Here is a 72,089-nt window from a genome sequence, read left to right as displayed (position 1 = left end):
GCCTCCTAACTGTCACCTGTCATTTGCAAAGCTGTCACATGTCATTTTCTAGCTGCAAGCTGTAACCTGTCGCTTTGAACTTTTAAAATTCCAAATACGAAAAACTACCTTTATTTAATCGTCCGTATCTCTGGAACCGTTTGGGCTAGGAACTTAGTTTAACTTTCCTCTGAAAGCTTAGAAGCTCAGCTTTTCAACGAGCCTAGAACTGACTTCCTACTCCTTATACTTTCTCCGTAATCACGATTCTCGCACCCGCGAATTTTGCCGCGATTTGCGATTTGGCCCGATTTCTTTACTTCTTTACTTTTGCCTGAACTACTAAATTTCGTTTGCCTCTTAAGAACCATCCCTGAATCATTGCTAGAGTGAGCCTGGACTAATATTAACTAGATGCCACTCACCCTGAACCTCCTGAAGGGAATTAAAAGCATTTTCAGCATATTTCTCACTGCATTGTCACCATATTCAAAGCACTTGGGTCTGTGTTTCAAAACTCCTATCTGTTGTATAAGCTGCTGGGGGGGAATTGAACTGAATTCTATTTGATTGCATTTCTAAGAACTGAGTCCCATTCTATTCATCTCCTTACATTGCATTAAGGGGGGGGGGGTGAATTGTCCAAGAAAGTGATTACATTGTCTTTTGCTGAAATCCTATCAAGTTATTTTCTGTACTGCATTTCATTCCACGTTGAATCCATTTGAAATCATAAAAGTATTGTTGCTATCGTATCCATCCTATAACCACTCATCATTGATTATAAAGAAGTGTGCTAGTGCCGGACTATCCATTATTGATTACTGCTCAGATTAAGTGTGATATTCAATTATTAATTTATTATAAAGTGTGATATATATATATATTGTTTAAATTATCAAATAAACCGTTTAAACTTGCAAAACAGAACTACTTCTTGGCTCAGTGGGGTCAGGGGGATTCCAAGAGAGGGGTGTTATATAGGGGTAGTCATCGAGAACTCATGAACTGGACGTAAAGATATATCAATAAGGGTTTCCATTCAGTATCCCAGACAAGGCATTGACTTAGCTGTAGTGTTGAATTGAATCCTCTTGCAAAGTGGGGGCTCGAGCCGGACGTTTGGGTTAGATCTATCACTTGTGCAGATTAATACAGTGTGCCAGCTGACCAGATACACATATCCGATCGGATCAACACGCTGTGTTACGCTGTAAAGCACTCCTCAAAGGAACGCTCTAAGGAAAAGGTCTGTTTTGCAAAAATAAAATACAAACTTCTGTAAGTCAGGAAGGAACTCAAATTCCAGAATGACGACCTTGGTAGATATGAAAATAGCCAGAGAGCACTTCTTACATAAGCTATTTGTGAGAGGTGAGTGGACTCATCAGGACCAGACGGTCTGGTTGCAGGCAATCGCACCCCAGATCACTGAAACAGGGTCAGATACATGGAGAGACCAGGGTCCCTTACATGTGGCCCTGAGTGAACTATATATGTCCCCTAAGGCCAAGGATGAGCACAACAAGATTGCCAGGGTAGCAACATATTTATATTTACATATGGGAGCCATGCAGGACAAATGTGCTGAAGGCCAAGATCTGGCGAGTAGGCAACTGCTGGCATTACAGAAGGCCCAATCTGATCTGGACTCTTCTGAGCAGAGGCTGCAGAGGAGCCAGGAATCAGACAATGATAGTAGGCAGTATATCATTAAAATAAAAGAGGACATGGATATACTGCAACAGGAAAAGGCTCACCAGGATACCAGAATTCTGGCTTTGCAGAAGGAACGCCAAGACAGTTTGGACTCCCTAATGCAGAGCCAGAAAAAGCTGGAGCAACAGATGAATTTCAACAGGGCATGCACAGAGCAGGTAGCCACCCTGCAAATCCAACTAGACAGAGAGAAAGAGGAGAGCAATAAACTGATCCTGAAAGACCTGGATACCCAGGAAGAGGTTGATAAGGAGCGCCAGAAAGCTGGTGCCTTCCAAAGGCAAAGGGACGACCTGACGGTACAGATGCAGACTCTTAGTCAGGAAAGGGACACCTTAGGCCAGGAAGTCTGCCACTTAAAAAGAAAAATGGAAGAAAATCAGCTGGCCCACCAGGGGCTGGGTGACCTCCAAAAAGAACACCAGAACTTGCTAGAGCACACCAGGAGGGTGGAGGAGGCTCTGGCAAGCCAGTAGGGATGGGACTCAGGCGGTAACCCTCCTGCAGCAAAGACTGACCCAGTGCTCCAGGACCAATCAGGAAACGCAGAGAGAGAATGAGGCTCTCTGCCAGCGCAATGATAGGCTCCAACAACAGGTAGCAATGCAGGAGAGACTGATAGAGTCTAGTAAGGCCTTAACTGAGGAACTGAAGGCGCAGGCTCTTGCATTGCAACAGGGAGCAGGGGCGGATAGAGACCAGGTTCGCTGGGGAAGGGAAACTCCTGAGCATAACCTCAGGAGCCCCAGTACCAGAGGCCTTTATCTCTCTCAGTCCCTGGACTCTGCCACCCCCATGTCCCCTGGCGCACATGAGCACCGGGCCACATGGATGGCAGATTACTATCCAGCCAGAAGCATGGGGCTCATAGGCCAGTACCGCCCAGGAATGGATGGGTGGGCATCCGGGTATGGGCACCCAAGCACAGTGCAATTTAGTGGGGAACCCCAGGAGAATAGGCCCATTAAGGGCATCCTGAAAACTTCTGCCCAGTTAGGTCAGTGAGGGGGGTACCCATCAAATCCTGGCAGCAAGGAGGAATCTGAAGACTCCTCTGAACGGCGCAGGACACAGGAGACCAGGTCCCCACATTCTGCCAGCCATTCCCAGGCTCGCAGAATCCGGGAAAACCTGGAAGATCAGACAGGAACCTCTGGGAGCAGTGCCTCTGAGTCAGAGGATGAATGGACCAGGGTTACCCGAACCAAAAAGGCCAATAAGGCAAAAAGGGCCTTGCTTAAGGACCCATTGAAGCAAATAAAGGCAATAAGGAGTGTTATCACGCCTTATCATAAGAACGCCAAGTATTCCGTATGGGAACACTTGGAGCTCTATGAGCAAATGATGGAGACTTTCCATTTGAACGACAGCAGTAGCTGTATCCAATATGTAAAGTGGATATTCTCCCCAGAGTACTCCAGTTTCTTTGTGGGGCTGGAGGACCAAAATCATTCAAGGTGGGCCACCTATAGGGCGGCCATATTAAAACATTTTTCTGTTCACAGAAATCCCCAAGAGGCTCGCAAGGCAGCCTACAATTTGCAATGTGGGGAGGATCAGGCCCCACAAGAATTCGTGCAAGAACTGAAACGTGCTTTTGAGCAGACCACCAGAAGGGTGCGCACAGACAGCAGAGAATTTGTCAATACATTTTTCCATGCCTTGCCCAAATACATAATGACCCAGCTCGTGAGAGATTTTCATGAGAAAAGATCTTTAGACTGGGTCATTGAACAGGCTACCCGGATCTATGAGGTGCAGAAGCCCATAGAAAATAAAAGCAATACCCAGAAAAAACCCAAAACCCACAGCACCCCTGCTGCTGCCAAGGTGGCAGAGGTAAAGGTCACCCCCGTTTTGGATTTGGAGATGGGGGGGCCTAAAAACCTACCTGCACCTAATAATTCACAGCCCAGAAGGCCCTCGGGCCAGTCACAGACAGGGAGTCGAGGAGGTAGTCCCACAAATGGGGTCCCCCGCTCCCCTGACTATGTAAGTCCCCGCTATAAGGGAAACCGACTAATCCTGGGTTATGTGTGGACTCCTCCAGCCCAAGGGGGGGGTCCGGCCAAGCACCTAACCCAGGGAACTTCCATCCCAACTTCCCACAGGAGGGCAGAAATTCTCCAAATCATGGGCAGAACTTTTTCCCCAGTTATCCGCCCAATTTCCAGCCCCAAAATCATCCATCCTTCTTTCCCCAATTCCCTGAGCCCAGGCAACCTAATCCGGGAGAGGGGAGGCCAAGGGTGGAGGGGTACCAAAATCTTCCCAACCAGGGGTACTACCAGAGAAGGGATAGCTACCCTTCCCGGGATCAGCCCAGGGGAGAAAATAGAGCCCCGTATCAGCCTGAGCGGGTTTCCCAGTTAGAGCGCCAGGTCCAAAATATGGCACGGGATCTGGGTCACATACTGAGGGCTCAACAGAACCCTCAGATGAGCATGCCACCGCAGAATGCCCCAAACTCTGGACCTGGTGCTCCAGAACAATGATGGGTGCAGCACCCCGATAACACACCGGTTCCCAGGGAGGAGGCACAAGGGGAAGGGGGGTGTAAAGCCTTGGAGGAAGCTTCCTTCCCAACTTGTAAACAGCCCCTGGAAAACCAGGAACCGGAAACAAAATCTCATGCCCCTGAAAGCCTGCCTCCCAAGGAGCAGAGGGGGGGTAGGAGAAACAAAGGACCCAAACAGACCCACTTTGTGGAGGAGGTACAGGTCTTCAAATTTGAGGGAGCGGGATCCTCAGAAGATCCTGGGAAAAGGATCTTCTCCTTCAGAGATGGGGGAACTCCTCCCAAGGAAAAATGGGTCCCAAGGGATGTCAATTCAGACTGGGGAGATATGGAGACTGAGCTACCGCCGCCCATCATCTCATCCTAGAACCCACAATACCAATATCTCCTGGTTCAAACACATCCTGGTGACTGCCTCCAAAAAGGGGGGGGCGGCCCAGAACCGGAACCAGGGGAACCCACAATGGCTCTGATCTCCAGTTGCCAACTTTTTCTTTCAGATTCCCAAGGCTCTCCACAGAATTCCGCCCAAATCTCTTCGCTAGCAATGTCCAAAACCAGAAAGTTAGCCCACCAGTTGTCCAAAAATGCGCATTATCTGTGCCCCCTTGAGGAGAAGGAGGGAAGATACTATGCCCCGGTACAAGTACAGGGGCAGGGTACAAGTTTGGCACTGGTGGACACTGGATCCCAAGCTACCCTTCTGTCCAAAAGGGCCATTGAGGAACCAAACGCAGGAAGGGTGGAGAATTACCGAATTCCTCTCACCTCTCTTCCTGGACAACTGCAGAACTTTGACGGGAAGGAAATTCCTGTTGAGGGGACTGCAGACTTGGACATTAAAATTGGACGACACAAGGTGAAACACCCGGTCATAGTAGTGACTCCAGAGGGCACCCCTTGTTTACTAGGGAATGACCTCCTGAGAAGGTTGTCACCCCTAATAGATTGTGTAAACAAGGTCCTCTGGACCCAGACTAGCCGACCAATAAAATTAAAACAGAGTGTCAACCATGTTAGTTTAAACGGCGCCTGCCACATGGTTGAACAAAAATCTGACCAAGTAGAATTTCACTTCCAGAACAACCAAATTCCAGACGTGACAGTAATAGCAGTAGGACAACAGACTGGTGATGGGGGGTCCTCTATTTCTGAAAATCAACCTTCCTTCCAGTTTAAGGTGGTATTCCACACTGGAAGGAAACACCCTGAAATTCTTTACTAATCCACAATCAGAAACTCCCACTCCCATAGTCCAGAAAGAGGTAAATCAGCTCAGAGCCTGGCTGATATTCAGCAAATTGGAGAGCAGTTGTTCATCCCTGTTCAGTTAAATGATAGGAAGGACTCTGTTCTCGCTCGAGTGTGCGTGAACAATGGTAAGAGCTTCATCAGCGAAGCCATGTTCCGCCAACTCCCAAAAGATCCAGCCATTCCCACATTCAAACTGATAGACAAATGGGAAATGGACCTGGAAGCACCTAATTCCAAACAGCTCCTGCCAAGCAGGTGTATGCTCAAAATCTCCATTGGCAACAAGAGCATAGTCCACAATTGTTGGGTCGTGCGAGACGTCACTGCCGCCTTTTACTTAGGCAGTGACATTCTCAATCGCTTTGCCATTAGTTTGGACCTAATAAACTTCAAAGCTTGGTCCCGATTAGCGGATAATCCCATGAGCTTTGATGATCCAGAAAAAGCATTTAGGTCAGCTCAATTGCTACCTTATGCAGTTGAAATTCAGATCAAAGAGTCACCATCCCAGAAAGGACCCGACAATTCTCCCTGGAAGTGGAAGTTAAAAGAGGTCAATATTTGCAAACCCCTGATGCTTATATACATCTAAATGCTTCTCTCCAACAGCAAGGGTTGGGGGTAAACCCAACTCCATTAGTCAACATAGAACATGACACCATTCCAATAGAGGTGGATAACAGTGACTTAAAGAGTATTACTCTAGCCGCAGGCACCATTATTGGAATGGCGGTTGATGACCAACATTTTTCCATTGATCTAGGAAATGAACTGTTAGGACCAATCCCCAAGGAATGTTTTGACAGTGACAGTGAGGACAATACAACACCAGACAGGATTTTTACCCGGCATGGGGGGAACTTCCTGCTGTACACTTCCTGCCCTTATGGTAAGGAAGATGTGACTTGTGACTTCAGGAGGGATGAGGTGATTTTCCAGGTCCATGAGGGTTGCCTTTCCCACCTGAAGCCTCCAGTCCAAATCAGCACTCTGACCAGGGACTTCTCCACCCAGCTGGAGGAGGCCCCTGAGATAGCCAAACCAGAAGTCTTTCCAGGCTTCAGGCAGATGGTGGAAGAGAGAGTCAACCTAGCTTATGCCTGTGTGACTCTGGAACAAAAGCAAAAGTTGAAACAAGTTTTCTTGGATTTCCAAGATCTCTTTGCGGTAGACTCATATGACTGTGGCCGCACTGACATCCACACAACAACAATCCCCACAGACCCTGGCATGACTCCAGTGTTTGTGAAGCAATATCGTTTGCCTCTCGCATCCATGGAGTCCATTACTGAAATAATTAAGAACCTTGAGTCCCGGGGAATAATCCGTCCAGTTCACAGCACCTTCAATAATCCGGTGCTGGGAATACTGAAGCCAAACGGCCAGAGGAGACTCTGCGCCGACCTTAGGGAGCTCAACAAACGGGTCCATACTTCCCGATGGCCTCTGCCCTACATTGACCAGGGGCTGGCCCAGATCCAGGGGTCACAGGTATTCACTGCAATAGACCTGACCAATGGATACTGGACTGTGCCTGTCAGTAGGGAGGACCAATAAAAGCTGGCTTTTACCTTTGGGGGCCAGCAGTACACATGGACCCGGACTCCCTTCGGATACCTCAACTCCGGCAATGAATTCAACATTTTCCTACTCAAGGCCATGCCCGACCTGGGTGCAAGGGGTAACCTGGCTTATGTAGATGATGTCCTCATCAAAAGTTCATCTGTGGAGGAACACATAGCGGAGATCCGTTATGTTCTGACCCAGTTGAGGGCCGCCGGAGCAAAACTTTCCTTTCAGAAAGCACAGTGGTGTAGAACCCGTGTTAATTTCTTGGGGCATGAGATTACTCCTCAGGGTCTCTGTCCCCAGGAAAAGAAAGTGGAAGCACTTCAGAAACTGAAAGACCCCACAACTCTGCGGGAACTAAGGAGCCTCCTTGGACTGACTAATTACAGCAGAAAGTTCATTGAGGGATACGCAGAGATCACTAGACCCCTGATTCATCTCCTGAAGGGGGGGGTCAAGTGGGAATGGGGTCCAGAACAAGCCGAGGCAGTAAGACAACTCAAAAGAAGCCTCTCACAAGCGCCCTGCCTAGCTTACCCTGTCAGAAACAAGGAGTTCTTCCTGGAGACGGGGTTCTCTAATACGTGCTTGACGGCAGTATTATACCAAAAGCATGACAAGGTCAATAAAGTAATCTCCTATGCGAGCAAAACTTTATCCTCTGTAGAGGAAAAATTCAACGATTGTGAGAAGGCACTCCTGGCAACGGTGTGGGCATTGAAGAATTACCGCCCGTTTATCCAGGGGGAACACATCATAGTGGAGACTCCACACCAGCCTCTGCAATATCTCCAAAGTGACAGAATCCGGGCCGGAAATGTGAGTAATTCCCGAATTACTTCCTGGATTCTGTCAATGCAAGGCTTTCCTGTGGAGGTCCGATATGGCCAAAACAAGAAGAGTCCCCTCGTGCAAGGTCTGGCTGACTTGCATGATTGTGCCAGAGAAAACTGTCTCGAGGACGAAAGTCTAAAAATCAAGGACAACATGGAAGCATACCTTAATTCCCCACACAAAGTCTTTGAAGAGGACAAGTGTGAGGGAATGCCCACTGTCTATGTGGATGGATGCTCTTACCATGTTGACAACAACGGGGAGAAAGAACTGGTGGCCGGCGTAGGGAATGCATGGGTGAATGAGTCCCCAGAACCCTCCGCTGGATATAAAATTGGTCCCCGAAGTAGTCAGGTGGCAGAATTGATGGCTGTGCATCAGGCCATCCTCACTGCTGTCCAGCAACAACTCCACAAACTGGTCATAATCACAGATTCGGATTATGTACGGAACGGGTTCGTGGAGCACCTGGTTAACTGGAAAACCAGAGGCATGTTATGTGCTAACAACAAACCCTTGAAACATGGGACGTTGATCCAAAACATTGATGATCTGGTCACCTCGAAGGGGATGACCATCTATTGGAAGAAGATCAAGGGTCATTCCAAAATAGAGGGACCAGACAAAACTGGAAATTACTTAGCTGATCAGCTGGCCAAAACCGGGGCCATACAAGGGGATCTAATTGAGATTGAGTCCTTGTTGGGGGAAATCCAGGTCACTGCTATCACTAGGTCCCAGACAAATGCTCACAATGACCTTTCAATTGCACAATGGAGTAAGGAGACCCCTGATGCTGATTTGATTACCGCTCAGAAGGGGGATCCAATAATTGGTAAATTTTACCAGCACCTTGAGGACCCTGAGAACTTTCCTCTGACGGATACCGATTACATTGGGAAAGAGGACCTAAGAGTGTTGATGAAATGTCCAAAAATGTTCCGAATCCAAGACGGTTTGCTGGTAAGGAAATCCAAGGCTGGCCACGATCAGTGGGTGGTTCCTACCTCATTCCGAAGCCTGATGTTAAGTCACGCCCATGATGCGGCCACCGCCGGTCATAGGGGGTTTCACACAACACTGGAAATCTTAAGAGAGGTTGCATACTGGCCACACATGTGGCAGGACCTTGACCAATACTTGAAGGGGTGTCTTGTGTGTGCACAATTTCAGCCAACATCCCTCACACACCGGGCGCCTCTCCAAAAGAGGGGGATGACACTGCCATGGTCAGATTTACAAATCAACTTCGTAGGCCCCGTGATTCGCTCGACTAGAGGAAACAAGTACATGTTGACCGTTACATGCTTGTTTACCAAGTGGGTGGAATGTCTCCCAGCCCCAAATTGCAAGGCAGAAACTGCAGCTGCCCTGACGATTAACCACATCTTTTCCCGTTTCGGTCTACCTCAAAGGATTGAGTCAGACAGGGGTAGCCACTTCACCAGTGAAGTAATGACAAAGATGTGGGAGATACTGGGGGTTAAAAGGAAGCTACACATTGCTTACAGGCCAGCTTCTTCTGGGGCAGTAGAGAGATATAACCAAAACATTGTGAGCATATTAAAGAAGATTGTGGCAGATTCTGGGCCAAGTTGGGATATCCGATTACCTCTGGTCCTAATGGCCATCAGATCTACCCCGTCATCTGCAACCAAAATGTCACCATTCGAGTTGATGACTGGGCGCAAGATGGTGCTTCCGCAGCATTTGCTCTACAGGACCCAAGAGCAGACACTAATAAATGCCTCCTCAACTCATGAGTATGTGGAGAATTTAAGGAAACACCTTCAACATGCTTTTGCCTATGCTCAGCGGAATCTAGAAAGATCAGCGGAGAGTATGAAGACCCACTATGACCTGAAAACTTCCAGGAAGGAATATCAGGTGGGGGACAGGGTCTATCTATACAATTTCCAAAGGAACCAGGCCAAACAGCGAAAATTTTTGCCTACATGGAAGGGACCCTTTGAGATTATCGACAAGATCTCCCCGGTGGCCTACAAGATCCTCATCCCTAAGGCGGTTTGGCAGAGGGGGAAGACAAGTGGGTCCACATCAACCAGTTGAAGTGTTTCCATCCCAGGCACACTCTGCAACAACTGGAGGAGTCCTCTGCAATCCCAGAGGGTACCGTTCCAGAGTAATTCAATTCCAACCCTAAAAGATCCTACATATAGCCTATCAAATTCTGTGTTTCTCAAGTTTATGTGTTCCTGTCTCTTAATTTAAAAAAATGTGCATGTTCATATCTGTTGAGTTCTAAAATATATATGCCACCCCACTATATCAATGGTGGGGGAGAAATGTCCATGAATAGGTATTGCCGCTCTTCCTTTGTCATCCTAGGAGAAAGAAAACCTGGAGACTGGCCAAGGAGGACGATCCGAGGGGCCCAGGGTACCGCCCAATATTCCCATCAGGACCGGCGAGGAGAACCGATCGATCAGTACCGGATGGAGGAAAAGATGCTGAACTGTGCCATTTGCAGAATTGGAAGAAGATTATGCGGACAGACCAGTGCGTGGGTCAAAACCCTTGTGCACCCGACTCCCCATCGACTCAAATTCAAAGGGCAGTCACGTGGGGGGGCTTTGTTGGGTGTCCTGACCCACGTTTGAGCTATCATGCTGCAACATTTGGTGCTGTGGGCTTAGAAAATTCAAGATGGCCAAAAAGCCCACATGTGCGCCAGAATCTAGGAGAACCACGCAGTTTGTGCACACTAAAATGGTTGCCTAACTTGCCACCCACCAGTGCGAACAGGATGGGCCGGGGTGCCATGAGTGAAATGTGTGCAAAAGGAAAAACCACACTTTAAAATCACCTTTTGTTTCTCTGAATGCCAGCTCAAAATGCCTATTTTCAAACATTGCAACACATCCAAAAATCTCACTGAACACCAGCGGACATCTGGCAGAATGAAGTATGTGTGCATACTAAATCTGGGAAGATGAAGAGCCCAAAACAATGTTCATAACAAAACTGGCTGAGCTATGCATGTCAGCATCCTAACTGAAACTGGATTAAAACCACCAAAATTGAAATGTTTAAATTAACTGAGTGACCTACTTTTGAGTGTCACATAGTTTGTAACTGTTAAAATGTCATAGTTTTGAACTTAGAATCAGCATTCTAGCTGCATGTGTAAAAATTGTTAGTTTATTTGAATGCAGAAAACTGGGGAACAAAAAGTGACATTTTATCTGAAACCTGGCTTAATGAAACTGAATTCTGCCTGACATCTACCCCCACAGGAGTTAAAACCTGCTCAGCCACTCTTCCCCTTGCCAAAAGGAGTTGTCACCTCTCTGATTAGATTAGGGGTGGAGCAGCTACAGGGAGTTGAACAAAGGCCTGTCCTGGGCCCAGGCAGATGGTTTATTAGGGTGGCCGTAAAATAGCTTCCTCTTGGCAGAAGCTGGGAGGGGCAGGGTCTCTGAGCTTGGCAGAAACTGGATAAACTGGTTTCTCTACCATGTGACCTGGGAAGGCACACCCCTGTTGGCCAGAATATGATTTTAAGAAAGATGTATAACTCATGGTGCGGACTTGTCAAAATTATTTAAATGATACCATCATTCTTGTGATTTTTCTGTGCACGTTTTAAGACGCGTTGGGAATTTGTGTGATGTTCTGGGGCAAAACCCTGCTATTTATTAATACTACAGACTCTGTGTTTAAGCTAGAGACATGAGAATTTACTGGAGTATGTATGGACAGGCCGTGTATATGTGTATAATTTTTAATGAAGAACCAAGGTTGCATAACCCACTAAAATCGAAAATGTTGCCATTTCTGAATGCAAGCCCACAGGAAGAGCAGAGTTTGAACAGGGTATACCTCATGTGATATGTGATGTGTGCATGTAATTTCAAACCACTGTGTATCTATGAAATATGTCTTTAGATCAAATATAGATTTGTGGGCAAACTGACCAGGGGAGGATCCTCTGACCCATAAAACCTACAGCATCACTCTGACTCACAGTTCCTTCCCCAATCATGGGAGAGGGGAGAATTGGGCCAATGACAAGTTGAAAGAGGGGCTGGCTAGTGATGCTGCGCACACACCCACTTTCAAAAGACATAAAAAGAGCCACTGGAAGCTAGAGAGGGATTCAATTCCATTTGCTGCGGAGCATGCGGACCAACGACTTCACATCCAGAGATCCAGACTTCAAATCCATCAATCTCCAGAACCTGTAGCAGTGCTGTACCCAGAGAAAGCAGAGCAGTATCCAGAATCCAGAGAGGCTAGACCAGCAGAGCAGAGCTGACCCAGATCACTGTGAAGTGCCGAGACCAGAACCGGAGTCCAGTCCAAAACCTAACCAGATCCGTGGCGAGGCCTATTTCTAAATATATTGTGAGTACCTAGCAGAACTGTGCAGAACCAATCACTTAGTTAAAATAATCTAATCCAAACTATTTTAATCTAAGTAGAACTGCCTCCTAACTGTCACCTGTCATTTGCAAAGCTGTCACATGTCATTTTCTAGCTGCAAGCTGTAACCTGTCGCTTTGAACTTTTAAAATTTCAAATCCGAAAAACTACCTTTATTTAATCGTCCGTATCTCTGGAACCGTTTGGGCTAGGAACTTAGTTTAACTTTCCTCTGAAAGCTTAGAAGCTCAGCTTTTCAACGAGCCTAGAACTGACTTCCTACTTCCTAGAACTGACTTCCTTATATTTTCTCCGTAATCACGATTCTCGCACCTGCGAATTTTGCCGCGATTTGCGATTTGGCCCGATTTCTTTACTTCTTTACTTTTGCCTGAACTACTAAATTTCGTTTGCCTCTTAAGAACCATCCCTGAATCATTGCTAGAGTGAGCCTGGACTAATATTAACTAGATACCACTCACCCTGAACCTCCTGAAGGGAATTAAAAGCATTTTCAGCATATTTCTCACTGCATTGTCACCATATTCAAAGCACTTGGGTCTGTGTTTCAAAACTCCTATCTGTTGTATAAGCTGCTGGGGGGGAATTGAACTGAATTCTATTTGATTGCATTTCTAAGAACTGAGTCCCATTCTATTCATCTCCTTACATTGCATTAAGGGGGGGGGGGTGAATTGTCCAAGAAAGTGATTACATTGTCTTTTGCTGAAATCCTATCAAGTTATTTTCTGTACTGCATTTCATTCCACGTTGAATCCATTTGAAATCATAAAAGTATTGTTGCTATCGTATCCATCCTATAACCACTCATCATTGATTATAAAGAAGTGTGCTAGTGCCGGACTATCCATTATTGATTACTGCTCAGATTAAGTGTGATATTCAATTATTAATTTATTATAAAGTGTGATATATATATATATATTGTTTAAATTATCAAATAAACCGTTTAAACTTGCAAAACAGAACTACTTCTTGGCTCAGTGGGGTCAGGGGGATTCCAAGAGAGGGGTGTTATATAGGGGTAGTCATCGAGAACTCATGAACTGGACGTAAAGATATATCAATAAGGGTTTCCATTCAGTATCCCAGACTAGGCATTGACTTAGCTGTAGTGTTGAATTGAATCCTCTTACAAGCCTGAGATGGCTTTGTCCCTCAGCATGGCTACGAATGTTTAGAGATGGCCAACCAGCAGCTGGTTCAGGGGGAGGAGGCTAGTGCCATTATATCATTAGTAGCCCCATCCTCCTCCACCTAAGCCAACTACTGAGGTACCATCTCTGGATCCTCAGCCTGGTGTTCTTCAATATCCTACACCACCACCCCCTCCATCTCCTCCCTCCCCCCTTTGTCCACCATGCAACTCTGTAGCTACCTTTTCATGCTGCTGCTGCAGTACAGAGGTCAAGGTATTCACAGCTAAAAAAAACATCTCCAGATCAATAGCTACTTCCTCTTCCCCATTCTACCACTGCCACCTTTATGCACTGTCTGCCCATCCTCATGCGTTTTCTAAACCTCCAACTGCCCCTGCTCAGACTATACTGCTCCTGCTGGCTCACTATCTTGCCCTCTGACACTGATGACACTCTCTCCAAATAAAAGCACATGTGCCTAAGTTCCCATTGCGCAAAACACAAAACAACATTCCTGAAACACACAAGCAGTAGAGAAGGTGACTGTGAGATTTAATGGCAGCCCCAGGATAAAAGGACCTGGAAGGCCATGTTAGGCTCAAAATGTGAACAAATGCCTCCTTGTAATGGGAAGGCACAAAGGCAGCATGGAAAGCCAGCATCAAAAATGTCAACACTGCTAAGGTGCCTTATGCATTCCAATGTATGTACTTGTGTGGTTGAATCAAGGAATATGTGAAAAATGAAACCAGGCAACAGAAGGGAAGTGGAAAGGCACATTGTGAAGGCTGAACCGATAGCATTTCGTTCGCATCTGCACATATTAAAAATGTTGTTTTAATAAAGATAAATCCACTAACTGTTTGGGCCTTACATGTGATTGATAAAACAAAGAACAATTAAATGCTTATTCTATATGGAAAGCATGGCATTTGCAAACACAGAATAACCTTGACAAAGTTAAGTGTCTGTTTCTATATACATGACTTTAAGTTTGTATTTCCTGAGAAGGGCTCAATTTCTATTCAGAACACTCAAGTAACCAGGAAGGAATGTTATGGGGCCTGTTCTCTGAGCTAAGCAACAGATCACCCATTAGCCTTGGGAGAAGAAGGGCTGATGACTTTACACCTAACTAAAATCAACAACAGAGCAGCAGAGACTGGAGAAGATGCTCGGAGTGGAAATGCAACCTCAAACAAGAAATGAAACTTAGGGTGTTTTGTGATGGTAAGAATCATATGTGTGTAATTATGTTTCCATAGGTTTATATCAGGAATCCCGTTTTGCCCATTAACTTTGGAACCGTGATATGTACAGAAATTGGACATTTATCATTGGAAAACATATCATGGGCTGTGATGTTGATTCATATCAATGTTTGACTTTAGGAATCCCCATAACAATCTAAAATATATTTCTAGCTCCCGAGAGAATGTCACAAGCCCAGAAGTTGGAGAGGTAGTCACATCAGGAACCATGTAACTGGGTGTAAAGTTTGGTGATACAGACTTTTATTATTTGTGAGTAAAGTGTGACAAACCATCAGTCGGACCTGAAACCTCCTGCCACCACAGGGTTAATTCACTATGAGCGGCATGATTAGAGGAACCCAAAAATATAAATGTTGTTATGTTTATTTGTAAAATAAAAGTTTTTGTCATGTAGTGAATTTTTAGTTGACAAATTTAAAAGTGTAAAATGAAAACTCTGGTGGGTGGATTCACCCCTCCCATCATTTCAACTATGCAACTCTGGGAGCCTATCCACAGAGAGGGGCAGGGACTTGGGGGTGGAAAGGACCATAGGGGTCCAATTAAAATAAGTTGTGCCTTGCTCCCAACACTGCATTTGACCCAGTAGGGCAACATCCACGAATACTGCTTCAGGCCATGCCCCACCACACCATAAGATCTCTGGCCCTGACTTGCAAGGTGAAGGCCACGGATCAAGGGCATGGGAGTTGTGCTTTGCTCCCGACTCTGCATTTGGCAGAGAAGGGCCCCCATCCAAGAAGACTGCTATAGGCCATGCCCCTTCCGTACCATAAGATCTGCGGCCCTGACCCGCATTTCCCAGGTGTGAGGTTGTAATGGAGAAGGAGGATGGGTGCAACTGAACTGCTTGAGCTGAATTGAATTGCTATCTGACTTACCATCGATCTACTGTTGTGCTCCTACCTCTCCACTTTCCATGCCTTGCCCTGTGACATTAATCCATGGTGCTAAGCTGGTATAGCAGCAGCATCAGCCCCTGTGGAGACCCCTGCAGAGGCCAGTCTACTCTTGTGCTTCGGTTTACTGTGTGCTTTGCATTCCAGCCTTTTGAATCCTGACCAGCCAAAGCGTAAAAGACTGATAATCCAATGCAAAACATTTCCTGAATCAGGCACTGCTACCGACTTTGGTAGTACAAATGCACAGCCTCGCAGCCCTACCATACTTACTTGGGACGCCTACAAACTTATCAAGCAAATTAACCAATTAGATGGGTGCAATTTGGTACTCATGGAGAAGAAAGCCATAAAGAATAAAGTAGTGGGTGACCCACTGAGTAATAATACAAACGTCCATAGCAGGGAGATCGCCCACAGTCCAGTGATTTATGGTTGAGTGAGTAGAGGGCCAGCTAATTCAACTGCCTGTAGTGCTACGACCAAGGATTTGGTTCATCAGAACACAGAGCTCACGGGGGACATTAATTCAAAGTTTTGTGCTTCTATCCCTGCAGCTCTAATTAATTAGACTCAAAATGTTAGTACAGCAATATGTATCAACAGCTCTGACATCGCTATAGCTACAAATTGAGCCTCAATGAATTCTATTGTGGCGGATAATACCAGAGAAACTGTGGCTCAGAACAAAGCGACTAGCTCCTTGTCAAGCAGGGTGCAGGGGGAAGGGCCATTGACCCCCAGAACCAGTATCACATCATCATTTAGAGTTATCAGTAATGGAGGGAGGGTCGTGCATACTGAAAACAAGTCACAGTCGTGTACCCCCACTCCAACTGGAATGCTCACCACTACCATTATTGATGGAATAGACAAGGGCTCATTGATGGGATACAAAGGCCACTTAGTCCTCACAGAACTTACATTTTTAAAGAGGCTGCTTCTGCTTATCCTAGAAGGCAGAAGTAGTATATGATCTTTGGGGGAGTATGGGGGTGTGAACAAGGGTTTCCCTGTTAGCAGAGAATGCCCATAGCGGCTTGGTGCGTCATCTAAAATTACCTTACACTATAGTTGAAAACATAGGTCACCTAAATGCCCAGCTTGAGATAGGGCCCTTGACACCAACTAATCTGTGTATTTGCGTACAAGTCCCAAGTGCCCAGAATAAGAATACTCAGCCAGCCCAGCAGACAACACAAAGGCAGGTAGGTCAGGGGGAATAAGCTCACACAGCTGGATGGTAATCACAGTAGAAGGGCAGCCCATGTAGAATTTAAGTCAGCCCACCATGAAAGCGACTATTGGGGCTCGAGATTGCAATACGTGCAAGCGGTGGAACCTGGGAATAGAAGACGACCAAACAAAAGGGGATTGATTTTCTTGCATGGAGTACCCAAAGCAGACACTGCCCTCCCAGAATCCTGGGAATTAATAATCAGCAAGTGCACTCATTGGTTCAGAGTGGTTTATAGTTGTCCTTCCGTAATACGGGACAATATTATTGATTGTATCATACTACATCATCAAGGGCGATGTGCGTATGATACCATACGAATTGAACTGAGAGAAAAAAGAGTTGCTAATGGTATCCTGGGAATTGGAAGGAGACACTGTACGTCAATCAATAGCATTGACCCATAGGAGTTAGGTCAAAACTCCATTCCTTTCTGGACCTAATGTAATTCCATTGGGGAAAAGATCCTGGGGAATTACCAATGGGTGAGGGAAGCTTGTCCATTGGGCTAATCGTTCAGAACTAACCAAGATATGAGCTGTCACGATTGGCAAAATAACTCTGGCTGTAGGCATAGTTCCCACACTTTAAGGAAACCTGGCTGGTGATTTAAAGTAACTGTAACTGTAATTGTTTATACGTCATTAATTTTATTGTACTTTGATGGTCTTATGACCCAATAAAGTTGGTAAAAATAACAATTTAAAAAAGGCTGAATAAATTAACACCTCCCAATTTCAATATTTCAGAGGTGTGTCTTTCGGGTTAAAAAGTGGTTGCCCAAGCTAGAGAAGGATGAACTGCCTAAAAATAATTTGGGTGAATACTGAAAGAGGGCTGTAGAATGTAAACTTGCAGTACAGCTGCCTGAAGTCATCTGGGTGGAACTATTGAAAGATGGATTTAGATGGAATATTGCCTGGACAAAGCAACTGGGAAAGACTAAAGAAGATGTAATATTTGTAAGGAGAGCAAAATAGAGTGATGAATGCTGGTGGCTATCCATGACTAAAGTGCCTGACCAGATCTCTGTGCTTCCCCAAGAGAGGGTTCTGAAACACTGATGTCTTTCCTGAGCACCGAATCCAGAAAGTCAATGTAAGTAGTTTGTCCAACAGAGCCAAGTGTGGGGTATGTTTGATTTAATACATTCTGCTTAGTTAATAGATGGGAGGTGTGGAAGTAGAACCTTAGTATATTTTGATAAATAATAATTCAGTTAATTCCCCTATAGCTAAATAACACAGGTGATTTTGTGAACATTCGAAATTAACAAAACCCACTCCCATAGTGAATAAAAACTATAGTCTGTTAATGCAATTGGGTACACCTATTGTCCTTGTCAATCCCAGAGTTCCCTAAAGGGAGGGGTGTCCTTGTCTAAAAATCAAATTCCTAACTGTGGCCATTGCCCAGAAATGGCCTTTAAGCAGAGGGGTGCTGAATGTAACAGAAGGCTTGGGTTTTTGGTGCTGGGTAGAGAAGTGCTTTGCTAAATGAAACAAAGTGTAATTCCTAATTGAAACACACATACTCTCTCCTGGGAGTAAGACAGTGACCCTGATAGAAGAGAGATTTTGTATTTCTTCAGGGTGAAGAAGGAAGAAGGATTTTATCAATCCAAAATATTATCAAACGTTTGTGGTGCTTTCAAAACTGCTGGCATTTTCAAGTGCACAGGGAAATTAAACATACAAAGTACTGCTTGCGTGAAAATGCTTTTGAAAATGGAAAAAGGTTGCAATTGGTTTGGATCTAAACCTTATCAAGGAATGGTAATGCTCATGATCGTGGAATGTTCCATGGTATTGTTTAATTTTGACATTCAGGGGTTTTTGTGGGACAGGAGGGTTGAACAGTTTATTTGGTCTGTGTTCCATGTACATGAGACCCAAAAGGGAAATCCAAAAAAGTGAGTGCTTGTCTTGAAGCTTTGTTTTGTGCCACAGAGAAGGTGGCATGGATAATCATTTGGGGCAAATATTCATTGAACCTAATATTTAATAAATATATATTCCTTCTGTACTCCGGCCTGGTTCCTGGCTTATTTGTGGCACAGGGGGAGAGATCTACGTGGCTCTATAGCAGTCACAGACAGGGCTGGACTGAATCAGACACATGATATATTGTGTGGCGCTTTAACTGGAGGGGAGGGGAATTGAACTCCCCATATTAAGGATAGTCTCTAAATATATCATTCTATGACCGATCACAACACAGTAAGACTTCTCTGCGGCACTTCCAGCATTGAGAAAGTCCCAAATGGGCTCACTCTGTCCATCTCTTTAAGGACCAATGTATCCCCGATGCCATGGGCTTCGTAGCTTGGATTTGCAAGTGCTTCGCCACCCAGTGAAAACAAGAGCTTCCTGATTAGTATCCCCACTAATACTGTTTGACTTGGAACCAGGGGTTTTGGAGGACAAAAAGGGTCAAGAGGCATGCTCAAGGGAAGGGTGATTCAAGTCATTAAAACAATATTCCCTAACACCGTCCTTCTTGCACCTGTCCCCCTTCTCCCCAGTAAACATTCCCATCAAATTCTGAACATTTTAATCAAAGACGCTTGGATGAAACCTCATTCCCTTCCTCCCCTTATCATTATTGTACAGAAATTCCTAATTGTCCCATTATGTTTCCCATTCTGATACACATCAAACAATGAAGATACTTGTTTGGGCTAGTTTAATGACCATTCAGTTCAGCCCTCTGTCTGCCTATGGACAATCAAAACTTAAAGAACCGCACAGTCTTCCATACCTTTCATGAATCCATGTATTTTTTTTTATACTACAAATATGTTGTATATCATTGTGTGATATTTCTTTTTTTTTAAAACCCCATTATGAGTCCGTGGACACCACAACTGTCCGGAGTGCCCACACTCAAGATGGAGGTGCCCGTGGACAGGCGCGATGTCCGTACATGTCCAGTTTCGCATGACACACTTTTAATTAGTAAGCAGACACTGCACCTGTTCTAAGAGTGTGAACTCAATTTCAGTTATTTATTCTTTAGTGGTGGCTCTGAAAAGAACCTTTTTTTGCAGGGTTGTTAACAAGCACCTTTTTTCCTTTTTCTGGATTTATTTACGGTAGTACTGTACAATCTACATCTTGCCTTACAATTTTCTTACAGGAATCTTTTCAATGCATTCCTTACATTGTAAAGGAAAATTGCATTTCCAACATCTGTAAAATGAACGCCAGTTTCACCAAAAAAATCATACCATCAGAACTTATGTTGTCATTCTCAAAAGATGACATTCCTGCAGCATATAAAAAAGCAGATCCAGCTTTATTCACAAGCTGCCCTAATTCATCTATTTGCAGAACTTTCTTTGTGGGCAGCATCACGGCTTCTGCTATGGCCACTTCTGTTTCTCCCACCACCCCACAGCCATCACCATTTGGAGGTCCTGGAGAGGGGAGCAGGCGTGATGATACAAAAGATAAGGATGAAGAAGAAGATGAAAATGAGGTAGTGGAAGTCACTATCTCCAGTACCCGGAGTGAGTCCGGGGTGTGGCAATCTTTCACCACCATAAGGGTTGTACCAAAGGCTTGGGCAGCCTAGGTTCGATGCACTGAGTGCAAAGTTGTACTCAGGCACAAAAAAACAGGCTTGTACTCCTACAGGACCACCTCTATGCTGTGCGACACCACGTCCAACCACCCAGGGGCACTGAGGAAGGTGGTACCTTTCTCAGGGAAAAGTAGGTTGGCGCCATCTACCCCATCTTCTTCGATTGCTCCTGTCACCACAAGGTATACACCTTTGGGGCAAAGGATCCCTGCGGCAGCCTCAAAGGACATACAGAACGCTGTTGACCTTTGACATTCTAGGTGTGTTTGCAAATTCTTGTCCGTCATAGAAATTCCACAAATAATTTTAATAACACTTACAGTGTCTCAGGAATAAGGCAATAATTGGACTACTGTGCAGGAATGGTAAAATTCACCTAAACACACAGGAATATCCACAAGAACTCCTAATGTACTTACTACAAGTACTGGAAACCAAAAACATCACTGTAAATGACATCTTTCAGATTTCATACATGTGGAACAATACATGCACTCTCTGCAACCATGTTTCACAAGAGCACATCCCTAATGAACGATCTGTGTATGTTCCATACCAAATTGTGAATCCATTCCCTTTCACCCAGCTTATGCAGAATGCAAATCATAGCATATTATACCCTTTTTGCAATTCAGACAATCATTCCAGCATACAAATAAACTCACATGGGCGATTTGTCATACTAATGCTTCTAAGGTACAATGCAGATGGTAACAAAAATAACTGTAACTTACAGGCTTCACACAAGTATCCCTTGGAAAGAAAACCTTCACAACAGTAGGTATAATATACCACTCTGGTGCTGCAACTACTTCAGGGCTCTATACTGCATATGTCAAAAAAGAAGGGGTTGTCTTAAATGTAACGACACGTCCATTACTCCAAAACATAGGTTACCAGCAAATCTAACAAATGCCTACTTAATATTCCTTCAACCCAAATTTAGCCACTAAACTGTACCACAATTAACAGTTATACTACACCAACAGGTATCTACCTGCATCCATAATACTACAGTAGTACTTTTAAATGTCAATATAGTTAGAATACACCAACAGGTATCTTACTACATCCATAATACAATAATAGTACTTTTAAAAGTCAATACAGTTAGAATACGCTAACAGATATATAAGTACTTTAAAAATACCCTCCATTGCAAAACACTTCAAATACACCATCATAATTCGTACACGACAAAACATATTCTAAACTCTAATGAAGTTAGAATACGCCAACATGTATCTAAATATTTTAAGCATTCCCTTTATCACAACATGCTTCACTAGATACTCCCCCAACCGCCCCACCAGAACAGCCAACTCCAACTCCCTTACAGTGCCGAGATACAAACGTACCAAAATCGGAGGAACCAGCTTTCAGGTGAAAGCCGCACAACACTGGAACTCCCTCCCCCCTGCCTTAAGAGCTACCCAAATATACCTACGCTTCAGGAGCAAATACATCCACTGGATCAAGCAAAACAACCTGTAACATGCCCTCATCTCCAATGGCGAGTTTTGCCCTGATACATACGGATAAACTCTAACTACTGATGACACTCTCCACATGGATACTATATCTCGTATCCCATGTATATATACTTCTAGGCCCTCCATTTTCTGTATATATGTTTCTCTGTATTTACATGTATATTTTCTACTGCATATTACTGTACAGCAATGTAACCAAGCTGAAAATATCCTTACTGCCTTCTGCCCCCTGATACCACTGGGTCTGGCGGGCACTACAAATATTAAAACAAACAAACAAACAAACAAAAATACTATCACACTTACACTCACATAATTGTAATCAGGTTTTTCTAATCCAGTATGTCTTTTTTTTCCCATTGACCCAATGGGCCTCATTATGAGCATGGCGGTAGCCGTGCCTGTATCTCAGGCACGGCTACCTCCCATGATTGGGCAATAACCTGCCCATTACGAGATGAATGGGCCGGTAATTGCCCTTTCACAGGTGGTGTTATTGCGGGGCTCCCGATCCCCATTCTGCCCCAGAGGGCAGAATGGGGGTGGGGAGCATGGATGCGCCGGCATCGTTGATACCGGTGCCGGCGGCATTACGAGTTATGCTTGCGAGTGCCGCACAGCCCGCCAGGTAAGACCTGGCGGGCTGTCAGGAACCCGCAAGAAGAACTTGTAATGTGGCGGAACGGACCGTTCATACCGTCACCGCAACCCTTATAATGAGGCCCAATGATTATTTAATGTCAATACAACAGCAGTGTGTCGTACACTAATGTTGTACCAAACCTAGTACTTAGGATAATAATAATCCATTTATTAGGACCATTAATAGACTGGAACAATATACAACTATACAAATATAGGAAAAATATAGAAAAAAAGGGCCTGGGGTGCGTATGTACGTTCCATCACCGCTTTCCACTTCAGATTAGGACTAGAGTAGGGTCCCACAGCGTTTTAGGGGGGGAAGTGATAGTAAATGTAAAGGATAGCAAATATTCGTACTATCCTCACGTCTCCAATTTATTTGAGTATTGAATGTTAATGTGCACTTGTTATTAGCATGTTTTATAATGATGTCGTTTGAAACCTTTTTATGTTGTTCTATGTTTTATAGCTGTATATTTTTCTAGTCTATTAATGATTCTAATAAATTGATTTTCTATTTGTTTGATATGTAAGTTATGAATATGCATTAATAATTTTTTAAGCTGATAGCAGAGCTATTTACATGTTTAGGTAAAGCAATTCCCTACACCACATTTGAATACCTCAGTGGCCTTTAAATTAACCTGCAGGGAAAAAACGTTCTGTTCTATTTATCAGCAGAAAACTGATGCCCCATGACGCCAAGTACTCCACCATTGTGAAGGCGTGCCTGGAGGCCAATGGGCTATCGAAACCCTTTGCAATTTGTTGGGTTGGCACTTCGCCCTGGTGAAGGATCTCTCGGCACAAGGATACTAACCCTTGCATACTGTGTTAGATCCTGGCCCTGCCACCATTTTCTTTCATGGCCACGCATATGCTGGGGAGGCTGTTGGCACAGGCCAATTTCCTGTCCCATTCCTATTCCCTGCCCGAACACGCCAGGGCGTGAGGGCTTGGGGAGGAGGACATGTGATGATCCGAAGGGCATAACCGGACGGCAGAATCCGAAGACTTACTCCGCTCACCGGGTAAGTCTGCTCTGGTGCGAGGCATGTCAGTTTATGTATTCATTTCATTTGATATAGTTCCCAGACATGTGGTTATCACGGCACTTGTACAAGGTAAGTGGTTACAAAGAAAAACAGGTAATGACCATAGTACAATAAGTTATACATATTTGTTAAATAGACCTGTTTTAAGGAGGTTTTTAAAGACAGGGAAAGAAGGGTCATTCTGGATGTGATCTGGGAGGGAGTTCCACAGAGTCAAAGCAGTGACACTGAAACTGGAGCCTCAGCTGGTTTAAGGTTGAAGCAAGGTGTCTGTAGGGTCAGTTTGGAGGAGGAGAGGGGGAGCGTGTCCCAGGCTTTGGTGAGATACGTGGCATGAGGTAAGAGAGAGCATTTGTGTGCATGCAACGGTATGTGAAGGTGAATGTTTTTAATTCAATTCTTGCTTTTATTGGAAGACAGTGCGCCTCCCTTCTTGATGTTGAAATGTAGGGTGAGCGTTTTAGTCTCAGGGCTGAACTCAAGGCCTTATTTAGTAGGAGTTGCAATTTTGAAAGGTTTTTGGCTGAGGTAACTGAAAACAGCACATTGCCATAATCAAGCGTACTACCGATAATAGCTTGTGCGAGTGTCGGGCAGTTTGGGGTTGAGATGACCTTCTTGCTGAGGGAAATTAGTTTGGTGGTGTAGGCAGTAGGCAGTAGTAGAGGCAAGAGCACTGATGTGGTGGGACATATTAAGTGCAGCATCGAGGTAGATCCTCAGAGTCTTTACATGTTTGGACACCTGGATTGTGTTACCATCAATGGGGATGGAAGAATAAGCCGGGATCCAAGGTACTTAGGTGACGCGCCAGGCCTACAACGAGAAGCCTGGCTTTCTCCTTGTTGAGGCATAAGTTGTGGGTAGCCATCCAGTTCTGTATAATACTATAAGTCAGGTTGATTTTTGCAGCGTCTTGGGCATAGTGTCCTGATAATGGGAGTAAGACTTGTGGATCGTCTTGAAAATTGGTTTATGGAATGTCCAGTGCATAGAGGTGGTCATAAAGCAGCTTAGTATAAGTGTTGTACAGAGCAGGTGAGATGCAGGATCCCGGCTGCTGATGGCATTTTCTCTGCGCCCGCGAATGGATGACACAGCTTCCTGTGCAGCCGCCAGTGTGCCGAACACTCGGCAACCGTCGGGAAGGGTAAGCATAGTACACCATCTTTCCTTTAAGATTGTGAAGCTCTTTGCGCTTGACATTATGTTGCACTACTGTGCAGCCCGTTGACATTTTTACAGAGACTAACTTGCTCTTCGTCTCTACTCAGCTCCTCACTGTTACAGAACTGGACCTACGTAACGACGGGACCCTTTGGATTTATTCATCCACTTCCGACACTGCAGCCAGCTTTTCCGATTGGTTTTCTCTTTCTTTTTAAACATTCCCGGTAGGTGGACTCTCCCTCTGTTTAACCCTGAATTGACCTCAGCGGTTTATTGCAGTCTTTAGTGGAAAACTAAGCAAATGAAATATTTTGCAACTCACCCCTCTGCAGGTTCCCAGCATTCACGTCGAACCATAGTATCTATACATCCATGCCACATTGACTTAGGCTAGCCTGGTGTTTCCAGCAGCCCTGATGTAGGGTCACCGAGTTGGCACGGACCAACACACAGTTCTCAGTCTCATACTCCTGGAGACTGTTCAACCCAACCCCTCTAGGTGAGGAATAGATATTTTCATTTACTCCCATTTATGGGGTCTTGTTACACCTTTGTGTTCTAGGTAGAACCTATCGTGTTTTAAACTTTGAAGCAAGCTTGTTTTGCAACATAATATGTATTTTCAAGCCTGCACCATCACCACTGCAGCCCAACATTGTTATCTTTAAATTTAGTCCTTTTCTTTTGTGTTTTTTCTCCCAATAGAGCATCATGAATTTGCCACGATGAAGTTGGTAACACATAACCACTGAAACGCGGAAAAAGGATAAGGGGGATTGGCTTCCAGATTCTTCTACTTTGGACTTTTGGACAATTGTTCCCACGTTTGGGACTTATTAGACAGCCTGGAAGCAGACAATTTCTTGGCTAACTCTGTATTATTATTTACGTTTTTTGTTCCTCCTACATGCGTAGGCAAACCCAGTGGGAGTTTCCCCATAAGAGTCCGGCAAAAAGATTTTTAAAATAACTATAAAAGTATAGGACTCTTTCAAAATCAATTGCACATAAATATACTGTAGTGGATATCAAAGACTTGAAGGGTTTGATAACCTCCTTTTGAAATCTTTAGACCTTTCCACAATTTGAATATATGGAACTGTCTCTATGAAATGGTTTTATTTATTTCTATTCTTTTTTGATCTAACTAGAGGATATTTTCCTCTTCTTTTCCCTTTTTAAGCACTGGGTCTTGCCTTACTCATGCTTTCACTTCTCATTACTCTCTCTATTACTGTCCTTTCATTTGGTCATTTGAAACAATGTGATTGGAAAATTCTGTAATTGTTCCTTTTTTCATACATGTTTACGATTTTGTCTGTATTTTTTGGTTTAAATTTGGTATTGAACATATTGTAACCTATGTTCGCATTTTCGTTATGCTATTGAGAGCGCTAAAATATTACAATTTATATATTGAAAATGTTGTGGTGTATGTGGTTTTTCTTTACATAAACCATGCATTTATTTGATACAAGAGATCCCCAGTTACTGCAAGGTACTCCGCTAATTTAGCATACTAGGTAACGTGTAGAGTGCATTCTCCTTTTCTTGAAGCAATGCTTCCTTTTGTCATTTAGTATTTCAGGTGCCCAGCTGCCGTCTACCCTTTCTCCCCAAAGGGCACGCCAACTCCGTTTCGTGCTATATGTTTGCAGGATCCCTGGGGGACACAACAGGGAGCTGGGATAGGGTTGGCAATGAAATTGTTTATGAAGACCCTCGAAGTGCGTTCACTCACAAATTATTTGATCCATTGGGAGGCCTGGTTTGAAAAGTGGAAGTTAGTAAAGAGGTGTTGGCAAGGGATATTATGATCAACGAGATCATATGTTGCTGATATGTCAAGGAGGAGCAGGATGGCAGTGTTTCCTGAGTCACAGATGTTGTCAAGTTGAATTTTCAGACCCAAGAGCTCTGTTTCTTTGCAGTGTTTAGGTCTGAAACCTAATTGTCAGGCGCCAAGGAGCTGCTATTGCTCAAGGTGGATCTGGATTTGGGAGTAGGCAATGCAGTCTAGGATTTTGAGGAGGAAGCGTACAGTGGTAATGGGTCAGTAATTCGATGGGAGGGTAGTGTCCAGTGAGGGTTTCTTGATGAGGGGTGAGATCAGGAGAATAACCACAGTGGTTGCTGTGGGATGGATGCATCGAGAATGGCAGCATTCAGGGAGTCCAGAAAACATGCCAGGGTTGGAGGTCCGGGGCTTCCATCAACCCACACAGTATACCAAAAACCGAAGTGAGAACAAGTGAGAGGTTGGGCGGTAGATGCTGGTTGTGAAAGCATAGTTGGAGCAGATTTGGAGCAGAGTTTGAGCCAATTGCTTTGGACACACCTGCAATTTTGGAAATCCCTATTTATTCACCCTGCGCTCTTATGCGGTCACGCTCACAGCAAGTGAGCACAAGTCAGTGGTTTGGTGGTAGACGCTGGTTGTGAAAGCAGAGTTGGAGCAGAGTTGGAGCAGAGTTGGAGCCAATTTCTTTGGACACACCTGCAATTTCGGAAAACCCTATTTATTCACCCTGCACTCTCATGCGGGCACACTCACAGCAAGTGAGCACGCTGGTTGTGAAAGCAGAGTTGGAGTGGAGTTGGAGCAAATTGCTTTGGACACACCTGCAATTTTGGAAACCCCAATTTATTCACCCCCACGCGCTCATACGTGCACTGACAGCAAGTGAACACAAGTCAGGGGTTTGGTGGTTTAGTGGTCGAGTGACTGAGGGGCTGGTAAGCTCCTTTATGTTCTTTGCCTTTTGGGTACCCTGTTTCTCAGAAAGAACATACATGTACTGTTAAACAACATACTGCTCAGTGGACAGTTGCATTATTGCCTTCGATTTACCACCACTAAGAAAGATTCACAGAAAAACCAAATAGTAAATTTACACTGCCATCTGCTTCCTTTCTTAGTTCTCCGATGTGGGTGTGTGAACAATGGTTTGTTCGCAAATATGCGTGACAGAAGAATGCTTGTTATCTTTGCTCGCCGTCATAGGATAGACCCTGATTCTTTAGACTAAACAATTTACGAGAAACATTGGATTGCATTGGGCTAAGCGAGGGCGACTCCGGGTGTTTACCTTGGAGGCCTTCATCCTATTATTCTCCATGCTGAGGTGCGCAGCCTGCGACGTGTGCTGAGTGACCTTTGCTGTTTGAACGAGTTCATACTGTAGCGTTATGTACCCATTCCACATGCAACCGCGGGGGGTAATAGCCCGTGGCCCTAGTTAACCACCCGAACAAAGCGAGGGCCATAAACGTGGGCCCAGGGCCATTACTCCCCCCCAGTGGTGCCTGTTGAATGGGTACATAAGGCCATTAGTACCCCGGGTTACCAAAGCAGCAACCCAGGTGCTAAAAAAAAGGATTTTCCTTTCTACAATGGGACGCTGCGTCACACAAAACTTTAAAAGATATGGATGACAGGCTGAAACTATCCATCTCATCCATATCAGCATTGACTCTTGTCTTGAGCTCTTTTGTGAACCTACATGAGACCATAAAAGATACTCTGCCCGCAAACGTCTTAGAGTCGAGTGGAATGCAGTTGGCTATTGTCATGTTAAAAGATGTGGTGGAAAAACAGAGTAATAAGAGTTCAATGCATCAAATACAAACATTGGTGTCCCTGGAAGACCGATATCGGAAAAATGAGAAGAATTGCAAATACTTTGGAAAGACATCATAGTCTGCAAGTGATTGGAGCAAGGGATGACCCAGTAGGAGAATTGGCCGAGGGAGGTAACAAGACCCAATCAACTGGATCATCAACTACTGAAGCCTTTAAGATAGTGCAATCCAGACATTCTAGGGTCCCAGTCGAAGAACCAGGAATGGCAGGATCTGAAATTTTGGCGCCTACAATTATAAGGGCTGATTTGGTAAATTAAACTATTACAGATTTAGCTGTGGACCACAGTCGAAGACTTGGAGAAAACGTGCAATATATTGGGAAAAAAGAAAAATGAGAACAAAAAGAAACAGGAAATAAATTCCAAAAGTTCGAGAAAGTATTTGAGATTCCTGAATTTATCCTAACATCTAAATAATGTGGAAGATCAAGTGCCTAACAGTGTTGAACAAAATAAGAATGATGATAAAATGACAAGACGGCTATCATCTGGGCCGGGCGATTCTAGAAAAAGATCAAGACAAATGTGATGTCTCGATCAGAGAATGAGAAAGCGAAAAGCAATGAAAATTCCTGTAATAAGAAGTCCCACACAAACACACAAAAACAGAAGTTGCTTTAAGACTGCTTGAACCACAGTTAGAATTTACTAGAGACATCATAAAGGCAGCACAGAATTTGCCCCCAGAGATGGGCACGATATTCCACATAGGCAAAAACAAATCTAAGTTGGTTCCTGTAGTCAAATCTAGAAGAAGGGGAGAGATAAGTACGTACTTCTACTCAACTACAAGCTGGCCAAATAATACACCCACAACTATTGGGTCCAATAAAGAGTCCGCTGATCTCAATTGAAAGGAAAAAGGACAATCAAGGGGAAGACTGCCTAGGGACTAAGGAGTTCTCAAAATCTGTTTTCGCACGCCCCCACTTTTGGTTGGAAGATTTGGCTGATCCAGGAGAACAGACTGTTTTAAATAGACAATTGATTCTAAGGATAGTGAAGGTTTTGCCAGATCTATATCTGCTATCCACACATGACATAGATTTTATTAACTTCCCCTATGAAAAATCTAACCAACATAGTGGAAATTGGTCTTCACTCTCGCCTGGGGGTAAACGCCTTGCTGATGGCGGAAAAAGCATTGCTTACAATGGGATTTAAAATATCAACAAATACTTCTAAAGAGAGTAAAAGTGTGATAAAGGAAAGGCCACATAACAAGCAGGACGAGACCCGCTATTTGACCCATGGGCAGGAGCTGGTTGGGCCCCTGGTAAGTGAGGATGGAGGAGTGGGGAATAATAAGAGGAATGCTTGGTCCTTGTTGACAGCGATTTTGCCACAAGTCTTTCAGCAGCTCGAAGAAAATAATGTGTTGCTCTAGTGAATGGTAAATTCAATGTACTAAGCTGTAACATGGGGAGGGGGGGTTTATAGGAGCTTTCTAAATGAAACCACTAGTAATGACATTTTCGGTTCTTTCGATCTACTATTGCTGCAGGAAACGTGGCTGCAAACTAAGTTAATACTTGATGGTTTTACCTTATTCAACATATTGGTGGTAAGCAGATACACCGTGATACCTCTGGGTTTGAGCGTGTAATAAATGTAAAAAATAAAATAAATACATACATAAAGCAGTAAAGGAGGTAGCCCGTCTAGCAGGCTCGTAAGTACCTCGCGAAATGCTCACATAGCGAAAATGTGAAACTAAGAAATTTTCATTATGGTATTCTTGCTTCAAGGAGGTATTTCCTCTCTAAAAACTTACTGAAGACTATGGTTGTAATAACTCTTTGCTATAACCCTGCCTGTTCCACCTAAGACAAATTCCTGGAGCATATTGTTGCAGTCTTGTCAGATGCAGTGGGCTCGGGGAAAGTTCCCAGTATCTTAATAGCAGGAGATCTGAATTCATATTGCTTTGCCCCGTTGTATTCCCAGAAAGGAATTGGCACAAACAGAGAATGGTAAGAAGTGGATTAATTTCTTTGAGGTGTGGGATCTGGTTGTTTGCAAAGGGAATGTGGATGACAATTTAATCCCTGCCTTTACATGGGAAAGCGACTGAGCCAAATCTGTTAGTGATTGTATTATCCTGTCTAGACATATATTTGATTGTTGTGGTATGATGCAGATTAGATCTACACATAAAAAGTGTTCACAGCATGCTAACTTCTGGATTAAATGGTGGGAGAAATCTGGCGCTATGGGTCAACAGGTAGATCTACTGGTGAATCAGGGGTTTAACAGATTGGCAAATGTCAGTAGAAATGGGCTTGGACTGAATACAAATCTGAAAGAGACTGTGCAGGCCTTCACAACTGGGCAACTGACCTCAGTTAGTTTACCAGATCAATTTGGAAATTTCCTGTGATATTTAGATAAACCTCAGATGGAAAGGAATAAGAGTTTGTCAAATCAAAAATATCAATTCGATCAGGAGACCTTTAAAAGCAAAAAAGAACTTTGAAAAAACTTTAAAAAGAACTGTTAACAACACTGTATTTCTGAGGCAGACGAAAATAAAGTTGGCTGCCTATCAGAATTGGAATAGGTCTAACATATATTTAAAATTCCAACGCCAAGGAGAATTAAATGTATATACCTTTATTACAAAAAATACCCACAATTTGTCAGAACAATTGTATTTCCGAAGATCTGTGGTGTACACATTTTAGGACCCTTTTTTGGAAAACCAATTAGGAAGTGACTAGCAAATTTTCAAGTGCCTCATGGTCTTAATGTTCCTCCTTGGCAGCCACAGGAAATCTTATGAAAAGATCATCCATCTCGAGGGCATCCGGCTGTCTAATCCCATATTAAAAGTGAATCCTGATACCTGCACTATGACTTTACACCTCCTTTTCAAGAATATTATTGAAATGAGGCAATGACCAGACTGCTGGAAATCCCCTGTAATTATACCAATCTATAAGAAGTGCGACTGGGAGGATCCGCACAACTATTGCCTGATCGCTCTTCTGGATGTGGACAGCAAGATTGTTGCCAGAGTCGTTTTATTAGAGTTGGAGGGATGGGCTAAGAGCAATGGTATCTTGGACAAAGCACACATAGGCTTTAGATGAGGGATGTCAACTACTTTAAATCATTTAGTAGTGAATATGCTGAGGGACAACTCGTGGAAGGCAGGTAATACCCCTCTGTGTGGCTCTCATTGACCTCTCTAAGGCCTTTGACACCATTAACAGAAATCGCTTGTGGGAAAAATTGAGAACTTGGGGTATTCTATCTGGCCTTTTATCAATCCTGGTGTACCTGCATCAAAACACAACTGTTCAGGTCAGACTGGATGCTTTGGGGCACCTCTCAGGACCAATACCTATGGAGAGGGGAGTGAGACAGTGATGCATTCTTGCTCCCTGCGTCATTTATCTATATCTTGGTTGAGCTAAATGAAGGGTTATGTAAATACCCTTTTGCTAGTCCTAAGATTGGTACGAGTAAAACCAGCTGGATCACGTACGCTGATGATATTATATAGATTATGCTTTGCATAGAATCCAACAACTGTTAAGGGGGAGATGAGACGATGTGCATCAGAAAATGAGCCTGTGATCAACCGTGGGGATCGAACATAATGAGGTTTTGCAATCCGACTAGGAAAGGAACTCTATCCAGATGGTCTATTGATGCACAACCTATCGATGAAGTGCTGGGAACCATCTGCCTTGGTTTTAGACTAGTGGTGCATCCGAATGTGATGATGGTGGAGGACAGGATCAAAATCACAATAGATCAATTAGCTGCACAGATGAAGAGTATTAATGAGGTCTACTGTAAATTATCAGTGATTCCACTAATAAAGGTTTACAAGGGCAAAGTCACCCCCACTCTGACCTATGGCATGGACATTGATTCCCAGGCATGGAACCTTGGTTGGAAACGATTGGAGGGAAGGCTCTGGAAGAGGGTACTGGGACTACCACAGTTTCTTCCAATAGCCTCGCTCTGTTATGAGCTGGGCCTGAACTCACTTACGGCAAGTATAGAGTGGAGCCTTTTGCAATTGTATCAGCTGATTAAGGTCCCACAGAAAAACTCTCTATTTATAAAGGTGAACGAAGAGGAACTAGGGCAATCCAACGCCTTTATGAAGAAACTGGCTGACGTGGCAAACACTGTTCTCTCCAACATATCAAAGTTGGTGCAGGATCTAATGACCAATCCAATTAACATTAAGAAGGTTGATGAATGAGAAGGATTGGCTAACGATGACCGATGCAATGCATTAATTGAAACTCTACAGTAGCTTTTCAATCTTAGATAAGCCTATGGGGGGGGGGTCCACTGTCTACTTGACAAGTTTTTTCCGACAGTAGAGGGATACATGCTCTACTGTGGTTTGGACTAAACTTATTACTACCTGGAGAAATCCTGTCCAGTCGGTCTCAAGTCAAGTCCCTAAAGTATTTGTGTCCTAGATGCCAAAGTGAGACTCGACCATCACTGCGTCGTGCGTTGAACGAGTGCCCAGGAACAAGAGAACTAATGTCATCTTCATTCAATCTCTTTGTAAATTATCATGAGTGGCTACAAAACGAAGATTTCTGGTATAGAATGTCCTCAGGGCATGAAAAATGTTCATCAATTGAACTTATAAGAGTGTTGAAATTACTTGATCAGTATAAAGACGATTGAGTTAGAAACCCTGAGGATTGGTTACAACCTCTGATTTTACTTATTTTTTTATGTAATATGTTTTGTATGATGGGAAAAGTCAAATGTGTGACTATAGCGTAATAATGATTAAAAAAAAGAATAGGAGGAATCCAAGGGAGGAGGAGCTGCTTGTCAAATCACATTGAAGACAGAGGGGTTTAATAGGATGACATTTTCCAAACAAAAGGTTTGTCACAGGCCCCTCCAGACTGGACATTTTGGAATAGATTTGTTAAAAATGAAAAAGTTATTAGGAAAGCAAGCTAATGCTGTTTTTGGCCTACTCCCATTAATTTTTCCATAGAGAAAAAGTCACATTTTGGTAACGCTGAAGCACAAAAACCGCTTGGTAGATTTGGACCAAATAAGAAACAACTTGCGCACAAAACGTTGACTTAATTTCAGGGACAGGTTTGGGGTAAATCCATCAAGGATCTTTTAAAATATTTGATGGGGAAGTGCGTGACCCCGATCCCAAAAATGTGCTATATCCTCCATGGTGCTTTGCAGCAGAGTGACTGAGAGGTTTTACAGAAATTAAATTCTTCAATTTTAACCAACATTCTATTGCTAATTGCTTTTTACTTGAAAGATGGATTTGGATGACATTTTCAAAAGGAATGTTTGTCAAAGGACCCCTCCCAACACCCAAACTGAAAATATTGAGAACAATACAATAAAAAATAAAAAAGTTATTAAGAAAACAATAAACACTTTATTTTTCATCCTACTCACATTCATTTTCCCCTGGAGATAAAAGTGCAGTTTTTGGACAGCCTTTGCACAAAAACCGCCGATTTGTGCCAAATAAGAAACTTGGGCACAAAGCATAGACTTAGTTTACTTGACTGGTTTCGGGTTCATCCATCCAGTAGTTTTTACACTATTTGACAGAGACGTGGGTGTGCTCCTGCTCCTTAAAAACGTTATATACATTGGCCTTGATGCTCTTCAGAACTGAAATTCTGCCATTTTGTTTGCTCGATGCGGGCGATTCCTGCGATAATACCAGCAGGGGAATGCGAAAATAAAATAACTCAAAATGCTATTTGGAGTAGGAAAAAAGATGCCATCGAGATTAGAAATATACTCCCCATGACCTTTTTTGGTTTATCTGGGGAAGACCTTCGGAATCTCACGAGATTACCGCGGCAATGCTGCAAAACGTGCTCGGAAATAAATGTGTGCCACACAAAGCGATAAGTGATAAAGGGTAATGGGCGTGGGTTAGGGATGGATAAATCAATTGAGTAGAGTGAGGGGACCTGAACAATGAAGGGGGACACATGTTGAATGACTCTGAGGTCGTGGAAGATGTTTTATATCAGAGCATTTTTATAACGTTATCACAGTAATCGACGAGCTGCCACTCTACAGCAGGAATATCTGTTAATAGAAATTATTACTGTGTCCCGCGGGAATAAGGAGTTTGAAAATAAGTTTTAACATCTGCAGCGCTTTATATACTGGGTAGGGGACAATGGGTGTTTGGTAACAAATTAGTGGTGTGACATGGCCAGTGGCCATGGTTTGTTTGTTTGTTTGTTTATTGTTTGTAATGCGCCGGAATACCCTAGGGTAACAGGGCGCAACAGATACAGGAATATGCAAAGCTTAGTTGCAGACAATAAAATATATGCAAGGCATAAACACAATAATAATGAAAGTAAGCAGGCATATATACATATATACAGTTAACAGTCGTGTATCCAGTGTGTCCAAGTGACAAGAGGGGGAGGCGGAGCCTGGCTCAGTATGTGGAGACCATGGCTGTCTTCAGCCAAGACATCATCTTGGAACGGAAGTTTTGGTAGGGTAAGTCCATTCTGAGGGTGGGTGGTAAGGAGTTCCACAGTTTAGCCGCTTTCACTGGGAAGCTATTACCTGCTATGGTAGAGCGTTTGTAGCTAGGGATAGAGAGGCAGTCTCTATATGCTGTTCTTGTCGGTCTCAAGGATGTCAGTCTGTGAAATCTTTTGATCAGGTAGATGGGGGCCGCGTTATTGAGGGACTTGTGGGTGAGTGAGGCAGTTTTTAGAGAGGTTTTGTCTATAATGGGGGTCCAATTGTTCTGCTGGCTATGTGCTGTAATGTGGTCTCTTCTTGAGATGCCTAAGGCCGCTCTGAGTGTGTTGTTCTGGAGGGTTTGTAACATGCTAGTAGTGGCTTTGGAGGACACAAGATAAAGGGCGTTGCAGTAGTCTAAGTGGGATAGTATGAGGCCTCTGGCCAGGGTTAGGCAGCTGGTGTCGGATAGAAAAGGTTTGGCTGTACGGATCAGTTTACACGTGTAAGCCGTGGAAGAGGCTAGTGAGTTCACCTGTCTGTTAAAGATGAAATTGGAGTCCAGGTAGAAGCCCAATGTTTTGACTTCGTGTCCCACTCTGATCGTATTGCCATCAATTATGAAGGATGAGTAAGCTGGCCTTAATTTCTTTAGGCTGGCAGTGGTACCCAAGGTGATGAGTTCAGTTTTATCATCATTCAGGTATAGACCGTGAGTGGCCATCCATGCCTGGATGATGATGTAAACCCTATTCACCAAGGCCAAATCCTTTCCATAATCTCCAGAAAGCAGAAGGAGGATCTGGGTATCATTTGCATAGTTAGTGTAGGTGATACCAAGATGGTCCAAATCATCAAAAAGGGGCTTGGTAAATATGTTATACAGTGTGGGGGAGACACAGGAGCCCTGGGGTACGCCACAGGTGATGGGTATGGGGTCTGCAGCATCTGTAGGTGAAAAAACCCTCATGGTTCTGCCATCGAGGAAAGATTTAATCCATGTAATGGACAAACAAACAAACAAACAAACAAACAATGTACCACTGATCAGGCATATATTTACATCATATATGACATATAAACAAAAACAAAAAATAATAGATAGAAGTAGAAACATGTTTAATAGTAAGTGTTATGAAAATAGTAAATGCACACATTTAAATTTACAATTCTCCTGACTGTAATAATATTACATAAACACATTCTTTTCTAAATGACGAGTTTTATTTAAAAAAAAAATGATCACATATAATAGAAAGTACTTGCCCCTTTGCATTGTAATATTACAGAATCTAAGCATTCAAAGTTTGGTTATTATAGAAAGCAAATCAGTTACTTCTGCTATATAATTACATTTATAGAAAAGAAATGAACATTAGAAAGTAAATATTTGATTATAGACATGGCAATTGTATTACTAATATGTGTTGTCATGTCTTTTGAAAATAAATTATGAATTTGTATTCCAATATAAGAGATGACCTTCCAAAGTACGCAATGCTCATATACTGCTCTTCTTTGTAACAATCTCTGTATGCACTTACAATTGTGCTCTGTACACTACATTTAAAGAAACAAGGCTAGAATACAATGCACTGTGTAAGTATGAAATATGTACATATATAATGTGACAAAACAGAGCTGTCATATTTCCAAATGGAATTAATCAAACTAGCGATATCAGTGATGTCATATGTGATGCATTAGTGATGTCATCAGTGATGTTATCAGTGTTGTAATGTGCAATGTAATTAGTGATATCGCAACGAGGGTGCCAGACTTGGGCTTGGCATTTTGTACAGTAGCGCAGTTCTGATGTGGTAGGGAGGGCAGGATTTGTATTCGTCCAGCAGATGTCGTTGAAAGAGCCATGTTTTTAGTGTCTTACAGAGCTGGAGGTTGATCGGTGCATTTTGAGTTGTCTGCCGGGATCACCCTCCAGGCTGCCGAGTGATGTCATAGGCACTCCAAGGTCACCCTCATTATGCAGGACATCCCCCAGAACCCCCGTGTAATACATTTCCAGGACTGATATTCACCCAGTCACATTTGCATTCTTCCTTGAGCTGGTCTTCTGTAGTCACTCCCCAACGATACATCAATGTCTAGAAATGCCAATATGTAGAGGTTTTAAAGCGCTCTCATTGGATTACCCAGCTAAGATTAGCTACATTGGGTGAGTCATAAAGGGACATAACTGTGTTAAAATCCATAAGGGCACACGTGGCGGAGTGCATGGAGGGTCGGGGAAAGAAGGCCTCTGACAGACCCAAGCAGAGGCGTTGCTAGGGGTGGGGGCTCTGAGGGCTATAGCCCCGCGTCTTTTGGTTGCAGCCACGGATAGAAGCTCATGGGCTACAAACAAAAGGCCACCTAGCCCCGAGTCCCGACAGTCCCGACATTAGCGTGGCCCCGGATCTTATCCAGAACTAGCAACACCCCTGGACCTGCCTGAGTTTGGGATACTCACTGCTGTGGAAGGGCTAGAGCGCACGTGAGAAGTCAGAGAAAGACATCTCTCTGCTACTGGGAGACGGAGGGGTGGTTCAAATGACCCCTGGGTTTCCTGCCGCTTATGCAAGGGGATCCAGGGGGGGTCCACCATAAAAGTCATAATGTCAATGCTCAGCCGGGAGATCAGGGTCAGGGCATATGCTCAGCTAATGGCAAACCCAAAGGTCAACAATCCTGGCTCCAACTGTGCCAACACGATGCGCCTAGACACGCCCCTTCACGATGTGCCTAGACACGCCCCCCTCATGATGCGCCTAGGCACGCCCCTTCACGATGTGCCTAGACACACCCCCTCACGATGCGCCTAGGCACGCCTCCTTCACGATACGCCTAGACTCGCCCCCTTGCTTCCATGTGACAGGAAGGAGCTTATCAAGACACTCCTCTTCAAGAAATGGCTCCTCCTCTACACCGCAGGTCTACAAACACTCCCCCTGAACTTAATATGGGCTATCTGCCCCCCCCCTGTTTCTTCCCCTGGTTGCTTGTAGATCCCTTGATGCCAAATTGCCCGAACCGCACCCTTTAGTAGCTCTGTCCCCTCTCACTGCGAGCTTCTCCTATGACTTGTAAAGTGCTCCGTGGTTCCCCGAAACAATGTGTGCACTCAATAAATATATATTTTTTTGTTACTAATGAAAATAGTACATAGCTGACTCTGATCTGTTGGATATCTGTCCTGTGCAGCGACTGTGCTGTGAAGTACTGCAAGTGACATCTGTGAGCTATACAAAACACTGATTACATTGATATTAACAGTCACTCTCTGGGTTTGTTTTGATGATATTTAAAGGGGAGAATGTGTGATTGTTGTGGTTCTCTGCATCGCTCCACGCGTCACAGGGTGGGCTGTAATGTGGTTCTCTGCAGACAGCTGCACTTTTGATCAGCTGACCTAGGGCTAAGTGATTTTCCTATGAAGTTTTGCTTAGGTTGCGTAGTGTGTGATGTGTGACTTCTGATGGGTCTTCACAGCCCTCTATGCTTCTGTGTGGGTTGTGCGTTGCAGTGCTCTGCACCTTTCCAGGCACTGTGTGGGCTGTGTTGCAGTGCTCTGCACCCTTCCAGGCACTGTGTGGGTTGTGTGTTGCAGTGCTCTGCACTTCTCCAGTGACTGTGTGTGTTGGTTTGCAGTGTCCTGCCCCCTTTCACGCACTGTGTGGTTTTTGTGTTGCAGTGCTCTGCACCTCTTCAGGCACTGTGTAGGTTTTGTTGCAGTTATATTCAACAATTCAGGCACTGAGTTGATTGTGTGTTGCAGTGCTCTGCACCTTTCCAGGCACTGTGGCACTGTTTGGGTTCTGTTGCAGTGATCTGCACCCCTCTAAAGCGATGTGTGGGCTATGTGTTGCAGTGCTCTGCACCTCTCCGGGCACTGTGTGGGTTGTGTTGCAGTACTCTGCACCCCTCCAGGCACTGCGTGGTTTGTCTGCTGCTCTGCACCTTTCCAGGCACAGTGTGGCTAATGTTGCAGTGCTCTGCACCCCTTCCGGCACTGTGTGGGTTGTGTGTTGCAGTGCCCTGCACCCCTCCAGGCACTGTGTAGGTTGTGTTGCAGTGCTCTGATCCTCTCCGGGAACGGTGTGGGTAATGTTTCCGTGCCCTGCACCCCTTCAGGCACTGAACGGATTGAGTGTTGCAGTGATCTGCACCTTTCCAGGCACTGTGTGAGTTGTGTTGCAGTGTTCTGCATCCCTCTAAAGCGCTGTGTGGGCTATGTGTTGCAGTGCTCTGCACCTCTCCAGGCACTGTGTGGGATGTGTTGCAGTTCTCTCCATCCCTTCAGGCACCGTGTGGGTTGTGTGTTGCAGTGCTCTGCACACTTCCAGCCACTGTGTGGGTTGACTGTTGCAGTGCTCGGCATCCCTTTCGGCACTGTGTGATTTGTGTTGCAGTGTGCTGCACCCTTCCAGGCAATGTGGGCTGTGTGTTGCAGTGCTCTGCACCCTTCCAGGTACTGTGTGGGTTGTGTTGCCGTGCTCTGCACCTCTCCAGGCACTGTGTGGGTTGTGTGTTGCACCTCTCCAGGCACTGTGTGGGTTGTTTTGCAGTACTCTTCACCCAGTCAGGCACTGTGTGGGTTGTACATTGCAGTACTCTGCACCCCTCTAAAGCGCTGTGTGAGCTATGTGTTGCTGTGCTCTGCACCTCTCTAGTCACTGTGTGGGTTGTGTCGCAGTGCCCTGCACCCATCCCAGCTACTGTGTGGTTTGTATGTTGCAGTGCACCACACTTCTCCAGGCACTGTGTGGGCTGTCTGTTGCAGTGCTCTGAACCTCCCTTGGCACTGTGTGGGTTGCATTGCAGTGCCCTGCACCTCTCCAGGCAATGTGTGGGTTGTGTTGTAGTGTTCTGCACCTTTCCAGGCAATGTGGGTTGTGTATTGCAGTGGACTGCCCCTTTTTAGGCACTGTGTGGGTTGTGTTGCAGTGCTATGCACCCTTTCAGGCACTGGGTGGGTTGTGTGTTGCAGTGCCCTGCACCTCTCCAGGCACTGTGTGGGTTGTGTGTTGCACCTCTCCAGGCACTGTGCGGGTTGTGTTGCAGTGCTCTGCATCCCTTCCAGACAATGTAGGATGTGTGTTGCAGTGTTCTGCACGCTTCCGGGCACTGTGTGCGTTGTGTTGCAGTGTTCTGCATCTCTCCAGGCACTGTGTAGCTTGTGTGGTGCACCTCTCCAGGCAGTGTGTGGGTTGTATTGCAGTGCTCTGCCCCTCTCCAGGCACTGTGTGGGTTGTGTGTCACCTCTCCAGGCACTGTGTGGGTTGTGTTGCAGTGCTCTGCACCACTTCAGGCTCTGTGTGGGTTGTGTGTTGCATGATCTGCACCCTTACAGGCACTGTCTGGGTTGTGTGTTGCACCTCTCCAGGCACTGTGTGGGTTGTTTTGCAGTACTCTGCACCCAGTCAGGCACTGTGTGGGTTGTACATTGCAGTACTCTGCACCCCTCTAAAGCGCTGTGTGGGCTATGTGTTGCTGTGCTCTGCACCTCTCCAGTCACTGTGTGGTTTGTGTCGCAGTGCCCTGCACCCATCCCAGCTACTGTGTGGTTTGTATGTTGCAGTGCACCACACTTCTCCAGGCACTGTGTGGGTTGTCTGTTGCAGTGCTCTGAACCTCCCTAGGCACTGTGTGGGTTGCATTGCAGTGCTCTGTACCTCTCCAGGCATTGTGTGGGTTGTGTTGTAGTGTTCTGCACCTTTCCAGGCAATGTGGATTGTGTGTTGCAGTGGACTGCCCCTTTTTAGGCACTGTGTGGGTTGTGTTGCAGTGCTCTGCACCCTTTCAGGCACTGGGTGGGTTGTGTGTTGCAGTGCCCTGCACCTCTCCAGGCACTGTGTGGGTTATGTGTTGCACCTCTCCAGGCACTGTGTGGGTTGTGTTGCAGTGCTCTGCATCCCTTCCAGACAATGTAGGTTGTGTGTTGCAGTGCCCTGCACGCTTCCAGGCACTGTGTGCGTTGTGTTGCAGTGCTCTGCCTCTCTCCAGGCACTGTGTGACTTGTGTGGTGCACCTCTCCAGGCAGTGTGTGGGTTGTATTGCAGTGTTCTGCCCCTCTCCAGGCACTGTGTGGGTTGTGTGTCACACCTCTCCAGGCACTCTGTGGGTTGTGTTGCAGTGCTCTGCACCACTTCAGGCTCTGTGTGTGTTGGCATGATCTGCACCCTTACAGGCACTGTGTGGGTTGTGTTGCAGTACTCTGCACCCTTCCAGGCAATGTGGGTTGTGTATTGCAGCGCTCCGCACCCTTCCAGGCACTGGGTGGGTTGTATTGCAGTGCTCTGCACCTCTCCAGGCACTGTGTGGGTTGTGTGTTGCACCTCTCCATGCACTGTGTGGACTGTGTTGCAGTGCTCTGCACCCTTTCAGGCACTGTGTGTTTTGTGTTGCAGTGTGATGCACCTCTCCAGAGACTGTGTGGGTTGTGTGTTGCACCTCTTCAGGCACTGTGTGGGATGTGTTGCAGTGCTCTGCACCTCTCCAGGCACTGTCTGGGTTGTGTGTTGCACCTCTCCAGGCACTGTGTGGGTTGTGTGTTGCACCTCTCCAGGCACTGTGTGGGATGTGTTGCAGTGCTCTGCACCTCTCCGGGAATTGTGTGGGTTGTGTTGCACGCTCTGCACCTCTCAGGGCACTGTGTGGGTTGTGTGTTGCACCTCCCCAGGCACTGTGTGGGATGTGTGTTGCACCTCTCCAGCCACTGTGTGGGTTGTATGTTGCGCCTGTGTTGCAGTGCTCCGCACCTCTCCAGGCACTGTGTGAGTTGTGTGTTGCACCTCTCCAGGCACTGTGTGGGTTGTGTGTTGCAGTGCTCTGCACCCTTCCAGGCACTGTGTGCGTTGTGTTGTAGTGCTCTGCACTTCTCCAGGCACTGTGTGGGTTGTGTGTTGTACCTCTCCAGGCACTGTTTGGGTTGTGTGTTGTACCTCTCCAGGCACTGTGTGCGTTGTGTTGCAGTGCTCTGCCTCTCTCCAGGCACTGTGTGACTTGTGTGGTGCACCTCTCCAGGCAGTGTGTGGGTTGTATTGCAGTGTTCTGCCCCTCTCCAGGCACTGTGTGGGTTGTGTGTCACACCTCTCCAGGCACTCTGTGGGTTGTGTTGCAGTGCTCTGCACCACTTCAGGCTCTGTGTGTGTTGGCATGATCTGCACCCTTACAGGCACTGTGTGGGTTGTGTTGCAGTACTCTGCACCCTTCCAGGCAATGTGGGTTGTGTATTGCAGCGCTCTGCACCCTTCCAGGCACTGGGTGGGTTGTATTGCAGTGCTCTGCACCTCTCCAGGCACTGTGTGGGTTGTGTGTTGCACCTCTCCTTGCACTGTGTGGACTGTGTTGCAGTGCTCTGCACCCTTTCAGGCACTGTGTGTTTTGTGTTGCAGTGTGATGCACCTCTCCAGAGACTGTGTGGGTTGTGTGTTGCACCTCTTCAGGCACTGTGTGGGATGTGTTGCAGTGCTCTGCACCTCTCCAGGCACTGTCTGGGTTGTGTGTTGCACCTCTCCAGGCATTGTGTGGGTTGTGTGTTGCACCTCTCCAGGCACTGTGTGGGATGTGTTGCAGTGCTCTGCACCTCTCCGGGCATTGTGTGGGTTGTGTTGCACGCTCTGCACCTCTCAGGGCACTGTGTGGGTTGTGTGTTGCACCTCCCCAGGCACTGTGTGGGATGTGTGTTGCACCTCTCCAGCCACTGTGTGGGTTGTATGTTGCGCCTGCCCAGGCACTGTGTGGGCTGTGTTGCAGTGCTCCGCACCTCTCCAGGCACTGTGTGAGTTGTGTGTTGCACCTCTCCAGGCACTGTGTGGGTTGTGTGTTGCAGTGCTCTGCACCCTTCCAGGCACTGTGTGCGTTGTGTTGTAGTGCTCTGCACTTCTCCAGGCACTGTGTGGGTTGTGTGTTGTACCTCTCCAGGCACTGTGTGGGTTGTGTGTTGTACCTCTCCAGGCACTGTGTGGGCTGTGTTGCAGTGCTCTGCACCCCTCTACGCTTCTGCTCATGTGATGTCAATAGGACTGTGTTTGCGGCTTATCACTGTCCCTTTGCTCATGGGACAGTGACTTGTGTTGCTTCTTAGACTCTTGCGTTATTGTGCTGTTCCTCTATAGACTCTCTTCTTCTTCTGTAGGCAGTGGCCCATCCTTACTTCATTTGATGATGTGGGTGTCCCCTCCCCAGAAATGCTGTATAGAGGGCACCATACAGGTACCAGAGGTAGTGCCTGGGCTGGGCGCCTTTGCCAGGTTCCTTGAATGAGTTGTCAGGGGAAGATCATCGGTAAAGGCAGTGGCGGAGGCAGCTTTTGCTGCGGGGGCGGGGTTGGGGTGGTCTCTATTAGGGAGCCAGCGGGAGGCTGGGGGCGCACTGGGCAACAGAGGGGGGGGGGTGCCGTCCACCTTTCCCCCACACACTCCCCGGTTCCGTAATGGTCTGGGGTAACGGTATATAAACGTGGTAAAGGCACAGACATAGCATTCTTAATCAGTCATCACGTCACTGGAGGTGTCACTTACATAACCACAATTCACACATTGTGTTGGGGTTCGTAGGGCAGCAAAAGGAGCCGAGTAACAGGGGGTAAGGGCCCCCCCTTCTCCAACAAGCAAGTGAACCTGCTCTAAAAGTTGGAAGTCAGAGGACTCCAAAGATTGCAGCACTTAGGGGTGCACTGGGGAAGTCGGGAGAAAGGAGATGCGGTAGTGTCCGGACGCCGTCCACCCGCGCGTACCCTCGACTTGAGCCCTGGGTCAGAGATGGGAGGAGTGAAGGAAGGAAAGGGGAAGACGATCTGGGTGTTATTGGCAAAGCTGTGAGAGTGGAACTTGAAAGATGAACTGAGTGTACCCCGGGACGTAATTTCACCAAAATGCCTGGGGTAGTGGAAGTGACATCACATGCCCCATGACCTCTGATGACATCACGGGAAGCGAATGAACACGACCTTTCACCCCTCAACAAAACAGGAAGTGGCATCACATGACATTAACCACTGCATTTGTCCATTTGCCTTTTTTGCCAATTATTCCTTTGCTCATGCACCCCCCGTGCTTTGCTACTTTCCACAATCAATCAATTGGCATGACACAGTATTTCAAATGGCAAACTTGGCCGCAATTTTATTTCCATGACAACAGAATTATTGTACACATTTGTGAACTTAGGTCTGCAAGTGTGGCGCTTGCTCCGTGCCGGATTTCCCTTGCTTCCCCCTATACTATTGTATAGTAGGCCCACAACTCCCCCGACCCTTTGTACTTGAGCCTATCCTGCCCGTGCAGGTGTCCGTGGGTGGGGAGAGCGCTGTTTGTTTTGGGGGAAGCTGAGCCTTATTCGTTACCACCAGACGCCCCCGCCGTTTAGGCCTCCAAGAGGCGCTGGTCCAGAAGAGCGAAGACCCATTCCGGTTTACTTCTGGCTCGTCCGGAGTCTATCATTTGTGCTTGGTTGCCCAAAAACTGCGACGCCACTAAGTGGGTTCTCGCCCACTGTGGCTCCCCTCCTTCCTGTCTTCTTCTCATAACTCCAGCGGTTTGGTGCAAATGTTCCAGAAAAAGAGCTCAATTCCTTTTGTGGACAGGTGCACCCCATCATTTAGGAAGTACTCGGGCGTCTTCCCGTCGATCAAGCCATGCCTGATTTGATGGAAGCCTCTGCCCCTGCAGAATTTTGCAATGGCCCCATTCAGCTTCCTCCTTGATTTCTCAACTGCTGAATGGCTCTCTGCCCCCCTCCTTTGCGCCCTGGGAATAACTTCAGACCATAAAATTTCCGTTTCGCCCAACTGTGCAGAGATTTCCTGCAATGAGCTCGTAATGTCCCTCAGCAAGACCCCCCTCCCCAGGCTGGTCAGGTCGTTCCCTCCCAAGTGTATCACCTTAACTTTGGGGGTCCCGGAGCATGCCCGCCCTGGGTAAGGCTGAGCAGGAGGGACAGAGGCAGAAGTGCCCAGAGCTAACTCCCGAGTTAAGACGGAGCATGATGGAAAGGTGGCAGGGGCAGAAGTGTTCCAGAGCAGACACAATGCTCACTTTGCAGGAAATATCAGCACAGTCGGGCGAAACAGGGAGTGTGTGTTTTCAGAGGGGATTTCCAGGGCAGAATAGGGGGGGGGGCCGAGAACCACTCAGCAGTTGAAAAATCGAGGGAAAAACTGAATGGGGCCATGGCAAGTTCTGCAGGGGCAGAGGCGTCCAACAAAGCAGACATGGCCTGATCAACTTAAAAACCCCTGAATACCCTTTATGGAAGGTGTGCATCTGTCTGCAATGGGAATGGAACTGTTTTTGGAACATATGTACCAAATTGCGCTGACAGCTGGCGAGTTCAGGATTGAGTGGCACGGGGTGCCAGGGATGAAGTGGGCTCAGCTAAAGGGGCAACTGCAGACATTGCGGAATAGGCAGCAGAAGCCAGAGGTGTTGGTGATACACTTGGGAGGGAACGACCTGACCAGCCTGGGGAGGTGGGTCTTGCTAAGGGACAATACAAGCTCATTGCAGGAAATCTCTGCACAGTTGGGCGAAACGGAAATTTTATGGTCTGAAGTTATTCCCAGGGCGCAATGGAGGGGGGCAGAGAGCCATTCAGCAGTTGAGAAATCAAGGAGGAAGCTGAATGGGGCCATTGCAAAATTCTGCAGGGGCAGAGGTTAACATCAAATCAGGCATGGCTTGATCGACGGGAAGACGCCCGAGTACTTCCTAAATGATGGGGTGCACCTGTCCACAAAAGGAATGGAGCTCCTTTTCTGGAACATTTGCACCAAACTGCTGGAGTTATGAGAAGGAGACAGGAAGGAGGAGAGCCACAGCACGCGAGAACCCACTTAGTGGCGTGGCAGTGTTTGGGCAACCAAGCACAAATGATAGACTCCGGACGAGCCAGAAGGAAACCGGAATGGGTCTTCGCTCTTCCGGACCAGCGCCTCTTGGGGGCCTAAACGGCGGGGGCGTCTGGTGGTAACGAATAAGGCTCAGCTTCCTCCATAACAAACGGCGCTCTCCCCACCCACGGACACCTGCACGGGCAGGATAGGCTCAAGTACAAAGGGTCAGGGGAGTTGGGGGCCTACTATACAATAGTATAGGGGGAAGCAAGGGAAATCCGGCACGGAGCAAGCGCCACACTTGCAGACTGAAGTTCACAAATGTGTACAATAATTCTGTTGTCATGGAAATAAAACTGCGGCCAAGTTTGCCATTTGAAATACTGTGTCATGCCAATTGATTGATTGTGAAAAGTAGCAAAGCGCGGCGGGGTGCATGCGCAAAGGAATAATTGGCAAATAAGGCAAATGGACAAATGCAGTGGTTATGTCGCTGACGACGAAAAGACCCAAAAGCAAAATGGAGGAGGCAGCATGGTAACCGCTGTGGGGTCATCGCCTACAACCTGTGACCCTCCCCCTGGGAAAGGGAGGGGAGGGGGGGAACGGCGCCAGGGCGCCAAAACAACCCGAAAGCCCACAAAGGGCTAACAAAGGAAGTGGGCGCGGTGAGCGCCTTATAAGCAGCAGGGCTGGTAAGCAGAGACATCTCGCTCCTGCACTGGGACCCTGCCGACTCGCCGTGTCAGAAGGATTTCGTTTTCCACCCACCCACCCACGAAAGGGCAGGGAAGGAGGGTGACACCTGGACGTCGCTGTCGCAGGACGGTCAGGACTATATGGGACAGTGTTGGCGGTGTTTGGGTAACCAAGCACAAATGATAGACTCCGGACGAGCCAGAAGGAAACCGGAATTGGTCTTCGCTCTTCCGGACCAACGCCTCTTGGGGGCCTAAACGGCGGGGGCGTCTGGTGGTAACGAATAAGGCTCAGCTTCCCCCAAAACAAACGGCGCTCTCCCCACCCATGGACACCTGCACGGGCAGGATAGGCTCAAGTACAAAGGGTCGGGGGAGTTCGGGGCCTACTATACAATGAAATCCTTCTGACACGGCGAGTCGGCAGGGTCCCACTGCAGGAGCGAGATGTCTCTGCAGACCAGCCCTGCTGCTTATAAGGCGCTGGCCCCGCCCACTTCCTTTGTTAGCCCTTCGCGGGCTTTCGGGTTGTTTTGGCGCCCTGGCGCCGTTCCACCCCCTGCCCTCCCTTTCTCAGGGGGAGGGTCACAGGTTGTAAGCGATGACTCCGCAGCGGTTACCATGCTGCCTCCTCCACTTTGCTTTTGGGTCTTTTCGTCGTCAGCGACATGTTTCTGAGTACACAAAGAAAAATATGGTTATGATATCACTATAATGTGATATACATTTCATGCAAGAATGAATCGCCATATGTATCGTTAAGATCAGGGTCGGGGGAGTTCGGGGCCTACTATACAATGAAATCCTTCTGACACGGCGAGTCGGCACGGTCCCACTGCAGGAGCGAGATGTCTCTGCAGACCAGCCCTGCTGCTTATAAGGCGCTGGCCCCGCCCACTTCCTTTGTTAGCCCTTCGCGGGCTTTCGGGTTGTTTTGGCGCCCTGGCGCCGTTCCACCCCCTGCCCTCCCTTTCTCAGGGGGAGGGTCACAGGTTGTAAGCGATGACTCCGCAGCGGTTACCATGCTGCCTCCTCCACTTTGCTTTTGGGTCTTTTCGTCGTCAGCGACATGTTTCTGAGTACACAAAGAAAAATATGGTTATGATATCACTATAATGTGATATACATTTCATGCAAGAATGAATCGCCATATGTATCGTTAAGATCAGTGTGTATAGGCCCATTGTACTAAATTACTGGGAATGTAAGCAGACGTCCATGACCAAATCATAATGTTGTGTTAATATATAGCACTTATGGTTAAGCGCTTCATATAGAACAAATATACATACAATATCGGCCAACCTCTGTTGGTACTCATTTATCAACGTCAGAAGTATGAAAGGCTGAGCTGGCCGTTATGGAATTCGAACTGCAACCTGCAGATCACACACACATTGCAGCAGCCAGCACTCAACCCGCTGAGCTATCTTACCAACTATAGCCAGCAGAAAACCAGGCACTGCAGAAACAAAGAGCCACATGTTGCTGGCCACAGACCAGGAGCCACAATGTAAAAAAAAAAGGTTTTCTTATTGATTTATTTTAGGGGTAGCAAGGGAGACGACAGGGGTAGGCAAGGGTGTCCTCAGGATTTGCAGTTGCGACCCTGGGTGACCCCTAAATGACTTCCATGAGTATTCCCAGGGAGGAGGAGGAGGTTACCAAGAGAGTTTGCTAAGACAGAACCTTGGGGGATGCCCACAGGAGGGGTTGTGTTGTTCCCTTTGCTCTTTTTTTTAATAATAGTGCTGTTCTAAAACTGTGAGTTTATTGTGATTCTGCCCTCAAGACTCTTTGATGCATCTGCTCTGCAGACAGGCGGTGTACTTCTATACCTCTGCTTAGTAAAAAGTTTGTTGTGGTAAACAGCCTCATCATGAGTTGGGTCTTAGCCCGTAAATGTGTCGGTAACGCTATTGCCGCCACATTTAAGGGTTGGCCCAATCATGTGTTGGGCGGTAAATGGGAGTTTTACTGCTGTAGTTAAAAATTTCCCCTTACCGCCCGCTGTCGTCCATTTTGGTGTTTTTACTGCCAGTGCAATTACCGCCAGCGGTAATAGCCCCCCCCAACCCTATTTGATCCTATGGACCCAATAGGGAATGGGAATTTACTGCTGTATCGCTACTCATGATCCGCCCCAATAGGGCCAGACCGAGTAGCGGTAACCCTATTTGCGCTGGCGGTATCCCGGTGGTAGTACTGCTGGGATACAGCCAGACTCCTATTTGGTTGTCTAGATGTCTGCTTCCTTTAGCTTGAGAGACAGTCAGTGTTTTTTGTTGTGGGCCTCTGAACACCCATCCATTTTGTTGAATTTTTTTTTTTTTTTTTTTTAATGCAAGCTCCTGGGCTGCGGCCATCACCATGTGGCTCTTTACTTCTGGAGTGGCTGTCTTTCTTGTTCAGGCCCCTTAAAAAAAAGAAGAAAAATAAGAACAGGAGTACCACAAGTCTAACACTTTCAAAGTTGACCCTAAATAAGACAGAATAGGAATACCAAAGAATGTGTCTTTCTGGAATTCTATACAATAATTACTAGTCTCATTAAAGGTTTATTTCAGGCACACTTCAGGGGGTGAGCCACTGATTTAGTCTGTTCTTAAACGCCTCAACTGAGCCTTTCATCCTTCTGAGGTCGATAAATGAGTACCAACCAGGTTGGGTGATATTGGGTGTATATTTTTTCTATATAAAGCGCTTAAGCGTAAGTGCTATATAAAAACACATCATTATCCTTTGGCCTTAGACGTCTGCTTGCATTCACAGTAATTTGGGAATATGGGCCTATACACACTGATTTTAACAATACATATGGCGATCCATTCTTGTATGAAATGTACATCACATTATAGTGATATCGTAACCATATTTTTCATAGTGTAAAATGCTATGTGATGCCACTTCCTGTTTGGTCTACGTGTGAAAGGACGTGTCCCAACACTTCCTGCAATATCTCTTGGGGGTGGGGTCAATCAAATGACATCTCTTCCTGGACACCCATCCATTTTGTTGAGGAGATAGTGGGCTTGCTGTGTTGTGGTTGTCTAGACGCCTGCTTCCTTCAGCTCGAGAGACAGTATGCATGTTATGTTGTGGCTGTCTCCATCCACTCTTGCATTGCATCTGCTGGGTGGCTGAGCTGTGGCATGGAGTCTTGGCACTGCCTTGCCTGGGCCTGCATCGTCTCCCCTCCCCACACTCTCTGCACAACACCACTTAGGCAGAATTGATTCAATCTGTGGGAGGGGACCCCCGCGCGGCTGCCTCGCGCACAGCTTGACCTCAAACGCCAATCTCGTTTAATAATCCTCTGAATCCGCGCTCATAAATCTGAAGAATAATGCACTCCGCGCAAGAGGCGGGCAGCTGCTTAAAGCCCTGCTCTTTTCAAGGCCTTATGCTTTCTCCGCCGCCTAAGATCAGAACCCGAAAAGCACACGTGACTGCAGAGAAAAACAAATAATGACCAAACAGCAGCACTGTGTGAACAGCCAGCAGCAGGCACTGTGTGAACAGCCAGCAGCAGGCACTGTGTGAACAGCAGCACTGTGTGAACAGCCAGCAGCAGCACTGTGTGAACAGCCAGCAGCAGGCACTGTGTGAACAGGCAACAGCAGCACTGTATGAACAGCCAGCAGCAGCACTGTTTCAACAGCCAGCAGCAAGCACTGTGTGAACAGCCAGCAGCAGGCACTGTGTGAACAGCCAGCAGCAGGCACTGTGCAGCCAGCAGCAGGCACTGTGTGAACAGCCAGCAGCAGCACTGTGTGAACAGCCAGCAGCAGGCACTATGTGAACAGGCAACAGCAGCACTGTGTGAGCAGCCAGCAGCAGCACTGTGTCAACAGCCAGCAGCAAGCACTGTGTGAACAGCCAGCAGCAAGCACTGTGTGAACAGCCAGCAGCAGGCACTGTGTGAACAGCAGCACTGTGTGAACAGGCAGCAGCAGCACTGTGTGAACAGCCAGCAGCAGGCACTGTTTGAACAGCCAGCAGCAGGCACTGTGTGAACAGCAGCACTGTGTGAACAGGCAGCAGCAGCACTGTGTGAACAGCCAGCAGCAGGCACTGTGTGAACAGCCAGCAGCAGGCACTGTGTGAACAGCAGCACTGTGTGAACAGGCAGCAGCAGCACTGTGTGAACAGCCAGCAGCAGGCACTGTGTGAACAGCCAGCAGCAGGCACTGTGTGAACAGCAGCACTGTGTGAACAGGCAGCAGCAGCACTGTGTGAACAGCCAGCAGCAGGCACTGTGTGAACAGCCAGCAGCAAGCACTGTGTGAACAGCCAGCAGCAGGCACTGTGTGAACAGCCAGCAGCAGGCACTGTGTGAACAGCCAGCAGCAGGCACTGTGTGAACAGCAGCACTGTGTGAACAGGCAGCATCAGCACTGTGTGAACAGCCAGCAGCAGGCACTGTGTGAACAGCCAGCAGCAAGCACTGTGTGAACAGCCAGCAACAGCACTGTGTGAACATCCAGCAGCAAGCACTGTGTGAACAGCCAGCAGCAGCACTGCGTGAACAGCCAGCAGCAGCACTGTGTAAACAGCAGCACTGTGTGAACACCCAGCAGCAAGCACTGGGTGAACAGCCAGCAGCAAGCACTGTGTGAACAGTCAGCAGCAGCACTGTGTGAACAGCAGTACTGTGTGAACAGGCAGCAGCAGCACTGTGTGAACATCCAGCACAACATCCAGCAGCAAGCACTGTGCGAACAGCCAGCAGCAGGCACTGTGTGAACAGCCAGCAGCAGCACTGTGTGAACAGGCAGCAGCAGCACTGTGTGAACAGCCAGCAGCAAACACCGTGTGAACATCCAGCAGCAGCACTGTGTGAACATCCAGCAGCAGGCACTGTGTGAACAGCCAGCAGCAGGCACTGTGTGAACAGCAGCACTGTGTGAACAGCCAGCAGCAAGCACTGGGTGAACAGCCAGCAGCAGGCACTGTGTGAACAGCCAGCAGCAGGCACTGTGTGAACATCCAGCAGCGGCACTGTGTGAACAGCTAGCAGCAGCACTGTGTGAACATCCCGCAGCCACACTGTGTAAACATCCAGCATCAGCACTGTGTGAACATCCAGCAGCAGCACTGTGTGAACAGCCAGCAGCAGCACTGTGTGAACATCCAGCAGCAGCACTGTGTGAACAGCCAGAAGCAGGCACTGTGTGAACAGCCAGCAGCAAGCACTGTGTGAACATCCAGCAGCAGCACTGTGTGAACAGCTAGCAGCAGCACTGTGTGAACATCCAGCAGCCACACTGTGTAAACATCCAGCATCAGCACTGTGTGAACATCCAGCAGCAGCACTGTGTGAACAGCCAGCAGCAGCACCGTGTGAACATCCAGCAGCAGCACTGTGTGAACAGCCAGAAGCAGGCACTGTGTGAACAGCCAGCAGCAGGCACTGTGTGAACAGGCAGCAGCAGCACTGTGTGAACAGGCATCAGCAGCACTGTGTGGACATCCAGTGGCAGCACTGTGTGAACATCCAGCGGCAGCACGGTGTGAGCAGGCAGCAGCAGCACTGTGTGAACAGCCAGCAGCAGGCACTTTGTGAACAGCCAGCAGCAGCACTGTGTGAACAGCCAGCAGCAGGCACTGTGTGAACAGCCAGCAGCAGCACTGTGTGAACAGCCAGCAGCAGGCACTGTGTGAACAGCTAGCAGCAGGTACTGTGTGAACAGCTAGAAGCAGCACTGTGTGAACAGCCAGAAGCAGCACTGTGTGGACAGCCAGCAGCAAGCACTGTGTGAACAGCCAGCAGCAAACACTGTGTGAACAGCCAGCAGCAGCACTGTGTGAACAGCCAGCAGCAGGCACTGTGTGAACAGCTAGCAGCAGGTACTGTGTGAACAGCTAGAAGCAGCACTGTGTGAACAGCCAGAAGCAGCACTGTGTGGACAGCCAGCAGCAAGCACTGTGTGAACAGCCAGCAGCAAACACTGTGTGAACAGCCAGCAGCAGCACTGTGTGAACAGCCAGAAGCAGGCACTGTGTGAACAGCCAGCAGCAAACACTGTGTGAACAGCCAGCAGCAGCACTGTGTGAACAGCCAGCAGCAGGCACTGTGCGAGTCCCGCTGCAGCAGCAGCACTGTGTGAACTGTGCGGGCCCCACCACAGTAGCAGCTTCTCTCCTCATTTCCCTAAGCGGGTCATATGCTTCTGTAAATTAATGTACCCACTACAGGGGTCAGTGTTTGACCTCAGGGTCACAGGTTCGAATCCCAGGTAAATCCGTTCAGCGCCAAGAAACCTCTGCGCGGCAGAACATGTGCTGTACAACTACACCTGTAATGTTATTCCGATCTGCAACGTGTGTCTATTTTTTATTTGTATTCATTTATTTATGTTGACACTTATATAGCGCACCTAACCTGGAGGATGGTTACAGTAGATGCGTATGTAGAGCGGTTACATATGTGGTTACAATAGTTACAGAGGTACAAGTGCTTAGAAGTCGCTACAAGGCCGGTTGTATAATATAGAGGGGGCAATTATGCAGCGCCTGCTGCATTATCATATATGATAGATAGATGATCAGATCAGGTAGGGTATATTACAGTTAGACCAACTGGCAGGGGCACACCTCATGTTACAGGGGCTGCAGACAACACACAGGCAATGGGTCTAAACAGGTATAATGTGGGCAGCGCAGGGCTACCTGGTAAAATAGAGTAAGTTACATTGAATCAGGTAGGTAGCATTACCGGTAGGCCAACTGGCGGACACACACCTCACGTTACAGGGGCTTCAGCAAACACACAGGCAATGGGTCAAAATAGGTACGTTACAGGTATAATTAGGCATGTGGGCAGCGCAGGGCTATGTGGTGTATGGAAAGTCCAGGTACAGGCAGGGCTGTAAGAGTCATAATAGATAATTGTAGGTAAGTATAATCCAAGTGCAGTGCAGGACTGTGGGAGTAACATTCGGTAGTTGCACCTAGGAGAAGTGCAGGTGCGAGATGTGAGTGACATAGGGCCTCATTACGACCCTGGCACTAATGGGTTACCAGTGCCGTAAAAGGCGAAGGCGCTGTTAACCCATTAGCGCCTTACTACGAGATCCCTTTGCGGGACCCGACCTGAACGGCTGGTCTAGACCAGCCGTTAAAGTAGGGAACCGCAAAGGGACCTTGGTGCTAAGTACGCTACCGCAATTTGCGGTACCGTACTTAGCGCCTTCCCCAGTCCCATTGAGCCCTATGGGGCAAAAATGAGAATGGGGAAGGGCCAATGTTCAATGGGGAATTACCGCCCCGCCAACCTTGGAATGGGGTGGGAATTCCCCATTGAACATTGGCGGAATCGCTATGATACCGGCACCAACCATGGTGCTAATAGCGCCATGTTTTAGCGCCAGTATCGTAATGAGGGCCATAGTCAGTGTAGCAACGGAGCTATAAATGTTCGCAGTAATGGACCCGGTGGGGGTAGGTCGGGAGGGAGTCCAGTGGTTCAAAGTGAGGGAGAGATGTTGCTAGTAGCGGCGTGCTAAATTACTGAGAATTAGTTGGAGAGAGTTAGTTGTCGCATTAGGAGGTGGTGTGAATGTGAGTACACATGGCATTAGCTTTGTTTATCAGGCAGGTTAACTAGTGTGGTCTGCAAACTATGACTACCATCACGAGTAGCACACCAGCATACCAGGTGGCTAAACTCAACATATCTGGTGGCAAGCACTCCTCGCGCAGCAAATCAACCAACCCTTGAATCAGAAATCCTCAACAAAGAGAGGATCCGTAAACAATCCTTCTCTTGTCATGCCCCCACCCTCTGGAACTCGATTCCAATGTCAGCTCGGAAATACCCTCACAATTCTTCCATTTCGCAAATCTCTCAAAACATGTCTTTTTCAACAACACATGACCAAGGACTAATCCCAATGGATACACATACAGACATCACAGTACTGCGCTACTGTTAAAAGATGACAGCCCAAATGCAGGCTACCCACACTGCAGAGTGCTCTGCTGCTCTTGAGCTGGGTAGGCACTTTAAACAATAAGATTACAAAAAAACCAGCATGTATATTATGATCTGCAGAAAATGCCTATGTTTTTTTGTGTGTGTGTGTCATGGTCTGCAAAAAATGCCACGTTTACTAGTGAGCATATCATCATTAGTCGAATATGTCTCTGTTAACCATGCTTTTTTAATTTATTTACATAGTACCATTTAGCGTTATAACCATTTTTTGCACATATTAAAATGTAATCCAGTCACAGGTTCAAATATGAATTCAATAAACAACAATATTACATCAACACTCAAGAAAAAATAAGTCAATTCATACTATGTCTAAAATTGGTCAAGGTTCTTTACATAAAACTGAGCAAAATGAACATTATTTTGTTAAAAGCTATGCAGGTCCAATTCAGTACTCTCTACGTAATGGCCAATGTTAAGGTTTCTGCTCCACATTTTGGTCAAGTGGTATATCTAGATGAAATTATTCCCCTCAACATATTCAGCCCAAACAACATTTGGCTCACACAAAATGTGATTGGTTGCACTCGCTAGTAACACAGTAATTGGCCACGTAGTCAATGCCTCACAGGATAACAATAAGTGTCTAGTAGTTCTGCAAATGCTTTCTCCACACAGGCTACAGTTCCGCATACCTCTTGGTATCTCACTGTGCTCCTAAATCCTCCAATGTTTTAACCAGATTACATTTACAAGATATGTATGCGTGATCCAGCTATTAGGGGACATTGAGGCATGGGATCCGGGTTTAGCTGTATTCAGATAGTACTGGACATAAACGCCAACCGTTGTTTTGGAGGAACGGTTTACCAGAGATTACCAGAGATTGGTCGAGATTGGTCGAGTGCCGGTTCATGGATCATGGGTTAATGTGTCAACTTGTTACGGCAATATTCCGTTGGTAAAATGGCAAATTGCTGAAAGCGATTCACCAGTTCCAACTTCAGTTTTTTAACCACCAAACAATTTCCACCCGGTATCTCGTTCTGTGTTGACAGGGGATCAAGGGATTTAGGTGTCACATGATCTTCCGGGAGCCAACAATAACTTAACCAAAGAATTGAGCCTGTACTCAGTCAGAACATTTACTGGAATACCAAGAAGAGGTTTAAAACATGTTCTTTCAAGCATGACAATACATTGCATATGACGAGGTGCCCGTTTTTCCGAGCCATGAAGTCTAGTTGAACGTATTTTAGTTGTATACAACGGTATTACCCAAATTGACCTTTTACAATTGACCTTTTGTCCTAATTGACCTAATAATAGTGGTCCTAATTGACCTTCTGCACAATTGACCTCTACCTTTATTTTACTTTTTATATATGTAGTAGGGTTGGTTTGGGGTGATAAATAATGTAATGGGATTGGATAGGGTGTTGTGGGGAGTTTTGGATTGAGTAGGTGGTTGCGGGGGGTTCCCCCCCGCAGATATGTCCTAATTGACCTTCATTTCACAATCAATTGTGCAGAAGGTCAATTTTCCCACGATAAAATGTGAAAAGGTCAATTAGTATATACATCCGTATACAACAGAAGTATTTAAGACAGTGTGTATGCCAGATTATTCTTGGCAAACCCTTTTATCCCCACAACTTTTTGAGTTACCCTTACCTCGAGTTGGGACACATGGCTGTTCCACGGTAAATGTTCATCAAAGATGAAACCCAAATAGCTATAAGTGGTAACTTGGTCAAACTTTGGGGCGCCAATAGTCAAGGAACATTGCTTAATAGGTTTTGTAGCCCCTGGACTTAATACCATGACTTTGGTCTTGTTTATATTGAAGATAAGGTCAGTTAGTCCCACATAATCACAAAGGTTGTTCATAAGAACTTGAAGAGCCCCTGGGGTGGCATCAAACAATAACACATCATCTGTCTAAATTAGAACGATATCCTGTGACGTCATAATCTAAAGGGCATTCCAATTAGTGTTCTGTAAAGTAAAGATGAAAAAGTAAGGAGGTTAAAAAACATCCTTGTTTTGGTCCGGCCCTTGCAACAAAGTAGGGGGTGGTAGTACCACATATGGAAGTTCCCATTTTAACTTTGGTAGATGAGTGTAGGGCTGTGATCATTCTAAGCAACTTCGGTGGAATGCCCCAATGTTGGAGCTTGTCACGGGTTATTACACGGCACACGCAAACCAGGGGTCTCCTTCCCCTACAATGAATGTGGAGCACAATAAAAATGCTTGAATTTTTATGCCTCAGATTCTTCTGAGAAGGCCTCCAACCCGTCTCGCACACACCCTCCACAAACACCCCGTATCACAATAGACTAGGAACCAGGCCGGTGGGTATCAATAAGATATTTATTAATTTGTTATTTAATGTCAAATTACAATTGACCAATTACAACAGCCACCAATGTTGTGGCAACACAAAATGCTATGACTTCCATAAAACGACCAGGTTAAGATATACTGTTACAAATACTTCCTTTTTAATGATAAAACAGGAGAAGAACAATTCAACACACAACGATAGCACAAGAGTTAAGCACTCCCCCTGTGAACACAATCCCCAAATATCAATTAGACCTGATTCCTTTGAATGGAGGGCAGTGGCAGGGAGTAGGAATACAGGGGGACAATCAGTGTTGGGGTGGTGCCCACATAAACAATATGAGGTGCCAGCAAAGAAGGGGAACATTCAATTTTAGAGCACAAATGGAAGAATGGGGTTTTAATTATTTTTCACAACTCTTATGGGAAAGAAATAGAAAGACAGGGGACTTGCTTGCTTATACTTAAAAGGACAGGCTGGGCGTTTAGAGAATACTAGTCAGCACAGAAGGAGAACATCGCTTTTAGGCTATTCAACACATGGGCAGTGGGAAAGAAATGCAAATGGAAATTTGTGTTTACCTCACAATAGGGAAAGAGGAATAGAAGGGGAAAAAGGTTTTTTGGGATAGTAACCTCAATTTCAATGGGAAAGAAAATGCAAATGGAATCTGTTTTTACTGAGGTTGAAAATGACAGGTAGGCTCTGGGAAAGGGGGTAGCTCACAAAAGGAAAATCGTTTTTTGGTTAGGATGACAGATGCAATGGGAAAATACAGCTGCAGATGGAAATTCGTTTTTCAGGGCACAATTGAAACGCACGGACAAGTTTGTTTCTCAGATCACAATGGGATGAATTCCTTTGGGCAATACTTTATGACTATACCCGTTCACAAGACACTGGAAAAAGATGGTTGCTTTTGAATTCCAACCATACAAATCCTGTGAAATAAATGGGAAATTAATTGATTTGCTTACAAAAATACACGAAGGATTTACACAGAGAAATGAGGGGTTTTGCAATGGAGATTTGCTAACATACACAGGCAAACAGGGGAGTTCTTCAATGGGGATGTGACTAAAATGCACAGGCAATTGGGGGTTTTGTAAGGGGGAATTATCTAATGCAATGCTATAAGAATACTGGGCCTACACACTCTAGGTATTCTGGGGTTTAGTTTACTTACAGGAGAGGTCTGGAGTGGACATTAGGGAGTGTCAGAGCACCACTGCTGGGACAGCCAATGGGGTAAGCCGAGGATTTCCTCTCTCCTCCAAGGGGTCCCAAGTCAGCTACTATGTCTCCTGGCTCCTCTGCAAGATTAGACCTCACTGCTAGTCAATTTGGGTAATACCGTTGTATACAACTAAAATACGTTCAACTAGATCAGAGTTCGGCAGAAGCTCACCTCAGATGTTAGTGGGAAAAAGTCCTGATCTGAGGCGGGGTGACTTATTTATAAGGCAAATGACATCACTAATGTGTCATAGTTCCTGCAGAAGGGATTGGTTCTGTGTCACTAGTCAACTCCCAACTGTGTGCTGATAGGTCCAAAAAATGGAGCAGTTTCTTGGGACAGCAGGGGAGGAGACCACTCCATCACCTTCTTTTGACAGAGCACCTTGGTCTGGTTCAGGGACATAGAGATATCGCTGCATGACAAGTGCCTTTAATCTCCATATTTTGACACATATGAAGGCAATTGTTAAACCTATATTTTACTCTGAGTCAAATGACACTACTCAGGAATGTGTATGTCATTCCTGTGCAGAACTACAGTTTTCCTCATTTACTCAAGAATGATATCAATGGAAAATGTGTCCCTTGGTGTGCGGCATATGAATCATATTTTACATGTTTTATCAAATGTTTATGATTCTCATATTCATACAGGGGGCCACATTAAGTTTTTATTAATAACATTTGGTATGTTGGTCTCACAAAACATTTTTTAGATGGTGAGAAGCGGCTCGCTGAGACCTTTTCAGAAATCCTACCATGTCTATTGTGCAACAAATATTACCAATTTTAAAAGATGAAAACCTTTTCTCCCAATTTACACAATGGACAGTCAAACCACTCCTTAAACCTGGCCCCCGACCCTTACCATGTGCCTGTTCCGGGCTGTGATGTCAAGAGGGGTCCTGTGTTGAGATTAGCTTGCACATTCAAAGAGCTAATGGCCAGCTAAGGCACATTTTATTGCGACCTAAGTGCCCTGGGTCATAAAAGCTGGGGAACAGAGATGCCTTTATCTCGTCCACACTGCAAATCTGATCTCTACAAGTATTTAAGTTGTATTTTTAAAAGAAGGCCCTCATGTCTGCAGAGAGCAAGCCCATATCCCCATGACAACATGGGCTTTGGAATTTAGTTTCACATTTGAAGAAGTCACAAACAGAAAGAAACAAAACCAATGGAAAGCAACCCACTTAGCCAACATTACCTTTTTACTCACATTTTCACTTTAAAATGTCTCTTGAAAGGCACAACATTTTAACATGGATAAATGTCCGTGCAAAGTTGTTCCCTGTATATTTTGGTTAAATGAGGGCATCATAACTACACCCGAAATGTCATTTTGGTGGATTTCAGTTGTGAAAGACCTTCATTTTACTGCAGTTCAACATCCCCTTATAGATTCTGTACATTGTTGTCTCCTCTGTGATGGGCTCATGAGGGACACAAATCGAGCTCATATTTGAAAGTCTTGCACACATTTTGATGAACATTACTTTAGTTTAAAGGGAAAAAAAACAGAAATATTCATTTTATTTAATGTTCATGACAGACAATGTTCTGCTTCACTGCAATTTCGGCACACAATGCTGACATCCCATTGAGGGTTCTCTAAACTGAGGTTTCTGGGAATTTTACTTCAGCTCTCCAATAATTTGGCAAACCTTGCCACATGTTTTTCCGTTATGCCAGGCAGTTGGCATTCTTAAATGTCTTGATGTTTTGAGGCTAAATTTCATTCCTTCTCACTTTGATTTCATAGCCTCATTTTTTACATTATTCCAGTGCAGGCCTTTTACTTAGGGGCATGTCCCCCACTAACTCTGGCCTTTTATTTATGGCATCTAGGGGTTATTACACCCCCAGAAGGCCCCCCTCCTGGATCTTTGATGGATTTATGCAAAGAGAAGAGCTAGGAGAGAGTGGGGTGTCCTTTTCCCATTGCCTGGGTTCGTCCCAGGAATCTCCTTTAGAGTGCGTCTGCTGTCTGGTTTGTTCCAACACTCTCCTTCAGAGCACGTCTGCTCTTTTCCTGTTCCGGATGGAGTGGTGGTCTGGTCGGTCTTCCACTCTTTTCAGATTTTTATTTTTCCATCAGGTTTTTTATCCTGGGCCTCTCCTGTTCTGGTGGCTCCCCTCTGTCCTGTAAAGGCAAGGAGTTATTTAATCTGCCAGGAAGAACGGAGAGATTAAGAATTTCATACAATATTATTTTGCTTGTTAGGGATGTAAAAATTGACAACAAAAGATCAAGAGACATATCACCATATATTTAACATTACAAACCGTGTTTTACATGTCAATCATTTACCAGAACTTCAAAATAAGGATAATGGTTTTACTCTCTGTAAATATATGATTTTCTTCATCCGGGTTTCAATTCTTTAGTTTTACTCTTCGGGTGGTTCCTGGGCTCTACCCTCACTGGGTTCTTCAATCAGTCGCAAGTTCTGCCTGGGATGACAGCTCTTCAACTGATTGATGTGAACCCATTTCTATTCCGTTTGTTCTCCTTTATGGATGCAGATCTTGTAGGCGACATGTGAGATTTTCAAAAGTGCCGGACCAGGAGTTGAGGAACTTCTGCTCCTTTGTCTGGTTCCTTTGAAAATTGTACAAGTAGACCCTGTCTTCTACTTGGTACTCTTTCTTAGTGGTCTTTAAATCATAGTGGGTTTTCATCCCTCTGCCGACTTTTCCATATTTCGCAGAGCATACGCAAAAGCATGCTGAAGGTGTTTTTGCACATTCTCAATGTATTCATGGGTCGTCAATGCGTTGATCAGGGTCTGCTCTTGAGTTCTGTAGAGCAGATGCTGAGGTAGCACCATTTTCTATCCAGTCATGAGCTTGAATGGAGACATTTTTGTCGCAGAAGATGGTGTAGACCTGATGGCCATCAGGACAAGCGGTTGGTGGATGTCCCAACTAGGCCCAGAGTCTGCCACAAACTTCTTTAAGGTACCCACAATTGTTTTATTGAACCTCTCAACTCACCCACTCAAGGTTGGCGGTAGGCAATGTGGAGTTTTCTCTTTACCCTGAGTATCTCCCACATCTTTGTCATCACCTCACTGGTAAAGTGACTTCCTCGGTCCGACTCAATCCTTTGGGGAAGGTCGAAATGCGAGAAGATGTGATTGATCATCAGGGCAGCTGCTGTTTCTGCCTTGCAATTTGGGGCCGGGAGACATTCCACCCACTTGGTAAACAAGCATGTCATGTTAACAAATACTTGTTTCCTCGAGAGGAGCGAATCACAGGCCCAATGAAATCTGACCAAGGCAGTGTCTTTCCCCTTTTTTGTAGGGGTGCTCTGTGTGTGAGGGAACTTGGCTGAAATTGCGCACACACAAGACACCCCTTCAAGTATTGGTCGAGGTCCTGACCGATGTGTGGCCAGTATGCAACCTCTCGTGAGATGTCTAAAGTTATATGAAACCCCCTATGACCGGCTGTGGCCACGTCATGGGCATGACTTAACATTAGGCTCCGTAATGAGGTAGCAACCACCCACTGGTCACATCCAGAGATGGATTTCCGTACCAACAAACAGTCTTGGATTGGGAACATTTTGGAAAACTTCATCAACACTCGGAGATCCTCTTTCCCAATGTAATCGGATTCAGTCAGAGGAAAATTCACAGGTCTTCAATGTGTTGGTATCATTTCCCAATAATCGGATCCCCTTTTTGTGCCATAACCAAATCGGTATCTGGGGTTTCCTTACTCCAATAGGCAGTTGAGAGTTCATTTTGGGCAAATGTTTGGGACCTGGTGATAGCTGCGACCTTGATTTCCCCCAACAGGGACTCTAGCTCTATGAAATCCCTGTGGATGGCTCTGGTGTTGGCCAACTCGTCAGCCAGGTCATTTCCTGTTTTGTCTGGCCCCTCTAATCTGGAGTGACCTTTGATCTTTTTCCCATAGATGGTCATCTCATTAGAGGTGACCAGATCATCAATGGATTGTATTTATTTCCCATGCCTGAGCGGTGTGTTGTTTGCACACAGCATCCTTCTTTTTACCAATTTATCAGGTGCTCCACAAACCCATTCCTGACATAATCTGAATCAGTGATTATGACCAGTTTGTGGAGTTGGTGTTGCATGGCAGTGATGATGGCTTGATGTACTGCCATCAACTCTGCCACCTGACTACTTCGGGGACCAATCTTGTACCCAGTGGAGGGCTCTGGGGCATAATTCACCCAGGCATTCCCAACGCCAGCCACCAGATATTGTGGGGAAGTCAGGTACGCCTCCATGTTATCTTTTGTTTTTAGACTTTCGTCCTCGAGACAGTTTTCTTGCGCATGATCATGCAAGTCAGCCAAACCTTGCGTGAAGGGACTCATCTTGTTTTGGCCATAAACAACCTCTACAGGAAAGCCTTGCAGGGACAGAATCCAGGAAGTAATTCTAGAATTACGCACATTCCCTGTTCAAATTCGGTCACTTTGGAGATATTGCAAAGGCTGATGAGGAGTTTCGAAAATGATGTGCTCCCACTGGATGAACAGGCGGTAATTCTTCAATGCCCACACTGTTGCCAGAAGTACTTTTTCACAATCATTGAATTTTTCCTCCACAGAGGACAAAGTCTTACTTGCATAAGAGATGACTTTGTTGACCTTGTCATGCTTCTGGTATAATACTTCTGTTAAGCAAGTATTTGAGAACCCTGTCTCCAAGAAGAACTCAAGGCACTTGTGAAAGGCTTATCTTGAGTTTTTTTACTGCCTTGGCTTTCTGTGGACCCCCCCTCCCACTTGACCCCGGCATTTAGTAAATGGACCAAGTGTCTTGTGACCTCTGCATAGTCCTCTATGAACTTTCTACTATAATGAGTAAGTCCAAGAACGCTTTGTAGTTCATGCAGAGTCGTAGGGTCTTTCAATTTCAGTAAAGCTTCCACCTTTTTCGCCTGAGGGCTGAGACCCTCAGGTGTGATTTCATGCCCTGGGAAGTTCACGCAAGTCTTAGGCCACTGCACCTTCTGGAAGGACAGTTTTGATCCAGCTTCCTTCAACTGGGTCAGAACATAGCATATTTTAGCTATGTGTTCCTCCACAGTTGAGATTTTGATTAAAACACCATCTACATAGGCCAGGTTTCCCCTTTCGCCCAATTCGGACATGGCCTTATGCAGAAAGATGTTAAATGTGTTGCCGGAGTTCAGGTCCACGTGTACTGCTGCCCCCCGAAGGTAAAGGCAAGCTTGTACTGGTCTTCCCTACTCATGGGTCCTGTCCAGTAACCGTTGGACAGGTCAATGGTGGTATACACTGTTGACCCTTGGATTCTAGGCCAGTCCCCGGTTGATGTAGGGAAGGGGCCATCGGGGCATGTGGACCCATTTGTTTAACTCCCTAAGGTCTGCACAGTCTCCATTGGCAATTGGGTTTGAGTAGCCCCAGTACTGGGTTATTAAAGGTACTGTGGTCTGAACAAATTATCCCACGGGATTCTAAATTATTTACAATCTCTGTAAGTGACTCCATAGACATGAGGGGCAACCGGTATTGCTTTACAAACACGGGGGCCATCCCAGGGTCTGTTGGTATTGAGGTGGACTGTTTCTCGGTGAGACCACAGTCGTATGAGTCCACGGCAAAGATCTCTTGAACATCCAAAAACACCTGTTTCGGCTTCTGCTTTTGCTCCTTCGTCTCACAGGCATCAGCAAGGTGGATTTGTTCCTCAACCATCTGTCTGAAGCCTGGAAATACCTCGGGTTTTGCAATTTCTGCTGTATCCTCCAGTTGAGTGGATAGATCTCTTGTTATGGTGTTTGGCCTGGACAGGAGGTTTTAAGGAGGGAAGGTAGCCACTGTTGACTTGAAATACCACCTCATCCTTCCTGATGTCACAGGTTACCTCTCCCCCCTATACTGGCAGGAAGAATTCACCAAGAAATTCCCTCCGTGCCAGGTAAAAATCCTTTCCGGAGGTATGTCATCGTAAAAAAGGTAACCGTCATTTGGAATTTGTCCCATGATCTCATTCTCTAAGTCAATGGAAACATGTTGGACATCAACCGCCATTCCAATAAAGGTGTCTGTGCCCAAAGTGATACTTCTTGGGTTGCTGTTATCCACCAATATGCGAATGGTGTCATGTTCTAGGTCAACTAGTGGAGTCGGGTTCAAATACAGCCCTTGCTGTTGGAGGTGACAATTCAAATTGATATAAGCGTCCTGGTTTTTGAGGTTCTGAACTCTCTTAATTTTTTGGATAATTGTAAACTGTCGTACCAGTCCTGGGATGGTGCCCTCTTCTCCAGTTTGAACTTTAACTGCATATGGCAGCAATTGAGCTGACTGAAATGCTTTCTCAGGGTTGTCAAAGCCCATGGGGTTACCCCCCAGTCAGGACCAGACTTTATAATTGATTAGGACCAAATTAATTGCGAATCAATTGAGATTTTCACTGCCTTGGTAAAATGCAGAGGGGACATCTCTTACAACCAAACAATTATGATCTATGCTTTTGTCACCAATGGATATTTTTAGCATGCACCTGCTAGGCAGGAGATGGTTGGAATTGGGAGTTTCCAGGCCCATTTCCCATTTATCAACCAACTTAAATATGGGAATGGTCTGATCTTTTGGGAGTTTCCTGAATAATGCTTTGCTGATGAAGCTTTTTCCATTATTCAGGCATACTCTGGCGAGAACAGGCTCCCCCACTCAATTACCTGAATGGAGAGAAACAACTGTTCACCTTTTTTCTGGATATCAGCCAAACCTTGAGCTGGTTTTTCACCATCTTTTGCAATGGGATTTGGTTTTTCATCAAATTGTGGATCGGTATAACATTTCAGGGTATTTCTTTCCAGTGTGGAATGCCACTGGAAACTGGGAGGAAGGTTGATTTTCAAAAATGGAGAAGGGATCCCATCACCAGTTTGTTCCCCTATCGCGATAACAGTGTCGTTGGGGACTTCATTGTTCCTAAAGTGGAATTTGATTTGGTCAGACCATTGTTCAATCATGTGGCATGTGCCATTAAACTTATGTAGTATGTGCTTTGTTTTAGTTTTACTGGTCGGTTAGTCTGTGTCCAGAGGGCTTTGTTCACACAGTCAATCAGGTGTGAAAACCTCCGGAGGAGGACATTCCCCAGGAGACAAGGTGTGCCTTCTGGAGTGACGACTATCACTGGGTGTTTCACCCTATGTCGCCCACGTTTGATCTCCAGATGCGCAGTCCCCTCGACGGAAATATCATTTCCGTCAAAGTTTTGGAGTTCTCCAGGAAGAGGTGTGAGGGGAATTTGGTGACTCTCCCCCCTTCCTGAATTCATTTGGTCGAAGGCCTTTTTGGGTAGAAGGGTGGCTTGGGAACCAGTATCTACCAGCTCTGAAAATGCACCTGGGCGCTCTACCTTGACGGAGGCATAACATCTGCCTTCTCTCTCCACAAGGGGGCAAAGGAAATGTGCATTTTGAGCCATTCTGGAAGTACATTTCTTTATTTTGAACTCCCACACTGTGTGATCTTGGGCGGTTTTCTTGTTGGAGTCCGGGAATCTGTGAAATAAATGTGACACCCATATATTTGTGGTACTGTGGAATCCCCTTTCCCCCCTGATTTTTTGCTGCACCCCCTTTTCCTGGAGACAGTCACTTGAACTGGTTTGGGGTAGGATCTCTCATTAATTTCCGAGGCCTCTGTGACTCGAACCCCCTTATTCTTAAATTCTGAGACCTCTTACTTCCTCTCCTACCCCTCAAACCTCATGGGACTCTTTCTTCTGCACCTCTGCATTCAGCTCCCATCTCTTTACCCCACATTCGGAGCCCGCTCTGTGCCTCTTTGCCCCTCCCTCACCGTTACTCCACGCTCCTTTGTGTAATCCCCAGCACAGCACACACACCCGTATGTGATGAGGCCTGGTGCCGCAGACTCGCGGCTGCTCTGACTGATGCATGGGTTTTAATGGGCCCTCAGGGGCCTCCGATGGCCAGCCCTCTGCAGCCTCAGTGAGGGCTATTTATTATAGCAAATAACGGATACACTTTTCATCTGAACACAGGCGGACCACGGCCAGCCCTGCGCCCTTCCAAGGGCATCTCGCCCCTCGCCAGCCTTTGGATTCCCGGCAGCAGTAGAAGGAAACGCGTGTGTGCGTGTGGGTGTGGATGTGTCTCTGTGTGCACTTTTTTTGCATGGGTGCATGCTTGTGTGTTTGTTTGCATGCATTCGTATGTTATTATTATTGTGTACGCGTAGCATTCCCATAGCACAGACATAGCCAGCAAACAACAGAGGAGAGTGCTGCAGGAAAGGGGGTGGGGGTGGGAGGGTGCATACAGAGGGAGACATAGAGCAGAGGGAGTTTGAAAAGGTAAAAGTGCTATCAGGGGGTCAAGTGGTGATGAGGTGCTCCATGAGGGGCAGGGTCTTCATTGTGTTCCTACAGAGCAGGAGAAGTAGGGCCATGCGGATGTGTCAGTGTGTGTGTTAGTCTAAAGAGCGAGTTCTAGTGTGTCAGTGTTGTGGTTCTGGTGCTGATATCCACAGATGGCAGCTGTTCACCAGGCTGTGATGGGACATTATGGCCCTCATTACGAGTTGGATGGAAACACGGCAGAGACGCCACCTCAGTGGAATTACCGTTACTGCCATGGCGTCTGGTGGAATCATCGCTGTATTACAACTTGGCGGTAGCAGTTATTCCGTCCAGCAGAGTTACCCCCCACTCATGATTCGGCGATATGGTAAAAGTGGCGGTATATGGCCATATACGGCCATACTCGTAATCAGTCTGCGATTGCGTTGCATGTGTTGCAGCCCATTTAGATCATGAAGGAGTGGTGGGGAGCCTTGGCTAGCTTGGTTGGCCATGGTGGAAAGGAAGTGCGTGCTGCGGTGTGGTCGGTATGGAGGGGTGATCTGTAAAGTCTAGTGGCAGAAGTGGGAAGGACCCAATGGCGGAAAAGGCATGAAGCCCAGGGCAAGCTTTTGCCCATTGTGTTCATGAGTTGGGCGACCAGCTGCTTGATGTCGCGATGCTGAAGAGGGCTACTTTGGTTTCTTCTGCATCGTGTCCGTGAGTGGTGCGACCAGCTTCTTGATGTCGCGATGCTGAAGAGGGCTACTTTGGTTTCTTCTGCATCGTGTCCGTGAGATGGGTGACCAGCTGCTTGATGTCGCGATGCTGAAGAGGACTACTTTGGTTTCTTCTGCATCGTGTCCGTGAGATGGGTGACCAGCTGCTTGATGTCGCAATGCAGAAGAGGGCTACTTTGGTTTCTTCTGCAACGTGTCCGTAAGATGGGTGACCAGCTGCTTGATGTCGCGATGCTGAGAGGGCTACTTTGGTTTCTTCTGCATCGTGTCCGTGAGATGGGTGACCAGCTGCTTGATGTCGCGATGCAGAAGAGAGCTACTTTGGTTTCTTCTGCATCGTGTCCGTGAGTGGTGCGACCAGCTTCTTGATGTCGCGATGCAGAAGAGGGCTACTTTGGTTTCTTCTGCATCGTGTCCGTGAGCGGTGCAACCAGCTGCTTGATATCGCGATGCTGAAGAGGGCTACTTTGGTTTCTTCTGCATCGTGTCCGTGAGATGGGTGACCAGCTGCTTGATGTCGCGATGCTGAAGAGGGCTACTTTGGTTTCTTCTGCATCGTGTCCGTGAGATGGGTGACCAGCTGCTTGATGTCGCGATGCTGAAGAGGGCTACTTTGGTTTCTTCTGCATCGTGTCCGTGAGATGGGAGACCAGCTGCTTGATGTCGCGATGCAGAAGAGGGCTACTTTGGTTTCTTCTGCATCATGTCCGCGAGTGGTGCGACCAGTTGCTTGATGTCGCGATGCAGAAGAGGGCTATTTTGGTTTCTTCTGCATCGTGTCCGTGAGATGGGTGACCAGCTGCTTGATGTCGTGATGCAGAAGAGGGCTACTTTGGTTTCTTCTGCATCGTGTCCGTGAGTGGTGCGACCAGCTGCTTGATGTCGCGATGCTGAGAGGGCTACTTTGGTTTCTTCTGCATCGTGTCCGTGAGATGGGTGACCAGCTGCTTGATGTCGCAATGCTGAGAGGGCTACTTTGGTTTCTTCTGCATCGTGTCCGTGAGTGGTGCGACCAGCTTCTTGATGTCGCGATGCAGAAGAGGGCTACTTTGGTTTCTTCTGCATCGTGTCCGTGAGTGGTGCGACCAGCTGCTTGATATCGCGATGCTGAAGAGGGCTACTTTGGTTTCTTCTGCATCGTGTCCGTGAGATGGGTGACCAGCTGCTTGATGTCGCGATGCAGAAGAGGGCTACTTTGGTTTCTTCTGCATCGTGTCCGTGAGTGGTGCGACCAGCTGCTTGATGTCGCGATGCAGAAGAGAGCTACTTTGGTTTCTTCTGCATCGTGTCCGTGAGTGGTGCGACCAGCTGCTTGATGTCGCTATGCAGAAGAGGGCTACTTTGGTTTCTTCTGCATCGTGTCCGTGAGTGGTGCGACCAGCTTCTTGATGTCGCGATGCAGAAGAGGGCTACTTTGGTTTCTTCTGCATCGTGTCCGTGAGTGGTGCAACCAGCTGCTTGATATCGCGATGCTGAAGAGGGCTACTTTGATTTCTTCTGCATCGTGTCCGTGAGATGGGTGACCAGCTGCTTGATGTCGCGATGCTGAGAGGGCTACTTTGGTTTCTTCTGCATCGTGTCCGTGAGTGGTGCGACCAGCTGCTTGATGTCGCGATGCAGAAGAGAGCTACTTTGGTTTCTTCTGCATCGTGTCCGTGAGTGGTGAGACCAGCTGCTTGATGTCACGATGCTGAAGAGGGCTACTTTGGTTTCTTCTGCATCGTGTCCATTAGTGGTGAGACCAGCTGCTTGATGTCGTGATGCAGAAGAGGGCTACTTTGGTTTCTTCTGCATCGTGTCTGTGAGTGGTGAGACCAGCTGCTTGATGTCACGATGCTGAAGAGGGCTACTTTGGTTTCTTCTGCATCGTGTCCGTGAGTGGTGCGGCCAGCTGCTTGATGTCGCGATGCTGAGAGGGCTACTTTGGTTTCTTCTGCATCGTGTCCGTGAGATGGGTGACCAGCTGCTTGATGTCGCGATGCAGAAGAGGGCTACTTTGGTTTCTTCTGCATCATGTCCGCGAGTGGTGCGACCAGTTGCTTGATGTCGCGATGCAGAAGAGGGCTACTTTGGTTTCTTCTGCATCGTGTCCGTGAGATGGGTGACCAGCTGCTTGATGTCGCGATGCTGAGAGGGCTACTTTGGTTTCTTCTGCATCGTGTCCGTGAGTGGTGCGACCAGCTTCTTGATGTCGCGATGCAGAAGAGGGCTACTTTGGTTTCTTCTGCATCGTGTCCGTGAGTGGTGCGACCAGCTGCTTGATATCGCGATGCTGAAGAGGGCTACTTTGGTTTCTTCTGCATCGTGTCCGTGAGATGGGTGACCAGCTGCTTGATGTCGCGATGCAGAAGAGGGCTACTTTGGTTTCTTCTGCATCGTGTCCGTGAGTGGTGCGACCAGCTGCTTGATGTCGCGATGCAGAAGAGAGCTACTTTGGTTTCTTCTGCATCGTGTCCGTGAGTGGTGCGACCAGCTGCTTGATGTCGCTATGCAGAAGAGGGCTACTTTGGTTTCTTCTGCATCGTGTCCGTGAGTGGTGCGACCAGCTTCTTGATGTCGCGATGCAGAAGAGGGCTACTTTGGTTTCTTCTGCATCGTGTCCGTGAGTGGTGCAACCAGCTGCTTGATATCGCGATGCTGAAGAGGGCTACTTTGGTTTCTTCTGCATCGTGTCCGTGAGATGGGTGACCAGCTGCTTGATGTCGCGATGCTGAGAGGGCTACTTTGGTTTCTTCTGCATCGTGTCCGTGAGTGGTGCGACCAGCTGCTTGATGTCGCGATGCAGAAGAGAGCTACTTTGGTTTCTTCTGCATCGTGTCCGTGAGTGGTGAGACCAGCTGCTTGATGTCACGATGCTGAAGAGGGCTACTTTGGTTTCTTCTGCATCGTGTCCATTAGTGGTGAGACCAGCTGCTTGATGTCGTGATGCAGAAGAGGGCTACTTTGGTTTCTTCTGCATCGTGTCCGTGAGTGGTGAGACCAGCTGCTTGATGTCACGATGCTGAAGAGGGCTACTTTGGTTTCTTCTGCAGCGTGTCCGTGAGTGGTGCGACCAGCTGCTTGATGTCGCGATGCTGAGAGGGCTACTTTGGTTTCTTCTGCATCGTGTCCGTGAGATGGGTGACCAGCGGCTTGATGTCGCGATGCAGAAGAGGGCTACTTTGGTTTCTTCTGCATCATGTCCGCGAGTGGTGCGACCAGTTGCTTGATGTCGCGATGCAGAAGAGGGCTACTTTGGTTTCTTCTGCATCGTGTCCGTGAGATGGGTGACCAGCTGCTTGATGTCGCGATGCTGAGAGGGCTACTTTGGTTTCTTCTGCATCGTGTCCGTGAGATGGGTGACCAGCTGCTTGATGTCGCGATGCAGAAGAGGGCTACTTTGGTTTCTTCTGCATCGTGTCCGTGAGTGGTGCGACCAGCTTCTTGATGTCGCGATGCAGAAGAGGGCTACTTTGGTTTCTTCTGCATCGTGTCCGTGAGTGGTGCGACCAGCTTCTTGATGTCGCGATGCAGAAGAGGGCTACTTTGGTTTCTTCTGCATCGTGTCCGTGAGTGGTGCGACCAGCTGCTTGATATCGCGATGCTGAAGAGGGCTACTTTGGTTTCTTCTGCATCGTGTCCGTGAGATGGGTGACCAGCTGCTTGATGTCGCGATGCAGAAGAGGGCTACTTTGGTTTCTTCTGCATCGTGTCCGTGAGTGGTGCGACCAGCTTCTTGATGTCGCGATGCAGAAGAGGGCTACTTTGGTTTCTTCTGCATCGTGTCCGTGAGTGGTGCGACCAGCTGCTTGATGTCGCTATGCAGAAGAGGGCTACTTCGGTTTCTTCTGCATCGTGTCCGTGAGTGGTGCGACCAGCTTCTTGATGTCGCGATGCAGAAGAGGGCTACTTTGGTTTCTTCTGCATCGTGTCCGTGAGTGGTGCAACCAGCTGCTTGATATCGCGATGCTGAAGAGGGATACTTTGGTTTCTTCTGCATCGTGTCCGTGAGATGGGTGACCAGCTGCTTGATGTCGCGATGTTGAGAGGGCTACTTTGGTTTCTTCTGCATCGTGTCCGTGAGTGGTGCGACCAGCTGCTTGATGTCGCGATGCAGAAGAGAGCTACTTTGGTTTCTTCTGCATTGTGTCCGTGAGTGGTGAGACCAGCTGCTTGATGTCATGATGCTGAAGAGGGCTACTTTGGTTTCTTCTGCATCGTGTCCATTAGTGGTGAGACCAGCTGCTTGATGTCGTGATGCAGAAGAGGGCTACTTTGGTTTCTTCTGCATCGTGTCCGTGAGTGGTGAGACCAGCTGCTTGATGTCACGATGCTGAAGAGGGCTACTTTGGTTTCTTCTGCATCGTGTCCGTGAGTGGTGCGACCAGCTGCTTGATGTCGCGATGCTGAGAGGGCTACTTTGGTTTCTTCTGCATCGTGTCCGTGAGATGGGTGACCAGCTGTTTGATGTTGCGATGCTGAAGAGAGCTACTTTGGTTTCTTCTGCATCGTGTCCGTGAGTGGTGAGACCAGCTGCTTGATGTCACGATGCTGAAGAGGGCTACTTTGGTTTCTTCTGCATCGTGTCCATTAGTGGTGGGACCAGCTGCTTGATGTCGTGATGCAGAAGAGGGCTACTTTGGTTTCTTCTGCATCGTGTCCGTGAGATGGGTGACCAGCTGCTTGATGTCACGATGCAGAAGAGGGCTACTTTGGTTTCTTCTGCATCGTGTCCGTGAGTGGTGAGACCAGCTGCTTGATGTCGCGATGCTGAGAGGGCTACTTTGGTTTCTTCTGCATCGTGTCCGTGAGATGGGTGACCAGCTGCTTGATGTCGCGATGCTGAGAGGGCTACTTTGGTTTCTTCTGCATCGTGTCCGTGAGATGGGTGACCAGCTGCTTAATGTCGCGATGCTGAGAGGGCTACTTTGGTTTCTTCTGCATCGTGTCCGTGAGATGGGTGACCAGCTGCTTGATGTCGCGATGCTGAGAGGGCTACTTTGGTTTCTTCTGCATCGTGTCTGTGAGATGGGTGACCAGCTGCTTGATGTCGCGATGCTGAGAGGGCTACTTTGGTTTCTT

This window comes from Ambystoma mexicanum, chromosome 5p, assembly GCF_040938575.1.
Source record: "Ambystoma mexicanum isolate Mex_15411 chromosome 5p, UKY_AmexF1_1, whole genome shotgun sequence".
Lineage (NCBI taxonomy): Eukaryota > Metazoa > Chordata > Amphibia > Caudata > Ambystomatidae > Ambystoma > Ambystoma mexicanum.
The sequence above is the reverse complement of the archived record's forward strand: the minus strand, read 5'-3'. Positions refer to the sequence as shown.